The 72089-nt window shown below is 40.7% G+C and overlaps 1 protein-coding gene across 1 annotated transcript; it reads right to left on the bottom strand.

The window, feature by feature from the left end:
* Positions 1-30260: 30260 nt before the first annotated feature.
* TRANK1 (tetratricopeptide repeat and ankyrin repeat containing 1) lies at positions 30261-67228 on the bottom strand. Its single transcript, XM_035560350.1, is given in 48 exon segments — positions 30261-30296; positions 30298-30377; positions 31502-31603; positions 32840-33264; positions 33266-33526; positions 33528-33603; positions 33606-33677; positions 33680-33984; positions 33986-34057; positions 34059-34258; positions 34261-34350; positions 34352-34490; positions 34492-35037; positions 35039-35198; positions 35201-35529; positions 35531-35896; positions 37380-37483; positions 39076-39164; positions 39759-39915; positions 40612-40755; positions 43608-43745; positions 44217-44327; positions 44329-44417; positions 45003-45390; positions 45392-45732; positions 45735-45824; positions 45827-46128; positions 46130-46494; positions 46496-46673; positions 46675-46855; positions 46858-46891; positions 46893-47131; positions 47134-47393; positions 47395-47487; positions 47489-47696; positions 47699-47842; positions 49346-49531; positions 50304-50555; positions 50930-51082; positions 54708-54878; positions 56699-56826; positions 57398-57540; positions 60325-60408; positions 63141-63256; positions 64289-64312; positions 64763-64880; positions 65429-65552; positions 67095-67228. Coding segments are annotated over 48 exon segments (8547 nt in total).
* Positions 67229-72089: the final 4861 nt, after the last annotated feature.

The raw sequence follows: 72089 nt of genomic DNA, 5'->3' as shown, positions 1-72089 counted from the left end.
CACAGGACGGCTTCCTTAGCTAGAAAACGCAGCCACCTCTTGAGAAGACCATGACAGAGTTGCCATAATAACTGCACTTGAATTCTACATAGTAGCTGTAATTTGTTTTGTAAGCACTGTTGGGTTTGCTGACTGTTTTGTGACTCTCTGCTGGTTCTCAACGTTTCAAAGTCAAAACCACACCTAGACTGGATAAAAAACATGCCAAGAGAAGAAAGGGGAGGCTAAAGAAAAAGTCGAGGAGGAGATGGGAAGAAAAACTCACATGCAGACACGCACATATTTTTTATGTCTGTATAAAGTTCATAGCAAAAGCATGCAAGATGAACTATCAGATTTGGTTATAAACTCCGATTATCCTCTCACACAGAAACGTTACAATAAAAATGCTCACAGGAAGGAGCCAGAGTTTTGTTACACTGCTGCGAGGTCTTATTTTTCTTTTTAAGTAAACTTTTCAGTACACACTGCAGCAAAAGTTTTAGTTTATGGGGTTGTTTCCAAGCTCGGTGTCTCGCAACCTGTAAATTGTTCCTTTAGCTCCAACCAGCAGCCCGCCCAGCCTTAATGCCATCGCCTACTGAACGCCCCCGGAGGAAGGCAGAAAATAATACTGCAGAGCACAAAGTTACGGGGCACTTTTCCTATAAATACCTGCTCTGCTGTTAAACCTACCTGACCAAGTACAGTAGCCGGGGACACAGGGACACAGCCGGCGCCGTACCACGACGCCACTCGACTGCCGCCTGTAACAGCAACCACCCGAGCACCTCAGCCTTCCTTCAGCCTCCCCCTTCACCTGCACCCCCCGGACGACCACCAGGGCCCCCAAGAGACCCCCGCCCTTACACCCCACCGTCCGGGGGCGAGGGAGAGCCCACTCACCCGCGCAGCGGCCGTAGGGGCAGCAGGAGCCCGCCGCGGGGTGCAGCGGGGGCGGCGCAGCGGCTGGCATGGTGCCGAGTCAGGGCTCAGCCCGCTCGGGGCCGGGGTCCCGCTTCCAGGAGCAGTGGAAGGGCCAGGATGATAGCGGAGGGGAGGTGGCGCCACGTTACGGGCACGCCAAGCGGTCACACCTCTCCGGCAGCGGCCCGCCCTCCACAGGCAGCCCCACGGGGGGGGCTCCTCCCCGCCGCCATCTTCTCGCACCGCCCACGTCTTCCTCTCCGTTTCCCGTCCCTCCGTCCTACGTACCTGCAACGCCCGGAGCCGCCCTCCTCACGCCTCTCCTCGTCCTCCCGGGGCTTCCAGCCTGTCCCCCCGCTGCCCTCCTGTCAGCTGCAGACGGTGCAGTCGTACCACGGTGTCGTCCCGTGTGGCCTCCCTTCCCCGTTGCCAAACACCTGTCTGCCGTAGGAGATAAGTCCGTTGGGGATGCCAGGGTGTCCTGCCTGGCTTCACGGGTGTTAGTGCAAGGGTGGTGGGTTGCGTCTGCTTTTGTTATAGCCCCTCAAATGCCACGTAGCCTTAGTTAGTCATTGGACTAAGAAGATGAGCGCTAAACCATGTAAATAAAGCAAATATTGAATGCCTGAACAACTGATTGCCTAGCATCAAGTAAGAGAATCAGAGTATTCAGTAAAGTCATGACGAGACACTTTATCCGTGATTTAGAAGCAAATTTATCATCGTTGCAGGTTGCTGGTGTGAGAAACACTCCATAGCCAATAACTTAGGCTCAGGCGAGGATCTCAGTGAAGTAGTAATTTATTCGTGATCGCAATGGCAGGCATCCCACAAGCAGGAGCGCAACTACTAGTCACACAGTAGGGTTTATATACTTCATTTCTCGATGACCGGGACCCTCCCTTGTTTCCCCATGGAGTGGGTAATCCAGGTTCACAACCTATCCGATGCTTCACAGACAATGCATGGCCTTCAGTTGCCGGTCTGTTAAATTTCAAATTTCTTTTGACTTTTTTACTGTTTGAAGTGGTAATGTTTCTTCACTTATCTGACTTGACTTGACACCGTGATCTTCACCTAATTGCTCTAAGGAGTCTGGTTGTCTGCATTTTACAAGGTCGCCTGCTAAGTTTTCTTATGGCTGCAAGCATATCTCAATACCCCATTCCTTACCTTTAAACAATGTAACTCTGCAAAAACAACATTTTTATTCCCACAGTGGTAAGCCCTTGCAGTGCTCTAGTTACTGTGCCATCCGGGGCAGTATTGTTGGGTATAAAAGTGCAACAATGGTTGCTCAGTATCACACACATACACCTCCTTTCTCCGCAAGCATCATATCTAATGCTATTCTCTTTTCCCAAGCCATTTTGCTGGTGGCATCTAGTTGTTCAGCGATTCCTCTTATAGCACCCCTTGTATAATTTATGAATCTCTGCTGATTATAATAAATATAATTAATCCAATCCACATTCTTATTGATTGCTACCCACCAGAACAGTGACTCAAACCCTGCAGCAATTTGATTCCTGGCTTCCTGTTCATCGGGAACTCCTCTAGGCACCCCAATAGAATCTATGTACACTCTATCGTTAAATGATACTCCTAAGCTTCTTTTACTTCTTCTGGGTATTTGTGATGTTTCTCTTTCAAATGCCAGGGTGAAGGGTGTAGCTAATTGCACAAGTGCACAAGTGCCTCCCCAACTAGATGGTAGGGTGGACCATAAGGTCTTCCCTCCACAGTACCACCAAAGATCTGCCCTGGGGATCTCAAGTCTTGAGTAGTTTCCCATCAAGTCCTTGGTAGCAATCAAGGTCCTCGTGCACAAGGCAAATTCTCCCAGATGCCGGGTAGCACTCACACCCTGCCGTTGAGAGCAACTGAAGGCCATGCATTGTCTGTGAAGCATCGGATAGATTGTGAACCTGGATTACCCACTCAGTGGGGAAACAGGGGAGGGTCCTTGTCATCAGAAAGTATATAAACTGTGTTTTGGAACCAGTAGGTGCGCTCCTGCTTGTGGGATGCCTGCCATTGCGATCACGAATAAATTACTACTTCACTGAGATCCTCGCCTGAGCCTAAGTTATTGGCTACGGAGTGTTTCTCACAATTTGGGGGCTCGTCTGGGATCCAGTCACCTACTGGGGGGCCCCACCACTGCAGCAGCAGGAAGGCACGCCCCGCTGATTTCAGCGGTCCTGTGCATCGAAGGTGGAGGTTCTGCAGAGAGCTGACAGAGGGCCCGAGACTGATTAAAGAGGCAGGATCCATGAAGTAGTGGGGAAGGGAAGAAGGTAGGCACTCCGGGTTTAAGAATTGATCCGGTAACTCTGTGCACAGACCAAGGTAAGAAATATCAAGTATTGCCTTGGGGGTCGGATGAGACTCTGTGTGACGTGTGATTGAGGCGTACTTTTGTACGAAGCGAGTGTGGAGTCCTGATCCGTGGTTCCATAGCTCTGCGAGGGGCGTGGCCGGAGACGGACAAAGCGTGAGATAAGGGAGAGAAAGAAAGTCTTGGGAAATTTAGTGTACAGTAAGCCCTTGCACAGGGAAGTGCTTGGCAGTACACCAGGGAAATTTGGTGTATGGTAAGCCCTTGCACGGGGAAGTGCTTGGAAGTACACCAGGGAAATTTGGTGTACGGTAATCCTTGCACGGGGAAGTGCTTGGAAGTACACCAGGGAATCTGGTAGACTCATAGTTGTGCGGTACCCCTTGCACGGTGAAGTGTTTGGCAGTACACCCCCATTTTCCAGAAATCGGAACCTTAGTGTGTGGTACCCTGCAGGAGGGAAATTTCTGTAGCAGCACACTGACGAGAGCTTGGAAAAATGGGAAATATGAGTTCCAGGGGACAGGGAGATATCCCTGGGGGAGTGCCTACCGAAAGTTCTTCCTGAAGAATGATAAGAAATTGGACAAATAATCTCAAAATTAGAGTAGATGATGAAAGAAAAAAAAAGGTTAAAAATTGTGTATCAGTCTGGACAAAAGGACCAATTAAGGAAAGAGCAGTATTTTGGCCAAAATACGGGTCTGATGAAAATTCAGGCTTTAAATTTATATGTAAACAATAAGATTCCTTTTGTTTTTTTTGGAAAAGAAGACAAGTTATGCTCCCTATAATCCTAATATTGCACCAGTGGCAGCAGCAGTTGCTCCAGGAAGGGAGACAGGGACTGCAATTAACACTGTCCCTAGAGAAGAGCGTACTCTAGGCTCCGGCAAGAATTAGAACAAGGTAGAAGAGATTCTGAGAATTTTGCCTTCCCTGATACTAACAGTAATAACACTAACTGTGAATCCTCTTAGGTGAACTCCCCCCTCTCCTTACCGGCAGAGAGGTGTTAGGGGTTTTAAGGAGGAGATGAAGTCTTTAATTGAGGACCCCAACAGGCTAGCTGAACTATTAGACCAGTTCCTAGGACCTCACTTATACTCTTGGGGGGAAATTATGTCTATAAGTATGTAGTTTACAGGGAAAGGAATGGGAATGATCAGGAGGAGAGCTGCTATACAAAAATGGGAGAGAGCTCATCCTCCAGGACCACGGGTAATACCGGCAGGGTGTAGAAATACCCACGTGCCAATCGTGTCTGGAATAATAGTAATGCGCAACACAGAAATCATATGAGAGACTTGGGGTCAGAATGAGAATGTACTCGTGGATGAATCCCAAGGACCCGGTGTCCCGGGGGCTCTTGAAAGTACATTTTGTGATTAAAGCCTGGCAAGATACACAGAAAAAGCTCCAGAAGGTGGGGGGATGTAGTGAACAGTCACTGGGGGGGACCCTCCTGCAGGAGGCCCTGGAGGTGTATGTCAGGAGGGGAGATGAGAAGGAAAAGCAGAGAGCGAAACTAATGGTATTGACAGTGTAGCAGGTAGTGAGGCAGAGGGTTGCAGAAAGAGGAAGAAACTTTTCAGGAGGAGTCAGGGCCAGGATGGAAAGGAGAGGAAGAGAGATGAAGGAATGGCAGGCAAGGAAAGCTCAGGGACAGGCTTTGAAGTGTGGCAAGGCTGGCCATTTCAAATAGGAATAGGAGGAGAGAAGGAAAATTGGGAAGTACAGGCTGGAGAAAGATAAAAAGAAGTGTTTAAAAGGGTTATTGAATGTGTTAAAGGTGTGGTATGCAATGTTTGACAGAGCTGTTTTTTGAATGAGTTGGGAAAGTTGAATGAGCAGGGAAAGAGGATGTAGGCATAATCTAAGTAACAGTCTAGAAGTTTTGGTATATTTGCTGTGGTGTTTGGTCAGTTTCCCAAGTATCGAGAAGGGGGGGAGGGGCACGACACGGGGGCAGCCTGCTCCACCAGGGTCCTCTCCACAGGCCGCAGGGGGCTTCGGCTCTGGCGCCTGGAGCGCCTCCAGCCCCTCCTTTTGTGCTGACTTTGGTGTCTGCGGGGAGGTTTCTCGCTCCTCGCTCCTCGCTCTCCCAGCTGCTGTTGAGCAGCAGGTTTTTGTTTGTTTCTTTGTCAGCACCCCAACCCCCCCCCCCCCCCCGAACCTTGCCATCTAACCCAATACACTGGAGCAGCTAGGTCATTACTGGCCTGTAAAGTATCAGGGATTAAATTAACTAATGAAACCCTAAAAAGTGATGGGGGTAGAAGGGGCTGGGATAACAGTGCCACCTTTGGGGGATACCAAGCTGAGACTAGGGGATCAAATGATCTCTGGGCAATTATTGTATGTACCCAAGGCAGGGACTAACTTGTTGGGAAGGGATTTGATGATGAAACTAGTAGTAAATTGTTAGACTGGAATAACAGTGTCATTAATGGGGTGCTCTCAGGCCCTGAGAGCAAAGATATATTCACCTCTGACTGGGAAGACCCTGAAATGGGGGCGGGGCAGAAGCAACAATACAGATGGACAGTTTTACCTCAGGGGTTTACAGAGCCACCAATTTATTTGGGCAAGTTCTAGAACAGATTTTGGAGCAATTCCAACCTCCGGAGAAGGTATTACTGTTACAAATATGTGGATGATCGTTTATTGTCAGGACAGGAGAAGACAGTTGTGAAGAAAGCTACTAACAAGCTATTCAACTTTCTAGGAAAGCAGGGCTTGGGAGTATTGAAAAATAAATTACAATATGTAGGAAGAGAAGTCAGGTATTTAAGGCATCTAATGTCTGAGGGAAAACGGAGAATAAATCCAGAGAGGATTCAGGGAATTGTTGAAAACTAAGAAAGAACTAAAAAGTTTTAAGAGAAAGATTTTTTTAAGGAATCAGGAACCACAAAGTCAGAGGGAAAATGGATACTCCCTGATGGGAGAGAAATGCTGAATAAAGCACCAATGAGGCAAATATGATGTTTTACATCAAGAGAGTCACTGGGAGGTGCAAGCAATGTGTGACGTTGAGCTAAAAAAGTATGTCTGTGTAGGAATATACACTTTACTGAAGCAAATATGCAGAGGATGTACCATATGTCAAAAGGTAAATAAAAAGGTCATCCGTAACCCACCTAGAGGGTGGGACGGGAGCCAGGGATTCGACCTTTCCAAAGTATACAGGTAGACTTTACTGAGTTACCTAAAGCAGGGAGACTTAAGTTCTTGTTTGTCCTAATTGACCACGTGACTGGATGGGTGTAAGCTTTCCCCTTGGTATCTGCCACTGCGAACACGGTGGCTAAGGTATCACTGCAGCAAATAGTCCCTAGATATGGGATAGTTGAAAACATTGATTCAGATCAAGGAAGTCATTTCACTTCACAAGTACTGCAAGGGTTAATGCAGGCTTTAGAGACTGAGTGGGATTTTCACACCCCCTGGCACCCCTCCTCTTCCGGGAAGGTAGAGCAAATGAACCAGACATTAACTAAAGCCATTAACTAAATTAGTGTTAGAAACCCAACTTCCTTGGGTAATATACTTACCTTTAGCACTCCTACAGGTTCAAACAGCACCAAGAAAGCATATAGGAATTTCACCCTATGAGATGCTGTTCGGATTTCCCTATCTGGGCAGAAGGGATGAGATACCACAATTTGAAACAAGAGAGTTTTCTTAAGAACTGTATTCTGGGGTTGTCCTCTTCTTCGTCATCTCTCAGGACCCGTGGGTTGTTGGCTCAAACCCCCACCACCATCAACCAGGAAATTGGGTCCTGATTCGGACCTGGAAAGAATCAAAACTCTGGCCTGAATGGGAAGGACAATTCCAAGTACTACTAACCACTGAAACGGCCGTAAGAACTGCGGAAAAAGGTTGGACTCACTATACTCAAGTGAAGGCATCCATCAACCCTAGTACCTGGGAAGCTGTTCCTACAGAAGACTTGTTGGAAGTTGAAATTGAAGAGAAAAAATCTCATAGTGGACTCTGAGCGGGATAAAAGCTTACAATTGTAAACTAGCCTTTAATTTTCACAGGTAACTAATGAGTGTGACTTGCGATTGAGAGAAAGGACTGGCCTATAGCGAATCGAAGTACTCCCAAGGGGGTTTTGTTCTAGTAGTAGTGTACCTTATTCTTTGTATTGATAATTATTTGGAAACCTAAGGGTTAAAAATAATGACAGGGAAAAATCAACTTGGAAAAGGCATGACCAGATAATAGTAAGACGGGATACCCTGTCAAAATATGGGTGAACGTGACAGAGGTTTATGTACCACAATCTGTCATGTTTGATGCTTGTGAGGTGTTATCTTGTGGAGGTTTAAATGCCCAACGATAACTGAGCAGAGAGAACAAATAACTGGGAGAGACCCAACAGCCAGATTGAGAATAGCTGTATGGAAACGATCCTCTATTGCCATCAGAGAAAGGGAGAAACTCAACGAGAAAACAGGAGAGAAAACAGGAAGCCCTCTTTGAAATGCGGCAGTTCAAACATTTGAGATTGAAACAGGGTATGGGGATGTGAATGCCTGGATAGAATGGGTCAAATATACTGTCCAGAGTCTCAACCATAGCACTTGCTATGCTTGTGCCTCGGGATGACCGATTGCCCAGATAGTGCCCTGCCCATTGAGGTGGACCAAGGATTCCCAGGGGATGCGATGTATGATTGCATTGTACCAAGAAAAGACTGCCTGGGGAAATGAGGCTTGTAAGTCTCTCTCTTTGCTGTTCCTTTCCTCGCGTGATAGCAATATCAGGGTTCCCCCTGCATTCTCTACAGCTATAGGTAACCATACAGCTTGCCTCTCAAAGGCAGGGTGTGAGTGCTACCCGGCATCTGGGAGAATTTGCCTTGTGCACGAGGACCTTGATTGCTACCAAGGACTTGATGGGAAACTACTCAAGACTTGAGATCCCCAGGGCAGATCTTTGGTGGTACTGTGGAGGGAAGACCTTATGGTCCACTCTACCATCTAGTTGGGGAGGCACTTGTGCACTTGTGCAATTAGCTATACCCTTCACCCTGGCATTTGAAAGAGAAACATCACAAATACCCAGAAGAAGTAAAAGAAGCTTAGGAGTATCATTTGATGATAGAGTGTACATAGATTCTATTGGGGTGCCTAGAGGAGTTCCCGATGAACAGGAAGCCAGGAATCAAATTGCTGCAGGGTTTGAGTCACTGTTCTGGTGGGTAGCAATCAATAAGAATGTGGATTGGATTAATTATATTTATTATAATCAGCAGAGATTCATAAATTATACAAGGGATGCAATAAGAGGAACTGCTGAACAACTAGATGCCACCAGCAAAATGGCTTGGGAAAAGAGAATAGGATTAGATATGATGCTTGCGGAGAAAGGAGGTGTATGTGTGTGATACTGAGCAATCATTGTTGCACTTTTATACCCAACAATACTGCCCCGGATGGCACAGTAACTAGAGCATTGCAAGGGTTTACCACCCTTGCCAGTGAATTGGCAGAAAACTTAGGAATGAACACTTCCATCACAAGATGTTTGGACTCTTGGTTTGGTAACTGGAAAGGGATGGTAATGTCCATATTTACACCCTTGATCGTAGTAGCAGGAGTTTTGACAGCCATTGGTTGTTGCACTATCCCCTGTGTAAAAGGACTAGTACAGTGGTTAACTGAAACTGCACTATTGAAACAAATGACCATGGAGCCACCACCTTACTCTGATAAGATGATGATATTAGAGGAGATGGAAAGCAAAGGAAGTGAAGAAGAGGAAGATATCTACCAAATTACACCTTAGGGAAAAGTTTTGCAAAAATCAATATTTTATAAAGAAGAAAAGGGGGGAATTGTGGGAATAAAAATGTTGTTTTTGCAGAGTTACATTGTTTAAAGGTAAGGAATGGGGTATTGAGATATGCTTGCAGCCATAAGAAAACTTAGCAGGCGACCTTGTAAAATGCAGACAACCAGACTCCTTAGAACAATCAGGTGAAGATCACGGTGTCAAGTCAAGTCAGATAAGTGAAGAAACATTACCACTTCAAACAGTAAAAAAAGTCAAAAGAAATTTGAAATTTAACAGGCCGGCAACTGAAGGCCATGCATTGTCTGTGAAGCATCGGATAGGTTGTGAACCTGGATTACCCACTCCATGGGGAAACAGGGTAGGGTCATGGTCATCGAGAAATAAAGTATATAAACCGTACTGTGTGACTAGTAGGCGTGCTCCTGCTTGTGGGACGCCCGTCATTGCAATCGCGAATAAATTACTACTTCACTGAGATCCTCACCTGAGCCTAAGTTATTGGCTATGGAGTGTTTCTCACACTAGTGAAGCCAGGGATAGAAGAATGGGGACTTGCTTAATCGTATTAATGATTTCTAAATAAAACAATCGTAATTATTAAAGCCAGGAATGAAAGAATGGGGCTTGCTTAATTGCTTTAAAATAGATATTGCTGAGTGTCTTTGCTTACTACTGTGCAAATTAACCGAAACAAGGAGTCTCGGGGCCCCTCACAGAAGATGTTTCCTAACAAAAATGGGGAACCTGTCTCAAAAACCAGCTGAGACCGACCTTGTGGTTTGGACAAGAGCCAAGGAGCAGCTGAGTCTGTACAAAGGCAGGGGTTCAACTAATGGTGATGAAGAGGAGTTATCGGACTTCATCCCCATGACCCCCCGACGACCACCACCAGAAGGCACTGCGCAGGTGCAGATGGGAGGAGTTTATGGAAATGACTTCTTGGAGCTAATTTTAATACAAAGTGGGATAGGTTATGAATATTTATAGGCGTATTGGGAAACTTCATGCATATGTAACTTTTTACTGCATATAACCAAAGCAAGTTGCCGTGTTAAGGTGCGCATGCCTTTGGGAGCTATCCTGCATGCACCCGATGCCGAAATAAACCACATACCTACTTTATAACTTATTTGCTTTGAGTTATAGAGTTCTTCCACAAATCACTAGTAATGCCTTTCTCTCAAGGATCTCAAAGCTCATCAATATTGACTGAAATCTCACATAATGATGTAAGACATGCAGGAACTTGATTAATAGGTGACCAGATCATAATCTAGAGCTAGAGAAAACAGTTAAGATGCATAAACTTCATTTAGTTTTATTATCTTTAATGAATATTAGAAGTGAGAAGACTGAGACACAAAGAAACTCGATGAGGGTCACTTAGCAAGTCACAGGCAGACATGGAAACAGAACTCAAACTGCCTGACTTTCTGTGCCTCAGTATTTACCATTATTGTTACAGATATTTGATGCTGGGTGCATTTCTTGAAATTACCCTAGATTTTCAAAGGTACTTAGACACCTACATGCACACATATCTCCTTGCAAATTCTTAAGAAGCCAAATTCCCTTGTTGACAACATAGCTTTAAAAATATGCTCCCTTCCTTCCTCAGTAGTTGTGAACATTCTCCCCGCTATGAATACCTCTACTTGCTACATATCTGTTTATCTCATGCCGTCATGTAAAGTGAATAGGGACCTTAGCTTATGACAGACATTGATTTTCATTGCCACTAATGGCTCAGGCAACAGAGAATTTAGCTGTGAATAGCACAAGACACTGTACTGATACATTTCTAAATTGCACCATTTATAGTGTTTGGAAGCATCTAGTTTGTAGTTACTAATAATCTTTAAATTCTTACTGTAGAAATAGAAATAGGAAAATGGACCAGGAAAATAGGAGATGGATGGGGGAAACCAATCAGTAAACTAGAAGTTACAGTGCCAGCATGACACAGTCTTTCACCTCTAGGTCATTTAATCTAATGCAAATCAGTGATGCAAGAAGATGTCAAACTTCTGAGCACTGCCAGGGCAAACCAGCTGCTACTTGGAAGGCAAGAGAGGCATCACCAATTTTCTGGGCACCTCTTTAGGCACCTTGCTGGCAGAATGTTTCTCTCCCTACATTCAGCAGCTGGGCATGATGAGAAATTCAACTCCTCACTTTCTTATTGGATGAAAAGGCCAAAACGATCCAGCACTTTGCCACCGTTTGCCAAGGAGAATTCAGGGGATAAGTCTGCACAGCTAGTGGTCTCATGGATACATGAGACTGGGCAAACCATCTGGGATGATAGTTTATGGGACCAGCCTGCTCTTATCTCATGAGAGCTGAAAATGTATAGAAAATGTATAGAGCAGAAAATGTATAGAGCAGAACTCCATACAGAAGTACAAAACTCCTGCAGCAACCTGTGGTATTGTACTCAGCAAGAGAGGGAGTTCAGAGCATGTCACTTTATTTTACTTATACTACCCTAACCCCCAAAAGATTCTCTTGCAATCCTAATTATTCAATTCTTTATCATCATCATGCAGTAATACTGAGTGGTGATGATGTAAACTGGCATATCTTTGCACCTGGAATTACATAAATGCATTGTGAGCCACAGGTCTACCAGTGTGATGAGCTGGGACCAAAATTACACATTAATTAATCATGGTTTCTCAGTTCTGACAGGAAAAAAGGACAAGGTTAAACAGCATGGATTGAAAATGATTTTAATGGATTATAGCCTACACAAGGAGAATTTAAGATATTTTTGTTTGTATGATTCATAACCTCTTTCATAGCCACAGGAACCTGCATTTAGCTATTTAGTTCAGAAGAATAGGGAAATAAAGATTATTTGTAATCCAAGTCAGTAACAAAGAAAGGAAAGTCCTACGAGAGAGAAGAGGAAAGCATATTAAGAAAATAATGAGTTGGGAAAACAATTGGATCCACAAGGCAAGGCTGTGTGTTGTAAATGCACAGAGTGTTCATGCATTTACACTAAAGGTAGTGTAAACACAAATATTCTTAACAGGAATATTATTCTCATGAGAGGTCGCAACAGCATGACGTCTGACAAGGATGTGATGTAGCTGAACCCTTGAAATCAAGTTACATTCTTTTTCCTTTTTTTTTCCCCTCGTCTCAACAAAAAAATTAACAACATTGCACAAAAGTGAATGAATGCTGCTCAGCCATATCCAATACACAGTGTATTTCAAGTGTTTCATGCAGTCTGCTAAATTTATTAAGTATTTATAATGTTTCCTTAAACTTTTGAGTTTTATAACACCATATTAAAAATGCAACATTTTCCAAGAACCTTACAGAGTAGCAGGTGAGTCCAGGAAAGAGAAGATCACGGAGAGGCAGGAGACTGAGTTTTATTCTTAGCTCAGACACTGATCTGCTCTGGAGCCAAACTCAAGCTGTCCCAATTCATGGCGTCTGCCTTTCTTCCTCCACTCTGCCTAATTAGCAGTTAGGATATTTTGGGGGAAAGGGATATGGGGGAACTGGGGACAGGGTTATCTCCCACTGCATATACATACAAAAAATAGTACCTTCAGGCTCCACTTTCAGCTAGAACCTTTTGGCACTACTGAAGGATAAATCATAATATTACATTACAAAACACCCTTGAATATTTAGGGGAACATGTCTAAAACTGGTCAGCAGCTGTTGCTTTTCTACGTACTTAGGATGACTGGTACCACTCCATATCTTCTCGAAGCTCTGGTTAGAATTTGCTATTTATACTGGATTCTGATGGACAAGACAACAAGCAACAGTTTTCCAAAATAGGAGAACCTGTTCTGGCAGCACTTTTTTTCTTTTTTTTTTTTTTTTAATGAATCTCACAATATAACAATGACTTTTTGAAGCCTCAGATACAGTTATATGAAAATTTGTATTACCATCAAGAAAATTTTAAGCCTTCTTGAGTGAGAAAGAGTACCTTAAAAATACCAGCCTTAGAGGTTTAAGAATGAGCAGACGAATACGTGGTTACCAACATAAACCGTTTCAAGCCTGACTTCCCAAGGAGGAAAGACTTCCGTGAATGTGATTTTCTCCACCCATCTTATTTTGCATTTTCCCTCTCCTAATCCAATAATTTTGAAACCACTGGCTAATTTCTATTAAAAATGACAAGAGAGTAGATATTTGAAATATAACTGAAATATATATTTTGTGAAAACTTAAATCTGGATAGCACACCATAAGCCAAATTATTTTCTCTTGTGAGGGAGAAACAGCTAGGATGTAGCTGCTCTTCACTTAATGCAACTGCTGACAACCAATTGCTGCTTGAGCATGGGTAGTCACCCTTGAGTAGCTTCACATTAGCTCTGTTCCTGTTTTTCAGGGCTAGCACCAACAGCATGCAGTGGAGCCCGATGTTGGCTGAATTGGAGGAAAGCTTAAGTGGGGAGACAAAAGACTGGAGGCAAAAAACAATTCCTAGGGAAACTATGCTGCTTAGTCTTACTGCTCACAGAACAACTTGCTTAAATTTCACTGGTTTTAAGATAGGGGCCACCCCACAACGCAAACCCTCTGCCAATTTTAGAACAACCAGTAAAATGCACATGATGTTGATTTTGACACGCACACATTCACCAAGACTTTAACAGTGTTGCCACCCTTTTTGACAGCACTTTCCTTTGCTTCCTGTGCCAGTATGCAGTAGTACATTATTTACAAGCTTTTGAGCTCTTTCTGCATTAATTTCATTGCTTTCCTGACTTAGCCTTTCAAAACAAGATTGCAAGAAATGCACACAAGATAAGGTAAAAAGTCATGAGAAAATATGTGGTTTTCCACTGGCTTTACTGAACTTTGCTCAACCCCAGAGGACAGAGCTGAAGTACTGCAAGTACTTCCATACAGCTGCCAAGTTGTCCATACCCATGTGAAGGAGAAAGATTTGAAAGGCCAGAGCAGGCTGCTTTATCAGAATTTTGATGGCGGCTGTGTTTTAGCACACAGCCACATGGCAGCATTCCATTTTTTTTTCTCTATTTTGTTGTCCTTCGCCTTGTAGTGCAGTAAAAGAAAGTGGAGAAAAAAGGTTGAGGGGTCTCCTAAACAATGGCTATTCAGCCAAGAGGACTGCACGTTGTACAGACTTTCCTCTGCTTTGTGTCCTTCAGACACAGTAATAAGCTCTATGAGTGGGAGAGGGAAACAATCTCCTTTCGCTGTACCTACCCACATATTCCAATGGTATGGACACAGTTGCACGTCCCCTTTCCCAGCTCAGTCAGACTAGAGCTGCCCCTATCTCAGAGACATCTTGTTGAAATCTGGTGTAAGATATTCTGAGAGAGGGAGTTAAGAGAATCTCAGTAGACAGGATGCTGACTAATGAATACCCAGATTATTGTATTAAAAATAGATGTTGCCTAATGTATCTGCTTACTACTGTGCAAATTAACTGAAACAGGAAGTCTTGGGGCCCCTCATAAAGGATGGTTCCTGATAAAAACGGGGAACCTGTCTCAAGAACTGGCTGAGACTGACCCTGTGGTTTGGACAAGAGCCAAGGAGCAGCTGAGTCTGCACAAAGACAAGAGGTCAACTGGTGGTGATGAAGAAGAGTTATCAGCCTTCATCCCCACGACCCCCGGCGACCACCTCCAGGAGACACTGCGCAAGCGCAGACAGGAGGAGTTTATGGAAATGACTTCTTGGAGCTAATTTTAATATGAAGCAGGGATAGGTCATGGATATGTATAGGCACATGGGGAAACTTCATGCATATGTAACTCTTTACTGCATATAACCAAGGCAAGTTGCCGTGTTGGGGTGCACACAACTTTGGTGGGACTACCCCCGTGCTCCCCAGCACTGAATAAACATACCTACTTTACAATCTTACTGATTGTGGAGTCCGTTTTCCATACGTCAAGTCTGGGTAAGAAATTTTCTGTTTTTCCTTTTGTGGTCACAGCCTATTCTCAAGTTTTCAATCCAGTGTTACTTGTAAGATCTTGCTTTCACCTGAGGCTCAAAGTCTATAGGCACACCGTAGCAGAGATGATCTATTATAGGGATATATTAGCTCTTCTGCAAGAGGTGAAGAACACCTTTCTACCAGGCTTCCACTCCAATTACATTTCTAAACACCCAAAATAAGCTTTTAAACTACTTTGAACTAAGACTAAACAAAGTTTCCTCCTGCTGAAAGGGATGAAATTTTTCCTTATATGCTGAATAAGGAAGAACAGTGAAGTAAACTGAAGTAAAACCTGAAGTAAATCACTGAAGTAAATCTTTTTTCACTATCCTCACAAAGAAGACATAGAGGAAGTATTAAGTTTACAGACAATGCTATTTATTGTTACAGCTACAGATACCAAGGAAAACCAGACTTGACATTTCAATGGTGAAAAAGCGAGAAAAGAAAAACAGGTGGCAATTTTCTTCCCTTTGAGAAAAAGCAGACAATGTCTTCAAAACCAATTTAAATCCATTGCAGATGACTTCCCAAACCCCCACGTGGCACCTCACTTTACACAATACCACCACAAAGCAGAGGGGACCAGCCACTTTGTGTCGCTTCATCTAGTCAAGTCTGCCTGGAAAACATGCTAAGCCACTCCCCAAAATTTAAATTCACTTCCAAAATTTCCCCTGCAATAAATGATACCCTAAATGATCCACAAATCTCACTCACATTAGGAAGCAGAAGGCAAACAGTTCAAAGTTAGCAACTGGTTTCTAATCCCTCTACACTTGTTAGGAATGGGCTCATGGTGGAGCATTTGCTTGCAGCTTGGGAGCCTGGGGACTGCATTTCAGTTCCTATTCAGGACCTATTCACATCACCAGTAAAGCCCTGTGGATGGTATCTGTGAACTAATCTGAATGAAAAGTCCCTCATCTCACCAACTATCTGTTTTTAATTTACTCAACATACAAATATGTTATCTGTTGGATGGTTTTTGTCCAGAAAGGAGTGAAGTTTAGAATGAAAACAGAAGCAGAGTTCTTAGCCAGTGCTTTATCCTCCTGTACCTGCGCTAAAGCTAACCGTAAGTCTATCAAAGAATGCATTTCCCTTATGTGAAGCTGGTACTGAAGTGTGGTGTACCTTAGACCTTTGTGTGAAACTGAAGATTTGATTCAAAACACCATCTTTGTATCAGGATGTAATTATAATTGTCTGTTTGTTGAGTTCCACCATCAAAGAGGAACGAAGGAGTGAGTCAGCCCTTAATTAAAGATGTAAAAACTCCTTTGTTGAGACCAGATGAGATGCCTTTATGGATAACTTTACTCGTTTTAGGGATAAATCTAGAGATAATGCTCTCTAAAGAGAAAACATGTTCCCTGTATAAACTCTACCCACTTCAAGTAATTGATGGAGGCTGTCTGGAGTTTCAGGTATTTTTAAATACTGACAGTATAAAATGAATAGGTCATACATGTGAGAACGCATGCCGTGGCCATATGCCAATAGCATACAGTGTGTGACAAATTCCCGAGAATCAGAGCTGAGGAAATTAATCGGGTCTGTGCAGAACTGCCTTTAACATTATGTTCCAAAAAGAGTCCAGGCTAGCTCTTCCTCTACCCTTTCCCTGGGAAAATTTATGGAGGCTACAACCATTATTTCACTCTACTCAGTGCTTCGAGTCCCGTGGTGAGGGCGAATTGCACTTGAAAATCAAGACGCTAACAAAAAACTGCCTCTCCAGCACACCGATAAGGCAAAGAACATCACCATGTGAACAAATTCTTGCTTTATGTTTTAAGCATTGTTTTAAATGCAGGAATGGGAATTCACTTATTTTAGACATTTAAAAAGTTTTAATAAAATTTCAGTGATGCAGTAATAATGCACATGCATTGCAAGGGCAGACGGCATTACCACGTGAGCAGTTTTGAGTATTCAGTGAGCGCTCCACTGGAGAACAATTTAGAATCACACTGGGGTAAATGCTGATGGTTTTCCATAAGAAATCTTCCACAATAAAGTCTGTTGGAGCATAGGTTTTCCTGTGGCCACTTTCTGACCTAAGAATTTAAAGGAACGCTGAATCCCTGTTATAAAATCAATGAGTAGATGCTGTTAAAAACTCCAGTAGGCTGGGGATGATTACACATGACTTAACATTGTGTTTATTCACTGCATATATATATATTTTTTTAAATAACATGGCATAAGTCCAAATAGAAACAATTAGTATTCATCTACTGAGAAACAAAGCTGTGCTTGTTCATTTGCTCCCAAACTCTCAGAGGAGCAACCAAGAGCTAGGTATCAGCAAGAAATGAAAGGCAGAGAAATGAGGCTTAAGTTCACTGAACCAAAATCATGTTCTTGAGTATCTCCCCCTCCCCTTAGCCCTCTTTAAGTGCTCTCAGCACCTGCTTATTTTCTGATGGCTGTTAAGTGCACAATCATCAAGAGGTATGTGCAGGCTTCATCACAAAGTGACCCCAGTGCTAGGCTTCAAGGTCCTGCTTCCTGTATCCCCTCCCTTTCTCACCCAGTAAATCTCTTAATGACTCTCTGCATTAAAGAGCCAGGTTCAGGAGGGAAACTTGCCTCTAGCTCAGCTTTCTGCCATGGTGTCAAAGTGGGAGATGTTCGAATATTTGGGGTGAGGAAGAGGCTGACTGCTCCCCATTTTGTGTCCGAATGCTCCCACCATTTTGGTGTTGTCCTCAGGACATAGCTTTAGAGAGATGGATCTACCATGTAGACTAAGGCAACTCTGCCAGGGGTTCATCCTTCTCTCCAGTATTTCCATGTACCTTTCTTGAAGCAGCTGTGTGTTTTAGCTAGTCTCATAAGTCAGTGTAGTGGCTGCACTGGATCACATCCTTAAGTGTCTTACTCTCTATTTGAATTGCATTACTTCTGAACAGAGGATTTTGTGTTTCACTGTGGAGCCATGCACTTACTATTTCAGTGCCTAACATATTCACTGGACACTTCAGCTTTAGTGTGCTTTCATTAAATAGAAAAGAGAGAAAGAAGCATGTTTGAGGTCACCACAACATTTGAGGTCACCTATTAATCCTTTGTTACTCAACTGATATCAGAGAGAAAACAAAAACAAAAATTCAACAACGTAGTTATCATCAAATGCACACAAAGCCTACAGGAGCTCAGATAGAAAGGTAACATATGGGTAAGGCTGCAAATGCTATTCTTAACATTTGTCAGCAAAGAACAGATCCTGATTCAAAATGTGTCTTTATTCTTATGTCACATTTTTTACACTTAGTTATTTTTCTGAAGATTGATTCTCACTTTTAGTAATTATTAAGACATGCTATTTTGAAAGTGAGGCATTTTTACTAAACCTGGTACTTTTTCTTTGGTAACTAGAAGAATGTATAATTAGGTATCTTAATTTTTAGACTATTCTATTAGAAAAAGGCAGATAATGCTTTTAATTTCTAAGGGGATTCCTTCTTATTCATGATTTGAGCTAATTTGAATGTAAATTTCAATTATGTAAAAGACAAAAACTCGATATCCTTTAATCAGTTAAATATAATTACATGTAATACTATGAATACCAAACATTTATTGAATTATATTTTGAAGTTAAAACTATTTGAATAAGGAATTGTTTCTGGCCATGTGCTCTTCAGTATATGTAGAAGCAGAAGAGGTTAACTCCTCTTTTTCTAGGTTTTGTTATTAGATTTTTAATTTTCTTCATCCAGGCTTCAACTCCCAATCGATTCGTCAAGTTTTAGTGGTCACTGTACTGAATTTAGTTTAGATGCAGCAAAAAGTAAGAGTGCTGACATATCATAGAATCATAGAATGGCTTGGGTTGGAAGGGACCTTAAAGATCACCCAGTTCCAACCCCCTGCCTTGGGAAGGGACACCTCCCACCAGACCAGGTTGGTCAAAGCCCCATCCAGCCTGGCCTTGAACACTTCCTTGACCACTTGATGGGGCATCCACAGTTTCTCTGGACAGCCTGTTCCAGTGCAATTATAATCTATTACTGACGCAAATTCTATGCACAAAATTACTAAAGGTGATTTCACCTATTTCATCAACTGGTCTTTTATGACTGACAACAAATGCAAACCTCTTTTTAGGTGTAATTTACAAGAATTTTGTAAATAAATCTTATCTGCAATATACATTTTCATGTCAATATTCAGGTCATAAGCTGTAAATGCATTCTAGTAGAAAATATTCATGGCAAGGGGGACAGTTGTATGTCTTTCTGAAGCCACCATTTTTTCAGTCTGCCTTCTCTCACTGGAGCAGAAAACTAAACTGTCAAACTTACATTTTATTTCCTTTGTTAATCTATTCCTAGAGTCAGTCTGGAAACGTGTCAGTTAATGTTTTTTCATTCTGCTTAAGTTTTTTTTTTTTCCTCAGTTTATAAGAAAAAAGTTTTATATCTTTGTTTACAAAAGTGTTTTTGCTCAAGGCTCTTTATCTCTTCATATCAATCAGCCGAGACTCATATGCATGACAGAAAGTAGGATGGAGATCCCCAAAAAGAGACAAAAAATGAAATGACAAATAATTTGGAAAAGATGCAGGGTCATTTCCCTTTCATCTTCAGTGAAATACCTTGCTTTATGAGTCAGCATTTAAGATGCAAATAGTTTGCCATTATAAAAATAGTAAGATGATGAACGCCGGACATTTGCAGGATGTATTTTGGTACCCCAGTTTAGCAAGGCAGGAAAAAACAGGACTGATTTGTCTGAGATCACACAGAAAGCACAAACCCTGAAGCCAAGCCCATGCTTGGATACCTAATCAAGCAACCAGCACACCGAGCCCTTGTGAGACAGAAGTAATTACCTCACAAGCAGCCACAAAATCTCATGTTTCAGAAGCTCAGCTTAAGAAACCCTCGTGTGCAGAGACCCACTCTCCTAGCCACAGCAATGAAACCCTTCTAAAAGCTCAGAAAGAAAGCAAAGGTACCTTGCCCCATGGCCTTCACCAGCAGTTCAACACTATCAACATTCAGACAAAATGTCAAGATATTTTTAATTTCTGACAGAACGAGTGAATCAGAGTAGTTCAGAAAGCCCACCTTAGCTTGTACACTGGGGCCTGACTGCCCTGCATTAACACGTGGAGAATCTGACTCTGGTTTTGCTTGTTTTCTATTTATACTGGTGAAATTCATCTGAATTTTGCCAACCATATTGCACTTTCCCACAAATATAAATAAGATTAAAGTATCTGGAAGAGTTCATGCTGGGTACAAATATACACACATGGTTACTTCCAGTGCATGGACAGCAGAACTTGCAGAACTCTCCAAGGTCATGTTTAAACATTTCACCCAAATACTTCATATAACCATGATTTTGACCTTACATCTTTGAAACAGCAGCCCTTTTTTAGAGGAGATAATAGAATCATAGCCCATCCCGAGTTGGAAGGGCCCCACAAGGATCACTGAGTCCAATTCTTGGCTCTACACAGGACCACCCCAAAATCAAACCCTATGTCTGAAAGCATTGTCCAAACACTTCTCGATCTCAGACAGGCTCAGTGCATGACTGATTTCCTGGGGAGCCTGTTCCACTGCCCAAGTACCTTCTCAGTGCCCAACCTTTTGGAAAGCTAATTAGTTTATATTACAACAAATTACCTGAGATGTTCCCCCCCCCCCCAACCTCCCAAATTTCAAGAGTGAGAAATTAAGATTTTGCAGGTGGTGTTGCTCTGCAAGCAGCATTTTGCAGATGCTCTCACTTAGCAATCCTTTCCCTGCCATTCTCAGAGAAGATAATTCATTTTTTAAGAAGGCTTTCAAGTCATCAGTTCTAACCAAAGTGATAGGTAAATTAAGCCTGATCAAGGAAAGTAAGTGACAGTGTATTCCAGGTGAAGGCTGGGTCAGGCACGTACAGAATTGCCCATGTTAATGCCAGGCAGCTTGTCTGACTCTGAACAACACGTACAGGGAGTGAGGTCCTGTACTGGAAGCAGAAGGATCTGGTGACATGAGGTCCACCCCTACAAATCAATATTCTTATGCACCTAAAGCTCATCACGTTCTCACTATTCCCGGATTTCTCCATCTCTGAATAAGAATGATTGATACATGCCCAGTGGGATATCATAAAGCCCCGCTGCCTAATGTTCATAAAACATTTTGACAATCCCAAGTGAAAGCCACTCCATAATTACAGAGTTGCATCTACCTCCCTTGGTGCTGCTGCACTTTTAAATCCACCCTGTCAAATCCGGTCAAATCCCCTGGTCAAATCCATTGACCGGTATTTCCTGCATCCTCCCTTGCAGCCGAAGCAGCAGGCAAACAGAAATGACACAGTGCACTTCCAAACTTCTCTCCCACTCACCTGTCCTCCATCTGTTGGAGAGAGAGATTTTATTTGCCGCAGAAGTGCTGTCTGGCTAAAAATGTGAGCGCTTCTTACAGCATGATCCTACTCTCTCCTCCACGCACACCCACTGCCCAAGTGCTTTGTTTTGGAGCATGACATCGCTTCTTAGTGAACACCCTGTGTAAGAAGAGACTTGCAGAGACATTCAATTAGGTGCTGACTTAAAAGCTGCTTTAACATCCCACATGGCATCCACTGCCAATCATCCCCACCTTACCTCTTGGGAATAGAAAGGAACAGAGCATATCTGACAATAAAGACTATTTTGCTTTCTCTTTTCCCTTTCACAAACAGTCCAGTTCAGTCATATACCTCACTACTTCCAAATAGTGAGGCTTAATCTTCAATCTCCTTACAAAATGGTATTTCTCTTTAATATTTGGCTCCTGGAAGGAATTGCTTGAGATTTCCTGCTTCTTTGAAAGAAAGTAGATCTCAGATACAATTTGGGACTTTTTTGAGTTTGATTATCCACAGGAATCATCCTTCCCATACATGTATAATGGTCTGTCTATTGATCTAAATAGATTTTATTCCATACTTTCTGCTTAATTTTTAGCAATTTTAGCAGAACGAGTATAAAATGGAGACTGCTGGAAGATAAGTGTCAGACAAGAAGAGGCTTTTTTTTTTTTTTTTTTTTTTTTAAATCTCGGCCCAGTTTTGGTTAGCAGAAATATGGAGATAGAGGCCTATATCTTTGGTCTGGGAAAGATTCTGCCCTTTCTTTCCCAAGGATACAATTTCTTCAGATTGTGCTTTAGCAATTCCTGTAAAAAGGTTTCAACCAGAAAAGCAGATACATCACCAATGCCAATAAAAGGCACAGACTATATTACCAGGTGATTACAGTTCATATTTAAGTCTCCTTTCACCCAGAAGGAAATACGTGCCAGTTGGGGAATCACGGCCAGCCAACTGGTGAGCCCAGCCTTGGACAAACTTAAGTCAAGCCTGACAGCTGCTCAAGAGTTATAGCTCCTGGCCGTAGGGGCTTGGCCAACCCAGGTCCCCCAAAACACTACTTACTGAAGATTCAGCATCACTATCTTGATTACTCCCAAACCACAGGGTTTTCAAGAAGATACCTAGCAAAAATAGATAATTTCTGAACTGGAAATACAGATGGGCAAGATGAGGTGAAGAGCAAGGACATATGGCCTTCGAGCAGCGGGGAGGAAAGAAGCAAGCTTCTCCTTCCTCTTCACCCATATTCACAGCACTGTAAGAAAACAGTGAGCTAGTTTGAATCCCCCATACAAAAATACTCCACACAACAAAGTCTTTTCTTCCCCACTGCAATGAGACTGCTGCAAAGCTACGAATACCCCACATCACAGGTACAGTTCATTGTACTAAAAGTTTATTCCTTTTTTTAAAACATGAGTGACTCACTCCTCCAGCCAAAATAAAAACCGGTGAGAAATTGTGATATATTGGGGAATTCCTTCCTATTAGCTGGTGTTTAATCTTGTCTGAACAACATCAGGTTGAACAAACACATTCACAGGGATGGGTCAAGAAACAGTGAGAGTTGTCCAAGCATATTATTTACAGAGACAAGCAGAGCACCGGGAAGCTTACAGGTGTTTTTTGTTGTTGTTGTTTTCTCATTACTTAATCACTTCAGCTTGATTCTTCTGCTCTTTATGCAGGTATCCAGCCAAGAGCTCCTTGTTAACTGCTCAAAGTGAATTTTTAAGGAAACTTTCTTTAAGGAAACTTTCTTTAAGGAAACTTTCTTTAAGGAAACTTTCTTTAAGGAAACTTTCTTTAAGGAAACTTTTGGGGATCCTGCCCAAGACTACTGGAAACGTAAAATTCCTGAGAAAAAGGCTCTATAGCGCATGTAAAGTGCCCCAAACTATACAGATACTTAGTGAGTGGGACATCACTAATAATACTGGAATATTTCAAAGCTCAGCATTATTTAAGCTGACAAGGCAAGTCAGTAGCAGGTGTCCTTAAAATGTTATGCTCTAACCTGTCTATTTCTAGGGAAGCAGTCAACTTTTAAACATTTTTTAAAAAAACAAACAAAAACCTTCATCGCGTGATTTCATAAAGCATTTCTAACACAGGACAAACAAATGCTACAATGACTAATTCACAGAGAGGAACACAGCACTGAACTAGAATGATGTTGCCTCACAGAGAAGCTGCATTCACCCCTTCACAAAAGGGAATTACAAGGATTTACTTCTACAAGATCTAATGAGAAGTGTCTGAAATATTTACATTATTTAAATCACAATAACAATTGTACCTTTTTAAAATTGTAACAATTTAAATAACAATTGTACCTTTATTTAAACCATGAAACTGTGCAGACTAATACTAAGACGGTCCATAGGTCATTTAGACTTGGTCTTCTACCAACTTCATTCCAAAATAGTTTCCACAGATACAGCAGCACAGAACAATCCTAACAGACTTCAAAGATACTACAAATGATCTTGCAACAAGACAGGATCAACATAGCAAAGACGACATGTATGGACACCCCCTATGCACATACACATTGTACATTCAGAGGACAGGCTAAAACCAGTATCAGAAGGTCACAGGCCAGAAACTGAAACAAATGGTCTCATTTTCACAGAGTACTTGTTTGTAATGCCTATTAATCTGAAAATTCAACTCTTTGACTGGTGTTGGACTTAAAGCATCTGTCTTGAAGTGTTTCACATGGACTTTGAATATTTGTGCGCTCCCAAATCTCAGTCTAAAAACGTAGTTACAAAAACCACAAGACGAAACATGCAAACTCTCCCACTACCTGTGCAAGCCAGGAGGAATTCCCACCCCACACTAACCTCCCTTTTATAAAAGATACGCTTTTTTTTCCTCCTCCTTTTTTACATGCAGACCACCAGTATTCAGTGATACCTGCTGAATTTTAAGTTACAACCTACTTCTTCCATAAGTAAATTTCCAAGTATCTGTATTTTTTTCTTCATGGGCGTTAGGGAAGACACGCAGAACTGATAACATCAACTACACCAAGATAAACAAGTGAAGGGTATGGGTGTTGCCTTGTGCTTTGCCAATATATTTCTGCATTACATGTTAACTGAAAGCCTGAATGATAGAGTTGCTATAATGTAATACACAGCAAGACCTGGATACACTTTAGTAAGTGTGGGTGTGAAGGTTTCCCATGAAAACTGAATGCTCCAAGAACCAAGGCAGAAGCTCAGCAGCAATGGCTGTAGTCCCCTTCTCTGTAAGAAGGGGGGCATTCATAATCAGTTTTAAGCAAATAACTTCACAGGGACTGCTAGCAGGAAAACCTTTAATTTTATTTACGCTGTGATAAGACAATTTTCTCCTTCCCACGTTCTCAGAGAGCATAAAAGCAAAAGATTTCCCTTTGGGAATGAAAGCAAATACTTAAAACATAGCAATTGTTTAAATGTCTTGCTGAGTCGAAGTTCATAACAACTAATTATTAGGGAAGTGTTTTGGAATAAAACTGTGCAATATTACACAACAATGCTTTAAGAGGAATACAGGAAAAAGGGGTAAAGTGGCCATCACTTACCACACATCCTGCTGTATTAATATGAGGTTCAGACAGGAGATTTTATTTCTTCTTGAGGAGCTTGGAATTTGGAGAATTATCGTATTTTAGATCCTGCCACCATCTTCCCACTACTGTAAATGGTTCTTCCTTCTTTCTCATTTAGATGTCATTTTTGTATCACCAAGGAGAGAGATTTTAAGTCAGTTTCCATGCTTTTGAAGCCTTCTCTAAGTTCGTTTCAGCTCAACAAGGTTTAGACAGGCAGAGGTAGGTGGATCAGCTTGACAGCCTGCATCCACTACTCAGTTCCAAGGGTTTCAGTGCAACATGCATCTTGCACGTACCACGGCACCTGTCATAGCTCTCAAGTCCCTTTGAGTCAAAGGCATTAGCTGTTGCCAGAACACTGTAGTTTCTACTAGGGGTGAGAAGGATTTTTAAATAAATGAAAAACCAATGGTGTATCTGGGCAATGCCCTTTTTGCTAACTAAATGCTCAAAAAGAATTAAAGCACACAGATTGTTACTACCTGAACAGACTGCCATGGAAAAGAAAAGTTTGTGTTTAGGCATAATATCACCAGAGAGGCGGCTAACAGCACTGATAATAGACTGGTAAACTAACTGGATTTCTCATCTCTGCCTGAATATTGCTCAAATCTTCTTGCCTAATATAACTCTAAACCTGTTAGCTGGAAATTTAAATTGCCATTAATTTTGGCTAGCAGTGGTTTCTGTCAAACCATGCCAAGGATCACAGCCCTGTGCACGCTGGAAATGTGAATTAATCAAATACTCTATGAATGGAGAATGCAAGCAGAATCACGGAATCACAGAATCATCCAGGTTGGAAGAGACCTCCAAGATCACCTAGTCCAACCTCTGACCTAACACTAACAAGTCCTCCACTAAACCATATCACTAAGCTCTACATCTAAACATATTTTAAAGACCTCCAGGGATGGCGACTCAACCACTTCCCTGGGCAGCCCATTCCAATGCCTAACAACCCTTTCAGTAAAGAAGTTCTTCCTAATATCCAACCTAAACCTCCCCTGGCGCAACTTTAGTCCATTCCCCCTCGTCCTGTCACCAGGCACATGGGAGAATAGACCAATCCCCACCTCGCTACAGCCTCCTTTAAGGTGCCTACAGAGAGCAATAAAGTCTCCTCTGAGCCTCCTCTTCTCCAGGCTGAACAACCCCAGCTCCCTCAGCCGCTCCTCATAAGACTTGCTCTCCAGACCCCTCACCAGCTTCGTTGTCCTTCTCTGGACTCACTTGAGCACCTCGATGTCCTTCTTGTAGCGAGGGACCCAAAACTGAACACAGTACCCAAGGTGCAGCCTCACCAGAGCCAAATACAGGGGGACAATCTCTTCCCTAGCCCTGCTGCCCACACTGTTTCTGATACAAGCCAGGATGCTGTTGGCCTTCTTGGCCACCTGAGCACACTGCTGGCTCATATGCAGCCAACTATCAACCAATACTCCCAGGTCCTTCTCAGCCAGGCAGCTTTCCAACCACTCATCTCCCAGCCTGTAGCTCTGCTTGGGGTTGTTGCGCCCCAGGTGCAGGACCCGGCACTTGGCCTTGTTGAACTTCATGCAGTTGACCTCAGCCCATCAGTCCAGCCTATCCAGATCCTCCTGCAGAGCCTTCCTACCCTCAAGCAGATCAACACACGCACCTAACTTGGTGTCATCTGCAAACTTATTGAGGGTGCACTCGATCCCCTCATCCAGATCATTGATAAAGATATTAAAAGATATTAAAGAGAACTGGCCCTAGTACTGAGCCCTGGGGGACTCTACTAGTGGCTGGCCTCCAACTGGATTTAACTCCATTCACCACAACTCTTTGGGCCCAGCTACCCAGCCAGTTTTTAACCCAATGAAGCATACGGCAGTCCAAGCCAAGAGCAGCCAGTTTCTTGAGGAGAATGCTGTGGGAAACGGTGTCAAAAGCCTTACTGAAGGCAAGGTAGACCATATCCACAGCCTTTCCCTCATCCACTAAGCGCGTCACTTTGTCATAGAAGGAGATCAGGTTAGTCAAGCAGGACCTACCTTTCATAAACCCATGCTGACTGGGCCTGATCGCCTGGTTGCCCTACAAGTGCTGCGTGATGACACTCAAGATAATCTGCTCCACGAGCGTTGCTGGCACTGAGGTCAAACTAACAGGCCTATAGTTTCCCGGGTCTACCTTCTGGCCCTTCTTGTAGATGGGCATCGCATTTGCTAGCCGCCAGTTGACTGGGACCTCCCCCAATAGCCAGGACTGCTGATAAATGATGGAAAGTGGCTTGGCCAGCTCTTCTGCCAGTTCTCGCAGCACCCTCAGGTGGATGCCAACCGGCCCCATCGACTTGCGTACATCTAAGTGCTGTAGCAGATCACCAACTATTTCCTCGTGGATTGTGAGGGCCACATCCTGCTCCCCATCCCCTTCCACCAGCTCAGGGTACTGGGTATCCAGAGAACAACTGGTCTTGCTGCTAAAGACTGAGGCAAAGAAGGCATTAAGCACCTCAGCCTTTTCCTCATCTCTTGTCACTAAGTTCCCCCCTGCATCCAGTGAAGGATGGAGATTCTCCTTAGTCCTTTTCGTGTTAATGTATTTATAAAAACACTTTGTTATCTTTAACAGCAGTAGCCAGATTGAGCTCCACATGAGCTTTGGCCTTTCTAGTTTTGTCCCTGCACACCCTTACAACATCCTTATAATCCTTCTGAGTGGCCCGCCCTCTTTTCCAAAGATCATAAACCCTCTTTTTTTTTTTTTTCCTAAGCTCTAGTCACAACTCTGTTCAGCCAGGCCGGTCTTCTTCCACACCAGCTTCTCTTTAGGCACATGGGGACAGACCACTCCTGATCCATTAAGATTTCCTCCTTGAGGAATGCCCAGCCTTCCTGGACTCCTCTGTCCTTCAGAACTGCCTCACAAGGGACTCTACCAACCAGGGTCCTGAACAGCTCAAAGTCTGCCCTCTGGAAGTCTAAGACAGTAGTTTTACTGGTCCCCCTCCTGACTTCGCCAAAAATAGAGAACTCTACCATTTTGTGGTCACTCTGCCCAAGACAGCTCCCGACCACCGTATCTCCCACCAGTCCTTCTCTGTTTGTGAACAGAAAGTCTAGTGGAGCACCTCCCCGGTAGGCTCACCAACCAGCTGCGTCAGGACGCTTCTTCCACACTCTCCAGAAACCTCCTAGACTTCTTCCTCTGAGCTGTATTGCATGTCCAGGATATGTCTGGGAAGTTCAAGTCCCCCAACGAGGACAAGAGCCGATGATTTCACAACTTTTGCCAACAGCCTGTAGAATTCCTCATCCGTGTCCTCATCCTGGTTTGGCGGTCTGTAACAGACACCCCACCAGGATGCTTGCCTTGTTGGCCTTCCCGCCGATCTTAACCCGTAGGGACTCAACCTTATCATTCCCAGACTCAGCCTCAAGTTCCACAACATCAAAACACTCTCTAATATAGAGAGCCACACCACCACCCCTTCTGTGCTGCCTGTCCCTTCTGAAGAGCCTATAGCCAGTCATTGCAGCACTCCAGTCATGGGAGTGGTCCCACTACGTTTCAGTGATAGCAACCAAGTCATAGCTAGCCTGCTGCACAATGGCTTTCAGCTGCTCCTCTTTGTTGCCCATGCTGCATACATTAGTGTAGATGTAACCTAGATGAAATTGACAATATAATTTGTTCTTACTTCTTGCTTGGTGTTTTACAATAATACTTATAAAACTTTTTTTCCTTTATGGGGAAAAAAAGAAAGTATGATCACTAGATCTTTAAACTGTGGACAACAGGGAGTTTTAAATTGTAGTTGTCCTTAAAATTTTTAGGTAACATTTACTATTGCAAATGAGTAAATATTCAAGCCAAGAAACTACTCAAAAGTTTCTAGGAGTAATTTCAAATGCAAAATACCTATCATTATAGAAATATAATGAATTAAGGTACATTAATGTTCTAACTTTCCTAATCTTTGCTTTCTATGCAATGCAAGTGACTAGCACTGCATTTTATTAATGTGTATTTTTAAACTGTTTTCTACATGCTTACTTAAGCAACAAGGCTTCTTTAATAAGCAGCACCTAGTAAAGAGTCCTCCGGCAAACAACAGCCATTACAATGCAACATATAACCATTACTGCTACCCACGTTGCTCTGTTCTGCAGCAGGATTTCATTGTTATCCATAGGAAGTGTCCCACTTCCAAAATATTGAGCATACTAACAAGTTACTAAGCTTTTGGCAAAAGGTAATTATTAAAAGTTTGTTATGTATGCAAAGCAGTTCCCTTTTCAAGGCAAAATATTTCAACAACTAAATAATACACTAACTATGTTGCTAAAGGAGACTGGAGTATGCTGGAGATACTGAAGTCCCAGAAGTAAAATAGTGTCAGTATGAACTGGTACTCTGGCCCAACTTGTAACCCTACTCATGTAGTCAGTCACCTGTGGTTTTCATAAAAACATTCAAAATAAGACAAAAATCACATTAGTTTAAATATCTTACAAATTTTATGAAGTGTTATTATACATTACAAAAAGGCTTTCATCAATTAAAACTTATAAAACACAATGTATAATACTCTTTAAAGAAAGATTATCTATATTTCAATCTGTACAGGTAACAGCTTATATCAAAACTTTATCAAATAGAAGGAAGTCCATAATTTTCATACCTATCTAATTATAAGTATGTACATTGTACAAAAACATTTGTGTTTGGAAATTACTATTCTTGTCTATAAAAATAGAAAGAGATACTCCAAGTACCTCCCCTGATGACTCAAAAAATTTCTGACCCAGGAGAGAGTAGGTTTACAATGGTCATCTAAGAACACCAATTAAAACCTCTTAAAATCAGAGAAACTGTGTTCTTATTTTTCTGAGCATTCCAGCTGACAATGTAAATGACAATGTAAATTAACAGGGAAAAAGAAAATGAACACTGGGTAGAAAAATATCCCTGCGATAAGGCATAAACACAATTACTCTTCCTACTTGCTCATTTCTTTGGCTTTTGATTACTTTCAAGATACCACGTCGTTTGAAAGGAAGTTTGTCCTGCCATAGGTTTTATCAATTACACCACCACAAGACTGGTAATTAGTCTGACACAATACAAGTGATGAAAAACAATAGCGTAAGTTACTCTTCACCCTTTTCCCATTTCTGACCCCAACCCTTTATTCTTCTTAATAATTGTAGAATTTTATTCTAAAATTAGACTACTAGAGGATAGAAGAGCTACCTGCATATTATTTCTAATTACAACTTCCCATATCTTCCTTTTTTTCTTGAGTTTTTTTTTTTTCCAGGCAAGTTCTTCAAAAGCCATTCTTTCATCTTCTACTTCATCTTCCAAGTCTCTATCATGTACAAAGTCTGTATAAAAAACCAAGAAATTAATGTGAAATGGAAAAGTCTGACATCTTTTTAACAGCATAACAAGCTATGTCACTACAATTTTATATCTCAGCATAATACCTTCATATGTGTATAATCATGTTATGCAGCATTAGGTGTATCATTAATTAACGTACTTAGGAACACTGCTAGAAAGTAGTGACTGCTAAGCCCCTTGCTGCATTACATTGCCCTTGTTACATTGAACATCTGTTTCTATTGTCATGGCTTTTTTTTTTTTTAAGAATGTCTTCCTCTCTCAAGGTTCAGTTTCAGCAGACAATACGTTTGCTTACTGACTTCAGAAGAGGGAAAGAGCATACAGTTTCTTGTAAGACTGAGAGCACTCCCATACAGTCTCAACTATGTCTTCCTTGGAATAGGAAGGTGTTAACACTTTTTATGCAATTTTTGCAATTCTATACCACTTAAATATGTGCTAAACCTGGAGGGCAAAATGAAGTTTTAAACTTGTCCTCAAAGAACGTAATTGATTGCATCCAAGTATGTTGCTTTATTTTACACCAAAAGTGAAATGACTATGAAAACAAAAGGAATCCAACAGCAGGTAGTTTTTCTTCTTCTTCTCCACATAAATCTTCTAAAGCAAGTTAGTTTTATTAAGAAGCTGATTTTCAAGAACTTGGGACCACAATGTTAACTGCCAATAAATGCACTCTTGCAGCACAGTTGGGGAACAGCACTAACTTACTAGGGAAGATGAAGATAGCTTCTCTTCTGTTCCCTGGCCAAGTTTCTATCCTGAAGACTGCACCTGAACCATAGTTACACATACATCTGTATCCACACACACACGCACATACTTTGTGCGCAATCAGATCCACTGTGTACCAGGACAGGGGGCTTGCTCCATTTGGGTCACCCTGCAGCCAGGTATACGTCTCCCACTGTTTTATAAAGAGCTGCTGAGGGAAGACCAGATGACTCATGTCTTTGCAGAGTTCACCTGTAGAGTTTCTTGTTGCCTAGAGGGTAAGTGAACATCCACAACACTGCTGACCTGGAGATTAGTGATGCTAAGAGACCATTACCAAACAGTGACCTCTAGGGGGCACGAAAGTCTGTGTAATTTGAAAATATACCTTCTTCTTTTATCCTATGCAAATCCATTTTCTTCAGCCATTTATGAGCCTCATCAATTACAGCAAACAATTTGTTGGCATGTTTGGTTATTATTTCTTCAGCTGAAATGAAGCAAAGTTAGCATTCTGCAAGAACACTAGCTGAGAGATTGACAGCCAAACATGGTGACAGAGACATGCAATGATGCTGATGCAAAGCTAGAAGTCCCAGTCTCCAGTGATTTCATGTACAGAAAAAATTCACTACCATGCATGAAGATGCTGTATGTATTACTCCCCAAAATAATCAACATTACTAGCACTGTAAGGATGGAGAGATAAGCTTCTCCTGTCATGCTGTCCCTTTTAAATTATACCTGAAAATCTTGGACACATTTTGATTTATCCGTTTTGGGGAATTAAAATTCCTGGCTTTCGTTATCCCTCTGAAATTCCACATGTCAAAGAACTACAAGGACCCAAGATGTTGCAGTCCTTTTTCAACAGCACCATTAAGGACATGAAAAGTGCTCTTTATAAAATGAGGGAAAACTAGTCTCAATGGCAAATCATTTCTATAAATATACTTCTGCTGAGTGGAAAAACAAGGCAACATTCAAAGAATTGTCATAATGAAATCAACTATTACCTAATTCAACCTACTACATCCATTATATCATCCATTATACCAGTGAACTGTCATGGTTCACTGAGCAGAAACCTAACTTATTACTAAGAAAGCTTTATTCATATAAAAAGCCCTGTCCATTAGGAGTAAAGAGAAAGCTTGCACATTAACATGAAGGCCACAACCTTAGGCCACTGTAACAAGTCAGTTACAAATGTAATGTATTGCACTGATTGGAGCTAATAAATATATTTAATACTCCAGTTTTTCATTACTGTCAGCCATCGCAGGCAATGTGACAACTTGACAGGGTTGGTGGATTTCTACAACTAAAGCCAGTAACAATATTTTGATTTAAGATGTCACTTTCCCACAGCAAGCACCCTAAACAATTTTGCTCCTAGGCTACTTATTCAGTGATTCAATTTCACTTGCAAAAATTATCATAGAATAATGCTTTCAGCACGTGAGAAATAAATCATATCAAAATAATGAGAAAGAGGAAATACATATTTTGATATTTCATTTAAGTGCCATAACTTACTGGACTTCATAACACTAGTTTTACCTTTTAAATATTTTCTTACTGTGTCAGTACCTCTTCTCCTCAGCTACCTGACATAGCACTTTCTTATTTCTTTCTACCACATGAAGATTTTTGAATGGAGCTTTGTCTAGGCTGGCCACAAATGGCATATTAAGTTGTTTAAACGAAAACTGGTAAGTCCTACCTTCAGCCCACGCTTCTCTCTCATAGATTTCTTCTACTGCATCTGAAATCGTCGTAGTATTTTCTTTTATTTTTCTCTGGTGTAATTTGGAGCCTTCTTTATACGCTGAATGTTCTTGGGTGCAAGTCTTTTCTGTAATGGCCTCTACTATTTCCATTCCATCTTGTATTTTTGGATCTATTTCTCTTCTGAAAAAGTCAGCATAGTTTTTGTAGGCAGCATTATTATTTTTGTGTTCATCCGTGTTTCTGTGCTCTATATAAGCTTCACTGGCCACAATAAGTGCGTTTCTCTCCACCTGCAACTTTTCTTCCCTGCTGATCTCTGTTGGTGTCACAGTTTCGGGAGTGTCTGCTTCCATGCTTTCTGTCCGGCTGAAGTAGTTCTCACAGCTCTGGATAAATCTGACTCCACAGAGGTCACACAGTTTGGTCGATATCTGCTTTTTTGAAGACTGCCGATAGAAAATTCTCTCTTCCCATGGCAACAGGCTCAGCTTTGGAGCAGGCCTTTCTTTTCCACTTCACGTACATAGATATGAAATGGAAAATGCGGCACAGCTGGTGTTGAGCAGATGCTTTCTGCTCTTGCTTCTGTTGCTTGCTGAGTGCAATCACTTCCAGGGGATCCTTTTGGTCCTCTAAGCACTGATTGCTTTCAAGTTCCTTTTCTATCTCATCAGCATATTGTCTTATCCAAAAAGGTTATAAGCCTGTCATGGTTTACAGTTTCATACAGGACACCCTGTGTGGGTGGATGCCCCGAGTGTACACAGAGTCCCACTTCCATTGGCAGTCAACTAAGTACTCTGCATCTTGCTCTGTCAGAAGCTCTTGCCTACAGCAATTTCTCTTACATGTGTAGCATCAGGCACTTGTTCCACTACTTTTAGCAATCTTTAAGGCACTTTAGAGGGAAAGTCTTTTCTCATTGATTTCAGCATTGCCTTTATTTCAGGGAAGTGTTGGTATAAGAGATATTTACATGTAAAATTCTGCACCTGGTCAGCATTCAGTACCATCACTAAGCACAGCACTACAGTTTGCTCAGTTTCCCCTGAAGTTATGCAGTCAGGATCCTCAAAAGCATCCAGAAGGACATGGAACCTCCCATGAACTCCACATAAAGTTTTTGCTAGATAACAGATGAAATCTGAAATTCTGTTCTGCTGCATATATGTCCTTTGGTCTATACTCTTGTATAATGGAAAATGTCTCTAAATTCTTTGTTATGGTCCTTGCTTCTGAACAAAAAATCCCAGTAATGAATAAGAGCAATGTAACTCTTTGGAAAGCACAGAGTAACATTCTTGTTGAGACGCATCAGGACAGCACAACAGAAAATGTACTCCATCATCACCGTATTTCCTATGCTTGGAATCAGGAATCTTGTCCATTTCTTGACCAGGATGTTCATAAAACAGAAAAAAACAGTCTTTTACAGTTTTTTGGGTTCTTACGAACATAAAATTGCTCAAATGAATTTTCAAGAAGTCTAATGAAGTCTAATGAAGCACAGGTGTGTCCCTGTATTTTCTGTATTTTTGTCAGGTAGCAACATTCCATGTCTGCCATCTATTCCTTTGATTTCTCCTCTGTGACGTTTACACTTTGGGGAGTCTTTTGCCTTTGACAAAGCAAGGTTTAGCTCTGTTATAATCATCCTCTTCCTCAAAAATAAGTTTCTCAAATTCTTCAGGATATCCTGAAGATAAGAGAAAAACCTTCATGACACTTAACCGCAAGTCACTTGATTCTCTTCTTGCCCTAGCATCTTCATTTTGAAATTTAAATGCAATGTACTCATTCAACACTGCTCTACAGGGTTCGGAAACAATGTTACTGAACACCAGTATTTCTTTGCACGCCTTTGGGTTCTCTGACAGTATTCTCAAATGAAAATGATTAGGAAAAAACATTTCTAGGAGGGCTTTACATGATGCATATTTGTCAGGAGTCAAAAAGACAAAGCTTTTGCACTGACTCAGCAGCTCTTCAGGGAAAGTGCGTGTGGCTTCCAAGAGCAGTCCATTTATTGCTGCCAGATGCATTTTACATTGAAATACTGTCCTTGCTTCATGGCGCAACAAGGGCTTATGTAAATCCTCACAGGTTTTATCTTCACAGTTCAAGCCAACAATGAACTTGATACAAATACCAGGGTAATGCTTCTTCCGTAACTCACGGATGATAGAACAACCTGCTTAGCAAGTGCTGCTTCAAAGCTGATTTTACATCCTCTTTGCTTACTGAGAAATTACCTTTCGTCTTCCTCTCTTTTAGATTTGACTTGTCTGACGAAAACTTGAGGATGGGTTCACCTTCATTTTAAGACACCTGGCAACAACCGTCACCTGTTAGGAAATCCCAAAATAGGCAAAGCATGATTTCACCATATCTTTCTCTGCATTGGTGGCTGCTTTCTTCAAACTTTTAACCAGACCTAGAAGAGCTATTAAGCCACGTGTCACCTTAAAGAGGATGTCCTGGCTTGGAGCACTGCAGCGAGATAACACAAAAAGAACTTCAACTGCACCAGCAGAATGATTCAGAGATAGAAACTGACAGTATGCGCTGCTCAGTTTTGCAAAGTCTCCCTTCAGAGCTCCCTGTAAAAATACAGTTTCAGCAATGCCAGACTTCTGCTTAGTTTCTTCACAAAGCTCGAGGGCTTCTCTTAGCATGACCTCTGTCTACCATGTCCAATTCTGACCAGTGAGTCATACCAGCACGGGCTGCAGCAAGCAAGCAAGATACACGGAACTCTTTTATAGTTGTGAGGTTGGCTGCTTCCAGAGCAAACCTGTGTTGTTTCATTAGCTTTGCAGCTTCTTCCTGCCAACCTTCTCTTTTTAGTAAGTCTGCTGTTTGGTGCAAGCATCCATGAGATTTCAGAAACTCAAGCTGATCCTTTATGTTAAGTTTTGAGAGGACCCACATCATTTCCTCAGTTCTGTTCATACTTAGGTACTTTGCAGCTGCTTCCAAATACAGCTGGTTTGCTGTACATGAGAATTTGGAAACCATTTGTCCTCTTGTATTTAAGATCTCTTCATATCTGAAACACAACATACATCAATTTACTACCATGGATGATCAACCTAGACACAAAATAACTTTTTTTTTTTTTTTAAGTCCCCAAAACATGAAACAAATAGCTGTCGCAAGAAACCCTTTTTTTAAAAAGGCCAACTATTTCAAGCACCATGCCTGCCAAGCGAAAAACAATCACATCATCCTAAAAGACCTACAAAAAGAATTTAGTTACAACATAAGGTTGCCCAAAACAAGATCATTAAAACCTCTGGTACGACCAAGATTGCAAGGTTTACAGCATTAGTGAATCTTTACCCATGCTGTCATAACACTACTTCCAATTATTTTAACCACATTTTGCCAGTGATAGTCATAGTCTTCCATTTGTTAAAGTAAGCTTCAATGTAGAGTTGTTCTGTGCACGAACAGAAGCCAGAATTAAATAAAACAGAATATCAATAAATTCTCCACAGGCCAATATAAGTAATACCCTGTAAAACTTACATAAACCAGTCAGTTTAGAGAACTGTTTCAATTCTGTTGTACGTCTCTACATACACTTTGCTACCTACCAAGTGTCTGTGCAGAGTACCTAGCTGCATCTTTCAAAACATACACTTTAAAGCACTCAGCTATTAATTATTTTTGTCTGAAGTCAAATTATTAAGATATACCCTAAGCCAGTCTTGCAAAAGTATTCTCTCCTGCATGCTGAGAATGAGTAATTTTTTCCTGATGGGTGAGTAAATTGTTATTAGTCTTTCATTCCTATTTTCTGATGATAGTGGTGGGAGTGCAGAGTTTAGTACCTTTACTGATGAATTTACATGAATGATTTGGGGAGGACAATTTAAAAAAATCATTAGTTGGTAAGGTGAGTTTAATGCTTGAAGTTTTGGACCAAACTATCTCTACATATTAAACCAGCTTTAGTCCTTTAAAAAACAGTTGCCATAGCATAGGAATTATTAAATATACATCACAAAGGATCTCAGTGAATGTGTGTATTTATTGTAGGCCTTGCTGAAAGTCTAACTGGTGTATATATTCATAAAATGTCATCAAGTTATTTGTAATGAAAGATGCGGCCAATAAATGAACTGTTTGCATAAGAGTGTTCTGATGAGGTCACAAGGATGCTGCCAGATGCAAAGTTCTGTCAAAAAGACACTAATAAAATCAGTTTATCAAGAACAGTGTGAAAAATCACAAGATCTGTCACTGAATCTAACCAACATTGACATATGTTCTTCTTCACACTTAAACTGAGGAGGTAAAGCAAATAAGCAGTGGGATTAACTGGAGTTGAACACCGCTGATGGCATATGCTCTCCTATCTATATCCAAGGGAAAAGCCTCCTGAGGTAAAGCAAATCATGTTGCTTCTCTCTGACTTAACCAGAGAGCTGACGTAACCACAGAACATCTTCCCTGGGTATCTTCCCCCCATACACCCATGAGGTGGCACCTCAGAATGACACCCACTCACATGCATTTATACTTACCTGGGGCTGCTTTTCTTCAAGTGCACTTTGAGAACAGCGTCATGTGCCAGGGCCAGCTTTGACTTCTCAGATGCTTCTCCCTTTTGGTAACATTTGGCTGCCACCTGGGTGAGATCATACACAGCATTCACACACGTGCATCCAACTCATGGCTTATCACATAAATGCAACACTTAATTTTACAGTCACTGTAACAGAAAACAAAGACTGGAAGAGTGCCTAGAAGAAGGAAAAGGAAAAAGGTTGCAGAATATTCTTAGGACAAAAGGAAAAGCTTTGAAGTCAGTCCACATGTGGCTATATCATAATTAGAATTTTAATTAAAATGTTTTATGAAATTTTCATGGAAGCAGTAAAAACAAAATACCTGGTAGGCTGATGGCACAAATAGTACACATGCATTTTGGATAATGATCCAAACCACTAACTGGTAAGTCACCAGGCACCTGCCACATAACAGTATTAATAAAAGCTAGGAAAACCAATGCATGCAAAAGTTAGATCAGAGAATGTGGAAAATTTATTCATGTTTTAGCTTACCATGCCCCTTCTGTAATAAGTTAAAGAGAATCATTAAAAGTTAGCCAGGTTCCAAGCAACCACTGCTTAATTATCATCTTGCTCATTTTGCCATGCTGTATTTCTTTATTGTATCCATTAATTTCATATTTACTTCTGTTTGGAAATCCCATATTGAAAGCCACTCTTACAGCAGCAAAATTCCCCAGATTATTTCTTTTTATGTAGCAATGATACACAAAGATCAAATTATGAAAAAAACAGAACAGCAGATAATATAGCTATTACATTTGATTTTTTTTCAGCTGTGTGCTTATTATCTAAACCATTTTCTGTCCACATAGGAAACAGCTTTCCCTCCTATCCCCCCAAGGAGAGAGAAAGACTGCCTGTATAGTGGCAACTCGTTACTTTAATCTTTGCCTTCTTATAAATATTATTTTCCACAGAAAAATTGTGTTGCTTACAAGCAAAGGAAGCTTTCCTTTTGCAATCATCAAAAATAGTATCCAAAAATTTTATTTGCTTCCACTCCATTAGCTGTCATGCCAAATTTGAACTGCATAAACTACCAAGTCAGCAAATAAAAGAGTGTAAAATATCAATGTTTTTTAAGTAATAAGGGAATTAAACATAATTTTGCTACACATTGTCCATATTTCTTAATGTAGCAAACTCCCTTGGTCTTACATGCTGTTCCTTAATAAGTGTTTTATATCCAACCCTAATTACTGACCAAAAAACACTGAAGGCTCTGAGATTGTCACCCAAGTCAATATATTTCAAATAAACGCCTATGGTAATGTGTAATGGTAGTGCCAAGCATATGGTTTAAATTCACAAGTTCCAGTCAATTCATATTGTTGCTAATAACTGTTTTTCCCAGTATCTTTGATTTGTGCTTATTAAAACATTTTCTCCCTCACAGGGCTGCAAATTTCTGCGTTGTGAATTTCGGATTACAGACAATAGCCTTGCTCTCCCCACTTCTTCCAAGTTGTTTCCAGGTTGTCTGTAGACACCTACAGAACTACAAACCACAAAAACAAAAAATAAAAAAAAAAAGCCTGCTACAGAGCCAGTACAGTTTTACAGAAAATGTTATAGAATTAAAGAAAATAAGGTTTCAAAATAGGCAAGAATCCTTATTTCAGCATACACTATCACATGCTCCTACCTCCCAGAACTGATGTTTAGCATAGTAGTCTCCCTGCGCAATCCATTCTTCTGCAGATGAAGTTTTAGCAAACATACTGTCATCTAAGTCTAGGACAGTGGGGGAAACCATTTTATGTTAGAATAGATAAAAAAACAGTAACCACCTGCTATGGACAGAAGCTAAGCACTGACATCTCCTAATATTCCAAATTCTGTATGGTTTGTGCTCACACCAGTAATATGGTAACTGTGAGTACCTCTTATACCTCCCAACCAGCACTGGAAATAAACAAGTCAGGTTTAGTTTTGAAAAGCCTCTAAAAACAGTGTTTATTTTTTGGACAAAACTTTTGAGTAAATCCACTGTCTTTCTAGAAACCAAGTCCTCTCATTTGATAAACCCCCTTCAGCTGGCATGGTATACCAAGAACCACCTTCATTACTGTGCAGAAAAAAAAAGTCAATGAATTAGCAATGAGGTTATTTATTAACATATACAATTAATCTTTAGAGCCCAAACAAATAAAACCCACTGAAACGAGTGGAAATTTGCAAGGGTGTTATCAATGCATATTGTTAGAAGGACCAAAGAGTTTAACATTCTTTATTACACAGCCTGAAAGTAAGACTTGAAAAGCAAGAACGCATTCAGTAGGTTGTCCTGTTCCAGAGTCTTTTAAGGAAGCTTTACGATACCTTTACCTTTATTTTCATCTGTTTTGACAACCTGAACGACTTCCCTTTTGATGAAGTACTTAAAAGCTGGAGCCCGTTTTTCACTATTTTTGTCAAATATCCAAAGATTGATCCTGGCTCTTATAATGGCAGTAAACAACTGCTTCAGTTCTCCATTCAGCATCTGAAGCAGAACAAGAACAACAAAACCAAAATAAAATAGAATAAATACCAGATGAGTTAAATTGTTAGAAAGTGACACACTTTGCAGTTTTAAGAAAACAGCAAATATATACAGTGACTAACAAAGAACGTATTTATAAGCAAGTCTAAATATTAAATGTGATTTTTAAACTACATAAGCAACTGTCCAGCTAATTTGAAAACAACTACTGCTACAGCAAAACCTAGCAGCTGTAGGTCTGACTGTCCATCTTGTTTCGAATCAGTTGCACATGCAATTACTTGTGTTTGTGTTTTTTTTTTTACATTACAATTCTGAAAATATCTGACTCAATTGAGCCTAAAAAGTTTCCTTAATTTTAAGGGGATGACAGTGATCTGAAACCAGACTAAAATAATAATAAACAGCAAAACAGTTTGTCAGTGTTTAACTATGGTAAAAATACCTAAAAGTCTAATGAGTAGACTTCGTTTCTTAACGAATTGCATTCACAAAAAAAAATCTTTCAAAAAAATCAAGATTAGATGTGTGTATATATATATATATATATATATATATATACATATATAAACAAACTACCAAAAAGATAAAACAACCTCAATAAACATGTAACTACAGGATGAAAGTATTTCTTGAAGAAATTTCTCTATTTCTAGCAGTTTATCCTTCCTATTCCCAATATTATGAAAAACTCACCTTGTACATTTCTACATTAAAAGGAGAAGGTCTCTTTTGCAAATCAGTAGCATCCCCTAAAGGCACTTCAATTAGCAATTTGCTTCCTACTTGCATATCTGAATCCGGAAGATAAGAAGAAATGATCTTCCACTCTTTGCTAGCCTAAAATATTAAAAGAATGAGGTTACTTGTATACAATCACTACTGCCCATATATGCAAAAGACAAGGTCATACATAGGTTGTGACCGACAAACACACCCCCAACTTAAAAAAGGCTTAAAGGAGACAAGCAAAAAATTAATGATCTCAGGGAAGAACCTAAAGAAAAACCATCAGCTGCCATCAAGAAGGCTGAACTTCATAACTTTTGAGATACAAGTCTGTACCAGGTGGCCATCAGGTTGAAAACACAGAACAGATTAAGAAGAGGTACATCTGGGACATTATCTTTGGCAAACAAGTCATCACTGGTGCTTGTGTAAATGATGATGGGGTGGAGCCCATAAACAAAACAAAGGGGTTGAAGCTGTGGAGGTGGATCTATCAGTATCGCACACAGGCCTATTTCTCACCATGACTGTAAACAGGCAAGAGAGCTCATCAGTTACATGATGAATTTATTAAGCTCACTGCGCAACACCAGTGGTCACTAGTACTGGTGTGAGCCAGGGGGTAGAGTATAACTGACCAACACACACTGCTACCTGTAAGAAGGTTCAGAAATGAGCAAAAAAAATATTTGTGTGGGATAAAAGAGCCTGGTCATACTACATTGGACTCCAATATATGTATCTGTGAGTAATATCTGTAAATGTGCACAAACATGCTTAAACGTGTTCAGTGTGGTAGCAGATTTGTGTTGCACACTCTCAATCCATGCAACAAGCATCAGCTCCTAATCACACCTTTCTGAAGGTTCCTGATCCCCCACAAAACTAACACAGAAAATTGTAAGTACATTTTAAATTGTTATGCTAATTTTATTCCCTTTCAGGTGTTTTATGGAAAACTATTTACAAAGTGCCAAGTTTGTGCCAGAAACTGAAAAATACTCTTATTATGGCTAAACAAGCTTTTTTTCCCCTGTAGTTCAGAGACTCAAGCAACCCGGTATAAGTTAGTCTTCTTTATGGGAAAAAATACATTTTGCAAGTTTTCTGTATTTTGCAGTTCTGATTACAATAAATCATCAAAACATTCCTAAGCCTGTTATGAATTACAAAATGACCAACAGATCAATTTGGTCAACTGCTTGCTTGATTTTAGGGATTTGGCATTTTTTTTAGTTTCTTCATTGAAATCTGCCTCTTGAAACAAGACTCATTCTAAACCTCATTTCAAACCCAATAAAACCAAATCAAGCAAATTACAGAAAGCCACATATGCTGTCTTTACAGCAGTTCAGAGATTCACCTTTTCAAACCAGAAAACTTCAGCGTGAGCTTCTTTCTTGCCTGCTTGTTTGACTCCTCAAATCAACTCAATTACTCATGACTCACATGAGGACAGAAGATTTATATGAAAGTATTTCTCCAGGCTTGGCACAGATTAGTCTAGCTAAGTTAAAACACTCAGCACACTCAACTCTGTATTCTGCTATTAGTTCATTGTTTTTCTGAGCACAGCTCGCATCACCAAAAACATGTCAACTTTGAGAAACCTATCATGACAGCCAGTATTGCACTGTGCCTGAATCACAGTAAGCCACATTCAGTGTCACTTACTGCAAGCACCTTCCTTGTCCCCTCACCGCATTGTGTCTACTAGCCTCTATGAAAAGTCACCAGCAATTTGCCCTAGTTTTCTTTTATAGAACTGTGGTTTTCAGTTGCTGAAAACCACATCTGAGACTGTTTTGAGGGCTAGAGGCAGAGGGCATCTGCACGAGATGTTCACGCTAAATGTGAAGTTACCCAGCAAGTCAGTTGTGGGGGTGTACAAGTCCCTGTAGGCATGCTCAGTAAAGATACTGCCTACTACCTGGCCAGGGTGGGTCAGTGATGCTCCAGCAACATTGGGGCTGCTGTGCCTGACAGCTCTTTGTGAGAAGCCTTGAGGACTGTATCTCCCTTACTGACAACTCTCTCAGACATATGTTTTGATTTTTGGGTGTTCCTGTGGGGAGCCAGGAGTTGAACTCAATCCTTGTCGGTCCCTTCCAGCTCAGGATATTCTATGATTCTAAGCTCCGGAACTGGTGGGGATCAACCTCAACCCCTGGAAGGGCAGGGTCTGAGCTACCTGGAGAACTACAAAGGGGGAAAAGGGAATAGATAAAAGCCACAACACCTCCAGGAAGGAAAGCCTTCTTCATCCAAGGTCATACTAGGGAAGATGGAAAGGTCTTAGTCTATGGCAGAGACAAAGTTTCCTAAGAACTCCTGAGCTAGATTAGAGTGAGTTTTCTGGAATTAGGCTGTGAATGGCTATAGAGCATGCTTCCCTCATCACACACATGCACGTGCTACTTGCTTCTAAACATAGTTGTTTTACTAAGCTTTTAATTTAAAAAAAACTGTTTCAACTTATCTGGGGCTGGCAAATGATTTCAAGTCTGCAAGCACAGTAAAAAAAACTGCACTGCGAACACAGTGGTGATGCAAAGCAGGGGGTCTAAGGTGATTTTTTCAGGACCCAGCACCCCAGTATAAGGTAAAAAGTATGCAAGAATGGTGGATTGTCACACTAATTTCTGATCTGAACAGTGACCAGGAGGGACATGCTGCAAGCTAACAGAATAGTCTAGGTATGTGGCAGAAGTATGCATGCACACCTGCTGTTCTGTGAACCCCAAGACTCTCCCTGAAATGGAGAGAGACAGTCTGAAGAAAAATGTAGCACTCCGGGAAGACAGGTTCTCACTTCATAAACCTATGAACTGTATTTTCTACTGTGATGAAGCCACCTGCCTTAAGAGGAAACTGAATCCTTTTCCAGGTGGAAAGACAATTAGATCCCATGTAAAATCAACACATTAAGAAAAAAATGTAGAATATGGATAAGAATTAAATACCTCTGAGTCTGTGAAAAAGTTGTAAAGGAGTACATCATCAAATTCCAAGCCCTTTGCTTCATAAACTGTCAGTGCAAGTGCTAAATTGTGTTCCTCTGGTATTTTCTCCTTTGCTGTTTCATTTGCCACTAATACTACCTATCATAAAATATATTAATAAAAGAATGTGTTAGAAAGCAAAAAAGTAACAACCACAGGCAGAAAACATAAATATGTCAAAATACGTCAAGATAAAGCAAGAGGTTTCTCAAAACCAGACAGCATTTAACACAGACATTTCAGCACACTACGCAAAGCTACCCCTAGAAGACTGAAAAATTAATGGTACAATGGAACAGATACAGACCTGGTGTATGAAAATTTGGAGTTTGATAAGAATAGGACAAAAAAAAAATCATCTGATGCAATGAAGAGCAGAAAGAACCAGAGATGCATCGAGAAAGAAATAGAAACCAACACAATGAAGGTTTCAAAGTTTAAAAAGCATAATTTATCAGTAAGATACAAGGGCTTATATGGACTGTCCGTAATATCTTTTAAAGTGATTATTTAATTAGCAACAGAGCTGGAAGAATCTGCAAAAAAGCCGTTTACCTCAGAAAACCAAACCTGATGTGCTCCAAATTCAATAGGTTGCGTTTTCCTTTTATTGCCCCTCAGCAGAATTGCTAGGTCGCTAAAACTGCAGGAGTCTAAGACTGTAGGTTTGGGTCCATCAAAAGAGACCACAGTCCTCTGGAAGCCGATCAAAAGATTCTGGGAAATAGTACTGAAGCAAATCAACCACTCCAGATGCGAGACGGAGAATACCTACGACAAGCAGAATACAGATTTTGAACTTCAGTCAGGCTGCCTCATACTCGCTTGCAAACACACTAAAAAGATCGTTAGAATTTTGAAAATCAAGAAATATGACAAAAACAAACTACTAGTCGGAGAAGAAAGAAGCTGTAAGGTCCACTTTGTTTCTACTATTTTGAGTAGACCTCATTCTTGGGCCTGCATAGATCTAAAACATGCTACAAATACTTAGCAGTATCCTCATAAAATGAAGGTCATAAACAAAAGTAATAGGAAAAACAGAAGTAGCTCAATCCTACAAAACCTAGCAACTTGAGGATAGAGCTGAAAAAGCATGTATGATTACTTTGTTAGGTTTTCATTTAAGTCAAATATAGACAAAACATGCAGTAAGCATGAGTGTTCGAAAAGTTACTATTTTTAAAGTGTTCATTTTTGGTTTTCCAGTTGAGATGTCAAAACACAGAATTCACGTCACAAAAACTGATCTAAAAAAGAGACCGCTTAAAGATGCTTTGAATTAGCCAGTAGAAAACTCCAATAATTTGTGACATCTGAAAAGCACAGGCTGAGATCATAAATTTGTTACTCTACTTGAATAGGACTTGTAGTTCTGGTACAATTGATATATCCTTTTTGGTTTTCTAACACGCTGCTTCTTGTCTATGGAGTTGGAGTTCTTGCTTGCATAATGAAGCAGTGACCTCAGATCACTAAAACAAAAAGCAACTCCTTTCATTATGCTCTGTGCAGTGTCACCAGTTAGAAACATGGCATTAGGATCATTGATGCATTTCATTAACAGCGCTAGCTCAGCTTGGGTGAAATCCTGAATCTCATCACCATGAAACTCATGGATGGACCACGGCAACTCACTGAGCTTTGACAGTCTTTGAGATAAATTATATAGCAAGTCTTCTTCATCGAAGTAGCCTCTCTGAGACCTTATTTGCTGATAAAGACAGAAGAGGCGATAGATTTCAACTCCTGTCTTCCGTGAAGTTCAGCAATCTCTTCCAACCTAGATTTTTGTACCCCTCCTCAGTGAGTTTACCCCCAGTGCAACTCAGTGCCTCAAAAGAGCCTTTCAGAAATGATTTTATTTCTTTACAATCCTGCACTGGTTTGGACAAGCTTTTACTTTTCACCATTTTTGGCCATATTTCATTTGCAAATACATCATAAGTCACAAAAGTACGAGGGTCATTTTCCCTAGAGTATGCATCTGCAGCTCCTTCCTCATCACCATGCTCTGCTTCATCATTACCTTCTTCATCCCTATCTTGCCAATTTGGCACCACCAACTCTTTCTAGGGACTCCAACAACGGTTCTTTTAAGGCTTCCATCTTCATTCCTTGGAAAAAAGAGGTCAGGCATGGATGCATCCAGTAACAGCAACAACTGCTTGGAGGTGACAATGGGAAATTTTCATCTTTAATGTCTTGTAGCCTATGAACACTTGGTTCCAGAGGCCTGAAATGACTGGTTATCTTAGATGACTTGCTAAGTTCAATGAAATTCTTCTGAACTTCCTGGCACAAGACAGCATTTTTCGTCACAAAGATCTGGTGCAGGTGCTCCAGGCTGTTCAGTGTTTCTGCACTACACACACTGTCTTCATGGTCATCACATGGATTTGTTTCTCCACCACTTGTGTCCGCAGGAACCTTTTCATCCTCACTGTCTTGCACATCACTCACCTGCTCCTCACTGGAATCAGTCTTTTTCTTCATGCTCTTCCTTCTCTAGCCTCGCTTTTTCAGCTTCACTGCACTGCTTCTGCTGCCAAGTTTGCCTTGCCAGCAGAGGACTATTTGCCGTGGTAGATCTTTCCTAGTACGAATAGAATTTCTTCCAAAGCCTATACAAGCACCAAGTTGTCTTCCCTGTCCCACTTCGCCCAATTAAAATGGTTGATTCTATGGGCTTTGGGTTGAGGTTAATTACTGCATGCTCCAATTCCCCCACTCAGAATGGGTATTCAACAGCAGAATGTACATCATTTATAATGTTAAGCACCATGTTAGTACTGAAGCTGTGGAATTTCATTATATTGTATTCCATTTCTGCACATTCCATTCCCTCCACTGGCTGGAGGGAAATAGTCAGCGAAAGTATGTTCTTTTGATTTTTCTGCTTCTAGATCTTCAATGTAAGAACATGGAACATGCTTTTTTACTGTCCTGTTGTAGTTCTGATGTCCTTTATTGATGCCCTTGAGCTTCTTCCTTAAGATGCAGGATAAACCCCGATTGTGGGATATGCTTCAGCTTGCAGTGGTCAAGAACAATGGCCTGAATCCTGATCATTTCCATGTAAACTCTTCCTGATTTTTCTAGAAGACTTTTTGTCTGTTCTGTCTCCATAATCTTTTCTGCACTCTCACTGCAACGAGGAGAAAAGCCAATCGCAATTTCCCATAGCATTCTTGCACCTTTGCCCAGTTGGCTTCATAGAGCTGGATATCAGCTTTCAAATGTTTTCAGTGGCTTCTGAAGGACCCTAGTCCATTCCCCATTACCAAGATGCTTAGTTGTCATTATAGTTTTAGTTTTCAGATAAGGAGGTACAGCTTTGCTGCTCAACGTCTTCAACATTTCAGGAGTGCACTCTATTTCCCAGGTCATGTTATCAAACTTCTGTACATGTGCCTCTATATGCAGAATCTCCCCTTCCTCTTTCTCTGGTTCTTCCTTCTCTCCATTAGAGAGGTCCATACTAATTCTTGTGCTTCCTTATTTTTCTTCCAGGCGTCCCCTTTTCCTTCAGGATTAACCACATTTCCACGTGGTTGTGATGATTCCCTTTTTCCCTCTTCCATATTAGTCTGGGCTGAAAATGGCTTTTGTAACAGAGAATTATTGTTTCTCAAGGTGTCACCTAATTTTAATTGCTGAATTAAAGCTCTGACTTCCTGCACTAGACTTTCCTGCAGAGTTAAGGGGTTCTTTATTTTTTCCATTTCCTGCTTCACCAACTGATTCATTTACAGAACATGAGGTTTTTACATTGTTATGTGTTGTGTTTCCAGATGGTGCTTTTAATAATGACCCAGATGAAGAATGTCCTGCGCTTTGTGATGTCAGAGACTGGAGCAGACTTAAGTGTTTTAACTGACCGTCCTGCTATATCCTGCCAGTACTACTACTCCTCTGATACAGCAGTTTTCCAAGCAAGTAGCAGTGGCTCATTTTTTTTTTTTTTAATTCTGTGCCTCACATCTCTTCCCAGTTTGTTTTTTATATTAAAGTTAATATCAAATTTTGCCAATGAATCAATTATTCTGTCTGCTTTAAAAATCCTCTCTGAAAAATAACGTGCATCACTGTATCCCCATTCTTATCTTGTATGTTTGGATTAAGATATGGCAAGTCAGAAGGTTTTGAAGCAAAGAGATCAAGCAGATAGTTCAGGATGTTTAAACCAATGCAATCTGAAAACAACAAAGAAAATAAGTCAATTGCTTTACAATGCTGCTTTGTAGGCCAACAATTTTTAATACTTTTTTTCCCTACAACTACTAAACAAAAATCAATTTGCTTTCAGAATACAAATTCCACATTACATGTTTGTAAAACATGCCTGGTTGAAATATCTCAAAACAGCTTTTTCAATATTCAGGAGAAACAATACAGTGGCAGCAAAGCTCTAAAAATCTCAAGTGTTGCAACTGCTCCTGTAGCATCAGTCAATTTCATTCCTTTTTCTAACATCCAGGTGCAGACAGATTCATTTGTCTTCCAGCATCCATTACCAAAAGCTGGTGACTGTGGTCATGTAGACAAGCAGAAGCTCTAGGTACTGCTCTGGGGTCATCTGGTTCATTTTAATATGCTACCCTGAAGGAATCTGAAGCAGATAGCTTAGAGTTATTAAACTAACCTGTGGCAAATCCCAACTATTTCCTGATACCTGAGGGTCCTAGAGCAATTTCCTACAGGATAAAATTAGTCCAATACCTCCCTGAAAAAAAAGAATTCTACAGCTTTCTGGTTATCATTCAGATAATATAAGTGATTTAATCCTGATAATATATGTGAAACATTTCTTTCCTAATAAAATTAGTGACTCAAAATCATTAGAGGAATTTCACCTCGACAACTTTGCACAGTAAAAAAAAAAATAAAAGATACCATGTTTAGACTTCTAACTCTTCTGATTTAAAATTTATAGTTGGCAGTACTTATGTTTTTAATCTCTCTAAAGCCATTAAAATGAAATGTGTTTAAAAGTGAATAAATACAGTGTTTTAAATTATTTTAAAATGCATTTTTCTTAACTTAAAGAAAAATCAAACCTAACTTTGGGGCTTAATTTGACAGTCAATCTGAATTTCTTACATTTCCATGTAAGCCCTACAGTTCTGCCACTCGCTCCTCTGAACAAAACTTTGCTTGAATTACAACTGAAAAAGACAGGGGAATGGATTTCAGATATCACTGTCAGCTTTCCTTCAAGGTCTGCTGCCATCACCCTGCCTTCATATCTTAGATCCTTCATATTTACATCATTCCCACCTAGAACAAGTTTTACAGGGTTTCAAAGAACTGTCTTTTCTAAATCAGCTCAAGTAAACAAGAATACAGTCACAAAAAAACAGTAAGTGATGGAGACATTACAGCTGCCTGAATCTCACTGGTCACCTGAGCTGCCATTAACTCTCCTCGTAATCCCAGCCCCAGCAAACAAAATGCAGAACACATCAGATTAATAAAGACTGGTGCACATCCTCTGGTCTGCAAAGTTTGGGGGCTGAGACATGGCCAAACAGCCTGGTCTGCTGCCTCTACTATCACATCAAAGAAAGCAGTGAAAGTGGCAGTGGACTAGACAGGGAAGAAATGGGATGTTTTCAACAGTTGCTGTGAAAAAAAGAATGATGCAAATCTGCTTGAGACATTTGTGTCCCCTAGACCCAGGCACACAAAAGCCTTACCTTTTTTTTTTTTTTAATCAAAATAGATGTAAACTGCAGCATGCAAAGGAGTATCTCCTTGTGCAATGGAGATATTCTCAGGATCTGCACCCTTAATCAACAGCAAATACACCAGTTCAAAATAATTATTTTCCAGGCATATTTGCAATGGTATTTCAGAGTTGGCTCCAATCCCATCTGGCAGAGCTGGTATGAAGGACATGAAAATATCAGGGGTTAAATCTGATACAACAGCTCTGCAAACTACAGAAAATGCTAATCAGAAGAAGATACATATTGATTGCTGAGCAGGCTTTTTTTTTTTTAATGTCAGACTTTTATGTGTCTCTGTTAAAGAGTTTTTGTCTAAGAAAGTCTTCAAATCTCTGATCTTCCAATAATCTGAGCAACCAGTCCTTCCATTGTAATAGGAAGACAGACAGGCCAGAACATATCTTTAAGAAAGTCAGTGACTGAGTGAAACAAAGAGCCTCTTTGCAACTTCAGCCACTCACAAGGCCGTAGCAGGAATGTATGCCTGTAATTTATAGCTAGCATGAAGTTGAAGTGAAAGAGGGCAGAGTAATCCTAGGAATAAGCCTCATACAAAACAAGAAAAATGATGGCCATGCGGACTACAAAGAGAAAGTTACCTGGTCATGCCCCCTAAATCACTGAGGTAGCCAATTACTTGTGACATGACAACAGACTGAACCCAGACTGTGGCTCACAGTTTCTACCAGGGTAATACTGTGGCTGAAGACAGGGAAATTAAAACCCAAGAAAACTACAAGTGACCAACAATAATCTTTGGCCTTTTTACTTCCAAATCCAACTCTGACAGCCAAATTTCACTTGAAAAACAGCTTAACATTTATACAGAGCCACAAAACTACTTTGCAGTTCTGAAACTACGTTGCTTCAAACATGCATAACAAGATATCATATCTTTTAAGACATTAGTATTACAGCTTTTCACCTCCACTTTCGATCAAGCATCTTATGAGGTGTATTTGCTCATCCAATCCATCACACTGCTGGATAATACTGCCAATGTCAACATCTGAAAGACTGCAGGTTTTGAAGAGTCCTCCACCTGATGTCTTTTCCCCACTGACTTTCCCTGTTAGCAACAGCAAAACTTCATGCCACATTTGCTTCTTCAACAACTGTTTCATAAAGCTGTTAGCACAGGCTTGGGAGATGTTGCAAACTGCCCCTTCAGGGATTTCTGAAGGACAGTCAGGACAACATAACTTGGTCAAAAACAGACAAAATCCATCTCCATGTAAACAAATTTCAGATGATGAGCTCATTAAATTCAAAGCACACAACAGCAAAATTCTACACTCACATCCTTTTGTCTTGATGCTAACAGACAAGTAAGTTTGAACACTTAGATTCATCATACTCTTTTTTGCGCATTTTCTGGTGGGTTTTAAATGCAAAACACAACAGTAAAAATAAGTAAAAGCATATTGTTCCAGTAATATCAGTTGCATAAACAGGGAAGTGAAGGAAGAGTAAGAACAAAACCTGTATGTTAGCATCAAATACATTTTTCACAACAATGAAAGGAAGGGGAGAAATGGGAACTCACTGTACCTTTCACAGAAGAAAGCAGTTTCAGAAATCCATGAACCTCATCTTTCTTCGATACATTTGTGTTATGTACCCCATTTCCACAACTGCAGAACTTGACGAACTGTTCAAGAGCACCCAGGAAACAGTCAACTACAGCTCTGCTCTTATCTTCCTCTGCAAAAGATTACGGAAATTGAAAACACGGTTCCTTGGTGTCATGTTTTTAGCGGAGGACTGTAATACATTATATTATTATGCTTCATATCCCAAAGCATATTTGATACACTCAAATACTCTTTACATTAGTACCTCAGGTTGAAAATTGCAGTAGTTCCTAAGTTGACCTGCATGCAGGCAAGACATTGCTGCCTCACAGTGGTAAGATTTTTTAAAGTGACTAAGAACAGTGGTTTTCCAGCATACAATTTTAATCAGATGCCTTGAGTTTGTCTGAATTCTTGCTGGCATTTAAGAAATAAGGCCATAAAATAATTTGCCGATTTAGTACTCAAAAAAATGAACGACAAAAAAAACAACACCACACAAACACACAGCAGAATGACAGCTATAAGTTTAAGAGATACTGAGATACTTAGATAATGGACAATGGCAGATTTTAAAACACGTCTTAATAACCACCCTCTTAAATGAAAACTAAGACTTGGTTTGACTTTCCTAAAATCTCTGGGGAATATAAGTACATCAAAGATCAAACAAAACAGTAGCTTTGCACCTTAGAGCAAAAAAATAAACAGGGCTGGTCATCTTTTTAGCAACCAGGATTAACCCCTGGTGTAAAGCAGCACTTTATTCTCCAGCCTCTTGCTTTGCTTTAAGCCTACAAAACTCTTGGGAGCTGTGCACTGCAGAAAATAAACTGACAACAAAGGACATGCAGAGCTACCCAGAACACCAACTAAAGCAGCTACCACCACAGCAGCAGCAATGCAAACTTCCTGAGAACCACTATGCCAGGACCTTCTCCAGGAAAAGGGCATGAGATCTCTACAGTAAAGAAACAAGACCTGTGGGAATCTGCTTGCCAGGATCCAGAAGGTGCAAGTGCAATGAAATCCAGTGCTTTCACTTCTATTTTGCATATAACCTTACTGGAAACCAGAGATATGGTCTAAAAGCTTTGCTTTTTGCCAAGTTTGACCTGCCTGTGCAGTCTTTTGCTCCATCTGACATCTGCATGATAGGAGGAAGTTCTAGTTTGAAAAGGTTATGCTTTGGGCTAACACAGTAGTCCTGCTAACACAGGTATTACTTTAAAGCTCTGGTTGGCTAGTGCCAGGGAAAAAAGATCAGGCACCAAGCCATCTCAGAAAGATTATACTGAAGAAATGGTTTCAAGATGAGCAAACATCATGCTTGGGACTTACAGACCTTGTTTTAAACTGAAGTCTAAACCAGGACTTAGAAAGGTCAGCTGCAGGACTTGCCTCCTGTTTCTGAACCTCAAACTCCTGCAGGAACATCCTGTCTAACTGGCAAGTCAGTTCTCACATGGATGCCCACAAGTGCTTCTCCAAACAGCCTCCTAGAACTGGATCCTCTGTTGGAAATGTCTGTGGCACAACTACAGTCTCTTTTAGAGCTGTAAGTAGCAACCAAGCTATAGTGCCATACTGCTAAGAAAGCATCTTCTTTCTGCAGGGACCCTTCATCCTTTGGGTAAGAGTTCCTCATCTCCCGTCCCAACCAGCATCTCTCTGACCATACTGCTCTTCAGGCAGGTCAGCTGTACTCTATTTGTTAAAGCAGGCAATAAGTCATATAAGGGTTAGTCAGTCTTGATACTTTGACACAGTGTTATCATACAATTTGAATGCTTTCTCATTCTAATTGATTGGCATGGAAAAGAAAATGCCTGCTATTTTTGGCAATCATTCATTAGTTTAGGCAATCATACATTAGTTTCCAATATGGAAAGTTACATAGACAAGTGAGTCCTTTTCAGAACTGACAGGCTTTTATAAAAGAAAAGACTGGAAACCAGTTTAGTACCCCAGTTGATGAAATTTCATGTTATCACTGGGAAAATTAACATTATCTTTCTCTAAGACAACAGGTCTTTCAAAAACTGCCTAGAAATATCAATATATTTTTAAAATACTTTGAAGTTTGTCCAAACTTCAAGAGTGTAACTAAATTACAGCTCCTCTGTTTTGTTATGGGAGGCTCTCTTAGCTTTAGTCTGATAGTTCTGCTACTCTTTTCCCTTACCATGCGAAGAGATGAAAATTTTCTAAGTAATAGAGGAGTTTTAGCTGCATATCACCCACACTGATCAAAGAGGGCTAAAACTTTGTGAACAAAGAGCTTTCACTAAAATTGTATTTTGTTTTCAAAACAGGTCAGCATTTTTTCACATACATGTTCATCATTTCAGGGCTTGTCTTTTTGGTCAGCATTTTTCTTTGTTAAAAGCATTTTAAAATATACTACAAATACTTTCACCAAGTGTTTCATTTGCCAAAAACTAAGGTGAAGGTCAAAAGGTCAAAACTGAAAAAGCATCAAAAAGATGAAGTTTCTATCAGAATCACAGAATCAAGGTTGCAAAAGACCTCCAAGATCATCTTGGAGGTCCAACCATCTTACCGTCCCATCCCCCTACCGCCAATACCACCCACTACCACCCACTAAGCCCATGTCCCTAAGCACCATGTTAAGCACCATGTCCAACCATTCCTTGAACACCTCCAGGTACGGTGATGCCACCACCTCCCTGGGCAGCCCGTTCCAATGCCTGTCTCTTTCTGAGAAGAAATGTCTCCTAATTTCCAGCCTCATATCTGTCCTGGTTTTGGCTAGGACAGAGTTAATTTTCCTCCTAGTAGCTGGTATGGTGCTGTGTTTGGGATTTAGGATGAGAATAATGTTGATGTTTTAGTTGTTGCACAGCAGTGCTTACACTAAGCCAAGGACTTTTCAGCTTCTCCCACTGTCCTGCCAGCAGGCAGGCTGGGGGTGCAGCAGGAGCTGGGAGGGGACAGAACCAGGACAATTTCCTCCCCTGGTGCAACTTGAAGCCATTCCCTTTAGTCCTATCACTAGTTACCTGCAAGAAGCCACCAACCCCCAGCTCCCCACACCTTCCTTTCAGGCAGTTGTAGAGAGCGATAAGGTCTCCCCCCATGAGCCTCCTCTTCTCCAGACTAAACAACCCCAGTTCCCTCAGAGGTTCCTCATAAGACTTGTGTTCCAGGCCCTTCACTAGCTTCATAGCCCTTCTCTGGATACATTCCAGGGCCTCGATGCCCTTCTTATAGTGAGAAAGGGGGACGATCACCTCCCTGGTCCTGCTGGCTACACTATTCCAGAAACAAGCCAGGATGCCATTGGCCTTCTTGGCCACCTGGCACTGCCGGCTCATGTTCAGGTAAGCATCAATCAGCACCCCCAGATCCCTTTCCTCTGCACAGGTTTCCATCCACTCTGCCCCAAGCCTGTAGCATTGCATGAGGTTGCTGTGATCAAAGTGCAGCACCCAGCACTTAGTCATGGTGGTGGGGAGCCTTGTGCTAATGGGAAAAAACAAAGAAACACCAGCAGCTTATAGACACTTGGTGCAACTTGTAGTTTCTTATTACATGATTGCATGGTAAGTAAAGAACATAGTTGGACAGCCGACACCTTCAGACAAGGACAAAGTGTTCAACATTGACTCAGTGTGATGACTCATACAGAGGGTTACATAAAATCCACCTGCTAGTACCAATTACTAATGAAACAATTTTGTACCTAATGCACATAATTCAAAAACAGGAAAAGTACAGAGTCCATGCAGTACCTTCCAATTCCACAGAGGAAGAAGTGTGTTTCTCAGTGTGATCTCTGACTGCTTTGACAACATTAAAGTTTTTATTCTTTTTCAAGATATCTATGACATATCTTGACCATGCATCTGGAATGGTAGGATCAACCCCAAAACTCAGGAGCATGAGCACATCTTCTGTTTGACCTAAAATATTACAAGAAAAAGCATTAGAAGAGTAACTCCCATTGTTCGGGTTCTTTGTTTGTTTTAAAGATCATGGCATAGTTCTAGCATAATTTCATTAAAAAAATAGTTATCTTATTTTTTCCAGTGTCATAAGAATGTTATGTAGGTATTATCCCCAAAAGTATTGTTAGGTATTGTCCCCAAAAGAAACTAAAGAGCTGTTAAGAAAACTGAAACCCTATCTTCATTATTTTAAGTTGGGAAAAGGGAACAACAAAGCAACTTGATTCCTCAAGAGCGTATCACTGGCCAGAGGCAGCAGGTGGAATATATCTCCTCCCTTTATGCCTCAATCCTGTTCTCCAGTCTCTAGGCAAACTGCTTGGTATATAAATAAATAAAAAGGAGGATTTTCTATTGGTTATAAGGTGACTTAAAACAGAGTCTCTTACATACTCATGTTTGAATATATGTAGCTAGGTACTGATTCTCTTTACTATGCAGCATAAAACACATTCTTGTGGTAATAAAGCCTTGTAACAAAGCTTTCTAGTTTAACCAATGGCAGGTGCCATTGTTTTCAATGGAAACTACTATACTTGTTTTGAAATTGATTACAGATAAAACATATATACAGTAAATATAACAGTGATTTAAGGTCTTGACACAGTATTTAATATTCTGGAATATGACATGCTCTCTTGCCATGTCACACGGCACTACCAGGGGCACTTCACAGCCCTGCAAGCAGTTGCCTGTACTCCTCATCTCAAAGAGCTGCTCATTTGCTATAAGCCATGCCAACAGAACAGCTAGAGGAGCACAGGAACACCAAAATACCAAGTCATGTAGGAGAACGCTGAGCAATGCTGCACAAAGAAGTGTTAGACCACTACACTTCCCCCAGGCACAGCGCCATGGCGCACTGTCATATGTGCTGAAGGCAAAACCTGGATAAGGTAAGAGTGATGCAAGCTAACACAACTGTCATGCTTTGTGTGTCTAAGCCTTACCATTCAAGCTACTTTAGGGTTATTTTTTTGTAAGTGGAGGGATGCAAGTGTTTTTTTTTTTTTAAATGTATCTGTAAATATATGTATGGTTTCTTCTGGAAACACAGGAGTCTTCTTTCACAGCAGTTCCAACTGTTGCGACAAGTGTGGCTCCTTTCCAGGAAATGTAATTAGATATAGGCTGTGTGCATCTCATCCATACTATTAAAGAGAGCCACCGGGATGCCATTGCATTCAGCGACCTCGAAGTGTGGAGTTATCTTGGTATTGATGCTTGTTTCCTCTTGCCACCTAGTGTACAGAGTAAGAAATACAAGGAAAAAAGCCAGGCTAAGTTAACAAAAGTAGTATCACAGAAAATGTGAAAGAAAAAGCATTTCATTTTTCACCTCTGATAATGTGCACTGCTACTTAGATATTAAAGTTTCACCTCGTTAAAAAAAAAAAACTAAAACAAGAAACCAACACTCAGGACAGGTTTCCAAAAGGCCTCATACGATTTTACAGGCACATCAAGATTTAAAAGGTAAGTAAAAACTATAGCATACTTATGGGAAAAATCAAAACCAGTCAAATCAAGGAGCAAAGCAAGTGGTCACCAAATCAGGTATACAGCTTTAGAAGGGAATTGCTGAAATGTTTAATCATCAGTTACTACTATAAAAGTCTATATCTAGATAACAGGGCTGTCTTGTTTTCTTCCCTAGCCTGCAATAGTAAACACTACAGTCTGAAGTTTTCTTCCATTCTTCACTTTTCCATATGAAAACAAACACACCAATATGAATAAAAAAACACTAATAGGAATAAAAAGGAGGTATTTACTGTGTTTCCAGGAATATTCACTGGAAGATGCCACGATATGCAGGAGGGTGCATCCACCTCTGTCTTGCTGGTTTATTGTATCCCTCAAGTCTGGCCTCTGAGTCAATAACCACCTGAAGACATGGTTCCTTCCTGAAATAATCAAAAAAATCATTTGTTATAAATAGTAGACAGATATAACAGAAGTAGATACTTTTTGTTTTTTACACCTCCCCCGCACCGTAAAGTGGAAAGATGCACCTGTATAAAACCCTTTCTCAAGCACTGTAAGAGACAAGAACACGCAAAAGAAATCATGGTCAGAGCCAGCTGTATTATGGGAGACATGATGCTCCGTTCTCACTGACTCACAGCATGTGCCGCTCAGGAAGACTCATGACTTTAGCACATACAGAAATTGTTGCTCCACACTGAGGTGGCAGGAAGAAATACCGTGTTTTCAAAGCTGACATTTAGGTTCTGAAAGACCCATATCAAGCACTCTTACGCTCCAAACCACAAAAGAGAATATCCATATTAGATTTGTATTGCTATCAAGCACAGATGATCAAGAAGAGTTTAAAACTTTTTAAGAATGTGTTTCATTGATACATGCAAGGTCATACCGATATGATCTGATCTCATTAGATTTACTTTTTAAAAATAATAAAACCTGTCAGTTCTCTGAAGACAACACTTGATTTTAGCAGTGGATGTAACTTACTTGCTTTGATACATAGTCTGATAACAGCATGAAGAGGATAAACTCCAATGGTTTCAACTTTTGTCCCAATGGAAATTAGCCATTTGACTAATTCTGCTATGTCTTGCATCTTCCCATCACATCCATATTACTCAAAAGTCTGATTAAGAGAACAACAACACATTTTACATACCCAGAAGACAGTGTTTTTTTAAATCATATTTCCACTTTTTTTTTAAAGACAGGAATAGGTGGAACAGTAACAACCATACCATATCCATTGTAAAAATCAAACATTTATTACATACGTAACAGTTCCAGTAGAAGCTCAAAACAATTATGTTTCTCCTATGACATGTTCATGAATTTTGAAAGAATCTTGTCGTGCTCTGAAAAGCACTGAAACTGAAGTCTATTTTATAATACTTATTTCTGTATTTCTTCAGTGTATTTGAGAGTAACTTTCTGCCTTATACAGCTATTGAATGTTACTGCATCTCACTGTACCTGTTGTTGTAACTAGGTATTGTACTTTCTTAGCTCAGATGAGGCAGCTTATGCAGACAGTTACCCTAAAGCAAGACTGAAAAAAACACATGAAACTGGAAAAAGGGAGCGATTGTCTGAGAGAAGGAGGTATAGGAAATTCAGGTAACATCTCCATATACAGGTCAGGAGCTCCATGGATGGAAAGCAGGACAAGGCACTGCTCCCTCATCCAGCTCAGGAAGCATCTAGACATTAAGATCATTAAGACAGCAATGATAATATGATTGCTCGCATAAAGAAAAGGTGTTAAGCCTTTAGGAGACAGATTTTAGGCCAGATACATCCCTAGAAGGTGATCTGATAGAAGTATAGATTTTACAGGAAAATTTATACACCAAGATCAAGAGCACAGACTGAGCAGAAGGCAGCTGAACCAAATAAGGAGTGTTTCAGCAAGGACTTAATGAACATGAAGCACAGTCTACAAGCAAGGGGGGCAGCAATACAGGAACTCTGGAGGTAGGCAGAGGAAGCTCAGAGGGGAATTGAGACAATATGCCAGAAAGATCTGGACATGAGGGGGGTGCTCAAAAACAGTATTCAGACAATTTCTCCATTTGTGCCAGTCATTTTTTAAATAGCAGTCTTCACACATCTACAAATAAGTCTACCACCTCACACCACATTTTGACTGGCAGGAATTACTGTTTGTGCACAGTTGCAAAATCAAAATACAACAAATTACAGGGAATATGTAGTGGTAGCAGGGAAGGTCCAGCTCTCAGAAAGCCACATTTTCCTCTAATTTTTGCAAAAGAAAAGTAGTTTTCAGGGATCTTTCAGGGCCTGGATCCTGACCCACCTCCCTCCCCTCAAAAAGCTGAGCAAATGCATGAGGGATGGTGGAAGGTAGCCCATATAGGCTACTCTACTGGCACTAACAAAGCATACTTGCCTAATGCTAGCTAACTAAAGCATGCTTGTATATACTCATCCCCTAATACTTCTGTTATCACTATAAACAAGATTATGATAAGATGCCAATTTATTTCCCTTGCCTTCCCCTTTCTTTCGGAATTCCTCCCATTCATTCTAACAAGCACCTATCTGAAATATACGTATGGAAAAAATACCCAATTTGAAGTTATTATGATGAAAATATCACAAGCATTGTAAGAGCTAAATGGCAAATTCTGGCATATTCAATCAATACACCCTAAACTGTTAATTTGTAAACAAGTAAATGTACTGTGCAGCCTATTGTTAACGTGTTCTAAAGCTCCAAAAGGAAAACCATAGTGTGGAAAGAAATCTAGTATACTTCAGCATAAAGCCTAATGAAATTTCTCTGTGCATGTTTAACCATAACTTTTAAATGTAGGTGACAAACAGTAAAACTCTAGTTAACTAACTTACACAAATAAATAGAAGAATAAAACAAAACAACTTGACATAGGAATTTTTAATGGGACGCATGAAAACCTTCACCTCAACTGCCATTGAAACAGGACAGGCATCCACTGCATGAAAGCAGACACATACACTGAGCACTGTCTTTACAAACTTTGTATTTTACTGCTACAGACACCATCTGCTCCTGCACACGCACAAGGCAGGCACAGCCAGCCAGCAGCAACAGTCAAAAGATGCATAAGCATGGCGGTTTCTGACAGCTGGAAGGTTTTCTTTCAACACTACCCCTTCCCCCTCCATAACAGAAAGCTTTGGAGGTTCCCAGAAAGCTTTGGAGGTTCCCAAACATCACAGAACAAGAGGAATCGCAACATAAAGAAAAGCAAGATAGATGGAATTCCACTGCCTGCAGATGTCATCACCTCAGCAAAATGCATTAGGAGTCTACTTGGTCTATGAGGACTTGTTTCTGTCTTGCCCAGGTTCCCTAAATCATCTAGAAAGTGTCAAAGGCCTCAGCAAGAGAGTTCAACAGTTGCTGCCTGCGTCTAAAGCAGTGTACCAAAAATCAGCGGCACCAAAGGAAGAGAAAATTCCAACAGTACCGAGCTCAATCTCCTGTAATCATACTCAGCATCATGAAGTGGGCCAGAGGCAGGTTGGCAAAGCATAATACTCTATCCCAGGAATACTGTAAGCTATACCCGTTGGAAAATATACCAACTTAACAGATGTCAAACATTTTTTCTACTTTAAATGTAGTGTCAGGTTCCAGGTCTGACATGAATAGCTTGCTGTATTTGAGAGGAAGATGTCTTGTGATTAATTAAAAGGAAATATTAAATTACCTAGACAAGCTATACAAATTAAGGATTTTTTAATGATCAAATGAAAAGAGACAAAAGAAATTATTTAATATAATAAAGTACACATTATTTTCCATTTTATTTTCCTTTCTTCTGTTTTACAAGCCTTGCCCACAAGATGGAAAATCTTTCACTTGAAAGAAAGAAGAAACAAGAAAAAAAGGATGTTACTTTACCTCAAAGAAATTTTTCAATGATAACTGGTTGACTCTGAGATTGGTGGGTAATTCTTTCTTCTTGGACAACAATAATAGAAAAGACTAGGAAAAAAATGTGATCTTATAAGCGCATTCAGAAACTTTATTCTTCACTGCCTCACTGGATGTCATAGGAGAGCAAAACAAGGGCTAACAACATTTCAGATTTTTTTTTTTTTTAAGATAATGTGTTGCTCAATCTCCCTTTCCATTTACCAAATGAATTAATGTAATATACATTAATTAATGTAATATACATATTAATACAATATAGTGGACTGTGGGAAGCTATGATCAATGAAAATTTAATCAGAAATAGAACCTACATAGAAAGGTCAGGTCCTAAGTCTCTCCAGTACACTTCTAGTAAAGACCTTTTTCGAGAAGGGTGAGAAAGTTGACCTTGGTAATTACAGGCCTGTCAGACTCACTACAGTGCCTGGTCAAATTAAGGAAAAGATTATTCTGGGAGTTACTGAAAAACACCTGAAGGACAATGAGGTCACTGGTCACAGACAACACGGGCTCATGACAGAAAAGTTCCATTTAACTAGATTAATTTCCTTTTATGACAAGCTTATCCATCTAGTTGACCAAGGGAAGTCAGTTGATGTAATCTTTTCGGATTTCAGCAATGCTTTCAATACTGTCTCTGGACAAAATGTCCAGCATACAGCTAGACAAGAAAATAATATGATGGATGAAAAACTGGCTGACAGGTTTGGCTCAAAGGGTTATAGTAAATGGAGTTACATCAGGCCAGCAGCCAGTAATTAGTGGGGTTTCCCAGGGCTCCATTTTAGGGCCAGTTCTCTTCAATGTTTTAGTGATCTGCATGCAGTACTAAATGCATACTAAGCAAGCTTGTAGATGATACTAAATTAAAAGGAGCTGCTGACGTCCTTGAAGGCAGGAAGGCCTTGCAGAGAGATCTTCACAGGTTGGAGGACTGGGCAATTACCAACAACTGGAAGTTTAGCAAGTGCTGAACTCTGCACCTGGGACGGAGGAGCCCTTTCTATATGGGGGACAAGAAGCTTGAGAGCAGCCCTGTGGAAAGGGATTGGAGGGTTTTGGTCAACAGCAAGTTGAATATGAGTCGTGTTGACACTTTTGGCTGCTGGTGCATAATCTCTTGGGGTACATCAAGTACAGCACCACTAGCTGGTTGAAGGAAGTGACTGTCCCGCTCTGATCTGTGCTGGTGTGGCCTCACCTCAAGTACTGCGTGCAGTTTTGGGCACCACAATGTAAGAAAGGCATAAAACTATTAGAGAGTGTCCAAAGAAGGGCTACAAAGATGGTGAAGGGTCTAGAGGGCAAGATGTATGAGGAGCAGCTGAAGCCAATTGGATTGTTCAGCTTGGAGAAGACCAGACTGAGGGGAGGCTTCATGGCAGCCTGCAGTTCCCTCACGAGGGGAGCAGAGGGGCAGGCGCTGAGCTCTGCTCTCTGGGGACAGCAACAGGACCCAAGGGGACAGCATGGAGCTGGGACAGAAGAGGGTCAGGCCAGGTGTTAGGAAAAGGTTCTGCACCAAGAGGTGGTTGGGCATTGGAACAGACTCCCCAGGGAAGCAGTCACAGCACTGAGCCTGCCGGAGTTCGAGAAACATTTGGACAACGCTCTCAGACATCGGGTTTGATTTTGAGGTGGTCCTGCACAGAGTCAGGAGTTGGACTTGATGATTCTTGTGGGTCCTGCCAATTTGGAATACTATATGATTCTATAATTCTATGCTGTGATTTGGTTTGGGGAATGACCTTTAACATTCATGGGGATGAGACTCCCCAGCTATACCAACCTCCTGAACAGGGAGCAAGAAGTTGCCATGGAACATTTTGCCCGTTCTTAGCTAAGTTTCCCCAACATGCCCAACCATGGCTGCTGGGCCTTGCTGTGCCCTGTCTGCAGTCAGGCAATCAGAGTTGGCTGGAATTGACTGTGTCTGGCACAGAACAGCCCCAGCCTTGTCTCATCATAGGAGCCCAGCAGCCCCCTGACAGCACCTCACCAACACCTCATAATTGTGGTGATGATCCATTTTTCATACAGACATCCATAATGGTCAAGGTTGGAAGGGACCTCTGAAGGATCATCTACAGCACATTGCGCAGGATAGCATCCAGGCAGGTTTTGAATACATCTAGAGAAGGAGACTCCACAACCACTCTCTGGGCAACTTGTGCCAGTGCTGTCACCAGCACATTAAAGAAATGCCCTCTCATATTCAGCCGGAATCTCCTGTGCTTCAGTTTGTCCCCTTGCCTCTCATCCCCTCACTAGGCACAACTAAAAAGAGACTGACTACATCCTCTTGAGACAGTCATTACAAGATAATAGGACTAAAATAAATTATCCTTCTGATTTTCTTAAATACTCTGGCTTTGTTTAACAACTGTATACTTCCACTGAGATGCTCCTCTATTTGTAGGTCTTTCACAGGCAGCTTCAAAAATCCATCTAGCCACACAGAAGAAAAGGGCACCACTAATAAGCACATATTTCTCCCCTCAATGTCTTTCAAGAATAAACACCCCTAGACAGCACCATTACATAGACGACAACAAGAGACAAGCAGGATCCTCAGTTAATTTATCCTTTTGAGAAATTCATTTCAGAAGTTATTTTGCACTAGGAGTATTTCTGAAGTCTAAAAATCAAGGTATTTGAATGAGGAAATACTTCCTTTTCTTTTGAATTTAAAAGTAACACAAGCTTACCCTGAACAGGTACCAAATGAGTGCCTATTACACAGCAATATGTAACACTTGTTCTCACAGGGACAGACTTACCCACTTTCCTTTCTGGGCCAACTTTTCCATCACTACTTGCCAAATCAGCGCATTAAGCCTTGCACTGAAAATATAATCATATGCAGGGTGAAAAGTTGGTGGAAAGACTCGTTCATCTGCAAGAAGAAGCATTTATGAAGAGTTTTTAATATACACAGCACTTTTAAAGTTGCTGTCTCCAGCTAAATTAGTTCGCTGCACAGGGACAGTTTTAGTACTGATTAATGCCCAGGAGAATGCCAATCGGGAACACAAATCTGACTTATTTAACACTACATCCCTTGGCCACTCAACTGAAATGGTGTCTTGTTACCAGCAGCTGGTCTTCATTAAACACAAAAAAAATAAACCCTGTCCTCAAGAAACACCCCTAAGTTCCACAACATTGTAAACTTCATGGTGATTTTGCCACTAGTGGATGCTGCTAAGCTAATCAACATCCTTAATATGGGGCTGAGTTCAGGTGAATGCAGCACAGGCACAACACAGAACCTTTTGGCACACCTCCAGGTCCCATCAGACAAAGCTTGCAAACAAAACAAAAAAGCAAACAAGAAGAAACTGAGGAGAGAAGTTTAAGAGAGAAAGGAGACATACAGCAAACATTACTTGAAAAAAGCACATAATGGCACAGAAAGGTCAAATTCTGTCTTCCCATTGGTGTCCTTTATTAGCTGAGGGACAGTCCCCCACAGGAATACACTACACTGTGAGCTTAAATTTAAGCTGAGTATCTTCTAATTATTTTCAAATCTACTTAGCTAAAAGGAAAGCATAGTGGTTTGCAGAAAAACAAAATGAACAAAAAATTCACTAAAGCCTTAGAGGTCTGGAGCTCCAAATACCCAGCCTTGGCTCCCTGGCTCTGAATTTTAACTTTTTTTACCCGCTCTACAACTGATGTCTTCATGCAAGTTAACACATTTCCCTGCACAGTGATTTGGAATCATTGGTATTTGCCGTATGCAAATGTAACAAGTTTATTTCATCCTTTTAATTAGGCTACTCAGCATATTCATAATCCCCAAGCAGACCTGTGGTGCTGAGGGCCAAATAAATGATCTCAAAGATGCTCTACAAAGGACTTGTGTTGTCCCCATCACTACTGAAAGGCCCTTAAAAAGATTAAGTTTTCAACCAGAGCTTACCATTGACACTTGTGAATATTCCTGCTATTGTGAGAAACACTCCGTAGCCAATAACTTAGGCTCAGGCGAGGATCTCAGTGAAGTAGTAATTTATTCGCGATTGCAATGGCGGGCGCCCCACAAGCAGGAGAGCGCACCTACTAGTTCCAAAACACAGTTTATATACTTTTTGATGACAGGACCCTCCCCTGTTTCCCCACTGGAGTGGGTAATCCAGGTTCACAATCTATCTGATGCTTCACAGACAATGCCTGGCCTTCAGTTGCCGGCCTGTTTTTGAGGTGGTAATGTTTTCTCCCCTTATCTGGCTTGACTTAACATAGTGATTTTCACCTGGTTGCTCTAAGGAGTCTGGTTGTCTGCATTTACGAGGTCACCTGCTGAGCTTTCTTATCACTGTAAGCATATCTCAATACCACATTCCTTCCTTCTAAACAATGTAACACTGCAAAAACAACATTTCTATTCCCACACTATAAAATCAGTCAACCTGAGATAGATCTACAGAAGCATTCAGAAGTATCAAACCCTTATGAAACCCCTCAAAAGAGTTTGACAACATGATCAATGAGTGGCCAGCTCTGTAATAAGCCTGAGGGAAAAACAAAAAAGCAAAAAGAAAACCACACAACTGTTAGGAAAGTAGTCAGATCTTGGCCACATTAGATCAAGAATGTTTAGAAGAAAATTATCATTTTCTTCTAAATTCACTAATTGCTCTGTAAAATAGCATGTACTACTATTTTCACAGCTTCTCACAAACATATCCAAAGAAATGCAATCAAATCCCTTGTAATTCATTATCTGCTATTGATGTCATTGCAAATACTACGAAAAAACAATAAAGATAACTAGAGTAATAGAAAAATTGGAAAATAAAGGATGAGAAGATATACTGTTAGCAATATGGACTTTTTTGTTGGGATCCAGAAAGAAACAGCAAGCAAAAGAGAGCTGCTTCATTTTATTAGAAGTACTACTATATTAATAATTCTGATGTTCACGTGGCAGAGCCAGACACTGATTCTATGATTTTATGCTGTATTTGCTTAGCACATCTTAAAAACAAAAGAAGCAGATATTGACACTTGTTTTAAAATGTAAGGCAGGCAAAAACAGACAGCTTAAACATCTGAATACCTTAACATACTCTGGATTCCACTGTAAGCTCTCAAAGGCTGAAAACATTGCTTCTCTCCATTTACCAAGATTGTACAGGGAAGTTGATTTGTTGCAGTATAACACAGCTATGTCCTCAGAACACCTGAAAATAAGTTACCAACATAACTGCTTATTCAATTAAAAAAGGATGCAAGATACTTTACAGATAACAAGAAAAGAAACCACATCACCCACCTAACAAAATTAGAGAAAAAACAGAGCTGTAGCAAGTAAAGATCATTTGAACATCAGCTATAAAACCTCTTTGTGACATTTTAAACTATATTTTAGTGATACCCTGGTCCCTTTTGAAGCAGAAGACCAACCCACTGGAATACCACAGTATGAGCTGAACTCAATGATCCTTGTGCATACCTTCCAACATGGTATATTCTATGTTTCCACAAGGATTTAGAGACAGTTTAGACCATCTAGATATACCTAGATACTCTGTTAAGTTTGTGGCCAAGAATAGGAGAAAACAGACATATGAAAGGTAGAACAAATGCTAAATACGGTTAGATCCACCAAAATACAAAAATTATTTTACTGTATCGGAAGTTGATGAAGTTAGCAAGCTATTTACATTTATGCCAGTTGATGAAATAAATGTATTTTGGAGAACAGAATATACTAAAGTACATGCATTTGAATGCAAGAGTTTCTGGAAACAGCTGCCCAAAACTTACGGAACTACAGATCACAGGGTACTGGGAAGCCTGAAAAGCCTATCTTGTCTGTACTGAAACAGTATGTAGCGTGGTGCTGCATCCTCCACATTATTCTTATCTACTAACACACACTCAAGAAAGTTGTTTCAGCTTCACCAGACATGTCCAGAGCACATTCCCGCATGTGAGTAAATCCTGCCAAAGCAACCTACGGCAAAGAGAAGCCCAGGACCAGACCCTGTGAGAAGACAAAGTATTGCTGCTTGCAAAGTGGAGACGGCTTCCTCGGCTCTGTCCTTGCTTGGTCCCACTCCCCCCATACACTCTAGACTGTGTTTTACCACCCTTAGTCAAAAAACCCAAGGGCAAACAGTCAAACTGGCTGGTGTTAAATAGCGTAAACATCAGTGCTAATACATGGCAGTAATGAATATTTAATAGTTAACAATACTCAGTTATTTAATCACTAATAATGTTAGCAACTGATGTTTACTGATGACAACAAGCACTTACCATTTGGAAAGAAACATCCAAAGAACTCTTTGGCTAAAAAGTGTGAACAGATCTTAGAATACTAAGGAAGTCCAAATAAAGTAACCTGCATGAATTGTTTTTAAAAATAATTGATGACCCATGGACATGACCAGTACCTGGTAGAACCACAGCAACATTAATCCACAATATCAGCTTCAAAACAGAAGTAATTTAACACAAACCAACATGGTTATGGAAAATTAATTTGAGTTTTAATTATACTCATTTATAATTAACATTTATATAAAAGCATTCAGATTAAGGTTACTAACTTATCTCCCACATACACGTCAAGAACTACGATTCCTCTTGAATTATAAAACTGCAATACCAAAGAGTGTGACAAAAAAGAAGAAAGTCAAGTGTCAGGGAAAGAAACGGTTCAGTTAATTGTAGTACTGCACCTAATGGTTCACACCTGGTAATCAGAGAATACTTACAGGATCCATTGCCTTATCTGAATAAGCATAAGCAGAGCTTGATCTTACTTTCTGACGGCCAAAGAGTAACTTCCATTTTTAAAGTCCTCATTCCCAGCTTTTTTCATAAACTGTGCATATTGCATGGCATCCATGCTAATTGTGAGAGGAAAAAAAAAAAAAAATCAAGCAGCATTGATTTGAGACACTTCTGTTCCCAAAATCCACTTAAACTTTTGCCTTAGGTATTGCATGTTTGAAAAGAAGGACAAAAAAAACAACTATTTTTTTGTTGCAGTTGGAATAATAAAACGCAACTCATGTGCTAACCTCATCTTTGCTGTTGATACCTCAACTTCCCAGCTATTTTTTAATCAACCTCGGGCAACCAAATCTATCACTGAAACACATTTGTTCCTATTTTTTTTTTTTTTTTTTTTTTTAAGTCTTGCACTCTTTTTTAAAATTAAGATTCCAAATTATTTAAATGTGTAAATATACATTAAATGCTGGAGGAAGAATCTGAGATAGAGTTCATATATTTGAGAAACACATGAAGCTATGTAAGTCATTTACTTTATCTTTATGAATTTTCCATTGTCTGGCCTCTCTGGCTAGACATTTAATAATCCAGTCCATATAAGACTGCTTTGAAACTTGATTACTGCAACATAAGTATATTAATAGTGCATGAAGACCTTCAATCAAATTTAAAATAGTTATTAAAATAGTCAGAACCTGGAGAAATTAAAGGTTGGAACAGGCATCAACTGCAACTGACTGAGAAAAATATTTCGTAATTAAAATCGTAATATCAGGTTTCTCATAAAAGTAATCACATTTTCAAGCAGCTGGGTAAACAAATACAAATAGAAAAGTAGCTACATGTATGTTGAGAAAGAATGTCAAGAAAACAGGTGACAAAATAGAATGCTAAAGCCTTGAATAGAATCATTCTTCACAACTGGATTTTATGTTTAAAAGCCATTTCCATTACCTTTGAATGGCTCTATTAGTCTCACAAATCTCAGTATTAGCAAGTAAGATTAAATCCCCAAGAAGGAATGCACAGGTTTATTTATTATCCAGGTTCTAACAGGCGCAGAAAAAAACTAGTATCAATCTATAACCCACTAACAGCACCTGTAAAAATCTCTTCACGTAAACCAAACTATATATGTCTTACTATATGAGCCTGTAGACAAACCGAGAAATACTGACATTTTCTCTACAGCACTCCTCAAGATGAACCTGAAGCATTGAAAAATCACTACTGTATCGTTAACACAGAGGTATTAAGAGGCGTGCTGTGGACGACATTGGGCCTCATCTGCACATCTGCTCAGCAGGATGAAATGCACTACAGAGAGGGGAGAAGCAGCACACACCTCTGAAGAGGCAACAGCAGAAGAACCAGGTGCTGTGCCAAAGCTCAGATCAAGATTGCTTCAGGAAAAAGGTCAGTCAGAAGTTAGGTCTTCTTTATTTAAAGAAATAAATGCTCTGTGCTGATGTCTGCAATGCAAACATCACCTTACTAAATTTCCAGGGAAGCAGGAAGAACTGAGGAAAATTAAATACACAAATCAAACAATCACCTCATTGAGCAATGCACATACAATATATAGTTTAAAAATACTACTTACTGAGACAGCGAGTCAAGCATACTCATAGCATAAGTGGGTCTTTTTTACATTGCATGGTAGGAACACCACTGTGGAGAAGAAAAGGAAAATAAAGAGTAACAGTGCAAAGAACAAAAAGCAAATGCTAAAAGATGGTTCTATCTTCTATTTTCCTAATTCTTCCAGCTTTCAACTTTTTACTATCAGAAGGCTAAATAAATGATTTTCACCAAGAATAGTACCAAAAAAGTTCAATTACCCAAGGGTTTCATCATGTAGGTATAGCAGCATAAAGGTTGGAAGAGACCTTGAAGATCATCTGGTCCAACCATCACCCTACCACCACTATCACCCTCTAAGCCATGTCCAACCTTTCCTTGAATGCCCCCAGGGACGCCCCCACTTCCCTGGGCAACCCATTCCAATGCCTGACTGCTCTTTTGGAGAGGAAACGTCTGATTTCTAACCTAAACCTCCCCTAACACAACTTGAGGCCACTCCCTCTAGTCTTATCGCTAGTTACCTGAGAGAAGAGGCCAACCCCCAGCTCCCCACACCTTCCTTTCAGGTAGTTGTAGAGAGCAATAAGGTCCCCTTTGGGCCTCCTCTTCTCCAGAGGAAACAACCCCAGTTCCTTCAGCCACTCCTCACAGGACTTGTGTTCCAGGCCCTTCACCAGCCTCATAGCCCCTCTCTGGACACACTCCAGGGCCTCAATGTTCTTGTTGTACTGAGGGGCCCAAGCTGAACACAGTGCTTGAGGTGTGGCCTCACCAGAGCAGAGTACAGGGGGACGATCACCTCCCTGCTCCTGCTGGCTACACTATTCCTGATACAAGCCAGGATGCCATTGGCCTTCTTGGCCATCTGGGCACGCTGCCAGCTCATGTTCAGGTGAGCATCAACCAACACCCCCAGATCCTTTTCCTCTGCACAGCTTTTGAACCACTCTGCCCCAAGCCTGTAGCGCCGCATGGGATTGTGGCCAAAGTGCAGGACCTGGCACTTAGCCATGTTGAACCTCATCCCATTGGCCTCTACTCATCGACCCATCCTGTCCAGGTCCCTCTGTAGGGCCTTCCTACACTCCTATATATCAACATTTCCCCCCAACTTGGTGTCATCTGCAAACTTACTGAGGGTGCACTCAATTCCCTCATCCAAGTCATCAATAAATATATTGAAGAGGATGGGCCCCAACACCGAGGCCAGGGGAACACCACTGGTGACCAGTCGTCAGCTGGATGTCACTCTGTTCACCACCACTCTCTTGGCCCAGCCATCCAGCCAGTTTTTAATCCAGCAAAGTGTGTACCTGTCCAAGCCATGGGCCGCCAGTTTCTCCAGGAGAATACCGTGGGAGACTGCATCAAAGGCCTTGCTGAAGTCTAGGTAGACTACGTCAACAGGCTTTCCCTCATCTACTAGGCAGGTCACCCAGTCATAGAAGGAGATGAGGTTGGTCAGTCAGGATTTGCCTTTCATGAACCCATGCTGACTGAGTCTGACCCCCCAGTTGTCCCACATATATTGCATGATTGCATTCAAGACAACCTGTTCCATCACCTTTCCTGAGATCAAGGTCAGGCTGACAGGCCTGTAGTTCCCCAGATCCTCTTTACGACCCTTCTTATAGATGGGCATCACATTAGCAAGTCTCCAGTCATCCAGGACCTCTCCCTGTTTTTTTTTTTTTTGTTTTTTTAAAATCATAGTTGAATTTCAAGCCTGTTCTTTCAAGAAAAGCTATGCTTCTCCTTAGGGTAAGGTTTTGGTGTTTTGTTTTTTTTTTAAACCCAGAATTATATTTAAGTAGACTACAAAGAAAAGCAAGATAAAGTACAATTAAAAATAAAAGGTATCCAAAAGAAATTTAAAGGATTCTTTTCCCCACAATACAGCAAAAAGACCTCCAGTTGCAACACACATTTTAAAAGGCCTTTTAAAGTCGTCATGCGATGAGACATTTTGGATCTGAGCTCCCTGTTTCAATTCAGGAGGTGAAAACTCCCCAGCCCCTCCCACATGGAGCAGCAGGATTTCCAGCAGATCACAAATTCCTGTGCTTTTCCAACACTGGAGTTTGCCAGCCAAAACCTCAAACCATACATCATTTAAATAACTGGGATGTCTGCTGTAGGCTTTAGCAACTACAGCCAATTTTGCAGACCCAAGAGATACACAGGTGCGCAAATCTGACATCTAAATTAATTATCAAAAAGAATCACTGTACTGACTAGCACAGCATGACTTGCTGTTGCCTAACATCTTCCTGCAGCGTAAGCATTTTTAATACCAAACCAGTATACTAAGTAAGACCTATTACATTGAAGTCTGTTGAGTGAGGCCAACATTAAAAATACATGACCTATTACTCTGCCTTCAGCTGGTACAAGGAAAGGTCAAGTGCCCAGATCACAAGTCCATCTGAATATAACAGATACATATATTTTGTGTGTGTGTGTGTATATTTATATATATATATATATATATATATATATATATAAATAAAAATAACAGATTTTTTTCTTGATGACATTGGTTCCTTTCAAGAAGTACAGGTCTCTAAGTTATGGCATCTGTGAAACAGAAGATTGCTTGGAAAAAGTTTTTGGTCTAGGAGACTCATGGCCCAAATCTGAGAACTTGTCCTTCAAAGGAAAAAAAAAAAGAATCAGACAAGATTATCTACTTTGTTGACTTATTTTTACAGCTCCTGAAGCCACCCACACAACTCTGGCAGCAAAATGAAGCATATCCATTTATACCTGAAGAATTACAACACAATTATGCAGTTAAGTCAGAAACACTATTCCAACTCGTATTGCTGTATCCTGGTTTTGGCTGGGATAAAGTTAATTGTCTTCCCAGTAACCGGTATGGTGCTGTTTTCCAGATTTAGGATAAGAACAACACTGATAACACACCAGTCTTGCAGTTGCTGCAGAACAGTGCTTGCACAGAGCAAGGAGTTTCAGCTTCCTGTGCTGTCCTGCCAGTGAGGAGGCTGGGGGTGCACCAGGAGTTGGGAGGGGATGCAGCCAGGACAGCTGGCACACACTGCCCACAGGTATGTCCCACACTGTACGACAGTGGTGTGCTCAGCAATAAAACTGGGGGACGGCTGCCACTGCTTAGGAAATGGCTGGGCATCAGTCAGCAGGTAGTGAAAAGTTACACTGAGCATCATTTGCTTCGTTTATTCTTGTTGTTTTGTTCATTCTTTTTCTTCTCCTCATTCCTGGGGGGGGGGGGGGGGGGGGGGGGGAGTAAATGGCTCCGTCATGTTTTGCTGCCTGCTGGGTTAAACCACAACATGTTGCCAGTGGGCAAAATTCCCATGTACTTTACATGCTGCCAACTCTTAAGTTATTGCAATGGTTGGTGTCCC

Source organism: Cygnus atratus, chromosome 2, assembly GCF_013377495.2.
Source record: "Cygnus atratus isolate AKBS03 ecotype Queensland, Australia chromosome 2, CAtr_DNAZoo_HiC_assembly, whole genome shotgun sequence".
Classification (NCBI taxonomy): domain Eukaryota; kingdom Metazoa; phylum Chordata; class Aves; order Anseriformes; family Anatidae; genus Cygnus; species Cygnus atratus.
This window is presented reverse-complemented; position numbering and strand designations above follow the sequence as displayed.